The sequence below is a fragment of the Vigna umbellata genome, chromosome 7 (genome assembly GCF_029865625.1).
Source record: "Vigna umbellata cultivar VRB3 chromosome 7, Vumbellata_1.0, whole genome shotgun sequence".
Classification (NCBI taxonomy): domain Eukaryota; kingdom Viridiplantae; phylum Streptophyta; class Magnoliopsida; order Fabales; family Fabaceae; genus Vigna; species Vigna umbellata.
This window is the reverse complement of record NC_142171.1, coordinates 36,705,163-36,777,251: the sequence shown is the minus strand read 5'-3', so window position 1 is coordinate 36,777,251 and position 72,089 is coordinate 36,705,163. Positions and strand designations below refer to the sequence as shown.

The 72,089-nt window shown below is 34.2% G+C and overlaps 3 protein-coding genes, 1 long non-coding RNA gene, 1 other non-coding gene and 1 pseudogene across 5 annotated transcripts; 2 read left to right on the top strand and 4 right to left on the bottom strand.

Moving 5' to 3' along the window:
• Nucleotides 1-10,242: 10,242 nt before the first annotated feature.
• Nucleotides 10,243-13,654, top strand: LOC124840762 (ras-related protein RABA1b). Its single transcript, XM_047316879.2, has 2 exons — nt 10,243-10,582; nt 12,925-13,654. The coding sequence occupies exons 1-2, from the start codon at nt 10,362-10,364 to the stop codon at nt 13,355-13,357; spliced, it is 654 nt and encodes a 217-aa protein (XP_047172835.2). The 5' UTR covers nt 10,243-10,361; the 3' UTR covers nt 13,358-13,654.
• Nucleotides 13,655-24,256: 10,602 nt separating this feature from the next.
• Nucleotides 24,257-24,329, bottom strand: TRNAE-CUC (transfer RNA glutamic acid (anticodon CUC)). The gene has a single exon. It is a non-coding gene; the product is annotated as a tRNA-Glu (tRNA).
• Nucleotides 24,330-25,438: 1,109 nt separating this feature from the next.
• LOC124840761 (pathogen-related protein) lies at nt 25,439-27,442 on the bottom strand. Its single transcript, XM_047316877.2, has 4 exons — nt 27,283-27,442; nt 27,066-27,198; nt 26,424-26,722; nt 25,439-25,855 (listed from the first exon to the last, which is right to left on the bottom strand). Exons 1-4 carry the CDS (start codon nt 27,400-27,402, stop codon nt 25,700-25,702), a joined length of 708 nt encoding a protein of 235 aa, XP_047172833.1. The 5' UTR covers nt 27,403-27,442; the 3' UTR covers nt 25,439-25,699.
• Nucleotides 27,443-31,474: 4,032 nt separating this feature from the next.
• LOC148195872 (uncharacterized) lies at nt 31,475-33,940 on the top strand. The gene is made up of 2 exons (XR_015780570.1): nt 31,475-31,911; nt 33,672-33,940. It is a non-coding gene; the product is annotated as an uncharacterized LOC148195872 (long non-coding RNA).
• A 1,602-nt stretch (nt 33,941-35,542) lies between these two features.
• LOC148195871 (beta-glucosidase 12-like) lies at nt 35,543-38,511 on the bottom strand. Its single transcript, XM_088093845.1, has 11 exons — nt 38,453-38,511; nt 38,280-38,355; nt 38,104-38,181; nt 37,908-37,995; nt 37,476-37,731; nt 37,260-37,375; nt 36,454-36,662; nt 36,335-36,366; nt 36,148-36,250; nt 35,879-35,987; nt 35,543-35,801 (listed from the first exon to the last, which is right to left on the bottom strand). The coding sequence occupies exons 2-11, from the start codon at nt 38,338-38,340 to the stop codon at nt 35,630-35,632; spliced, it is 1,224 nt and encodes a 407-aa protein (XP_087949971.1). The 5' UTR covers nt 38,341-38,355; nt 38,453-38,511; the 3' UTR covers nt 35,543-35,629.
• A 3,120-nt stretch (nt 38,512-41,631) lies between these two features.
• On the bottom strand, nt 41,632-46,188 carry LOC148195870 (uncharacterized; annotated as a pseudogene).
• Nucleotides 46,189-72,089: the final 25,901 nt, after the last annotated feature.

Sequence of the window (72,089 nt, the reverse complement as noted above, 5' to 3'; positions counted from 1 at the left end):
AAACTCCAAATCTGATTTGGAATTAAAATTAAGGTTGGACGCTAGCCCCTGGACAGTAAAACTGTCACGTTTTCCCCAACTCAGTTAGACTCCTTCCCGAAGTCCAAAATATGCGTATGAGTAGTCAAATTGAAGCTCTTTGAGTCTAGTTTCCAATAAAACAAGAATCAACTCAATTGATATTTTACTAAGAATAATAATTTCACTCCCCAGAGTCCCAAAATATTTTCGAAAACCATTGCTCTGATACCATCTGTAACGTCCCGGCAACTCACAGGGACCGTTGACTGCCCCCACAGACCACCACCAGGCTTTCCAGTGTGCTTTGTCCTCACTCGCACACTTTCCGGGAAAACTTCCCAGAAGGTCACCCATCCCAGAATTGCTCCAGGCTAAGCACGCTTAACCATGGAGTTCTTATGGGTCAGGCTACCGAAAAGTAAATGCATTTTGGTGATATGAGTAGTCAAATCAATTCCTTTAAGCTATCCTTCAACTGTATAGTCCCATACCTATACAGTCTCCAAATCCCTCTCATTCCGGTGTATGTTCGATTCATCCATGTACCCCTTCCACCCGAAGCTGCCAGGAGCCGCTCCTTGTCTGTGCCCCCTGCACCATGCTTCTTGCACCGGCGTCACTCCCCGCCCTCGTCTCCGTGCCCGGGTGTCACATGCCCACCAGCTTCCGCTTGGTTCGTCCTCGAACCACACCGTACTGGGAGAGGCTAGGCTCTGATACCAAAATGTAACACCCTAATATTTTAAAGGGTATTACTAATAGTAGAGACTAAATTAATTTGATATCTCATATAAACAATCAAACTTTATTTCAATTACTCCAAAGTACAGTACCAAACTTACAAACTTTAAACAATATAGTCTTCACCATTGAAATTTCAACTTATAAGTTTTACACAACATAATCTTCCCAATACAAATTTATTCTTTTTACAAAAATCCCTGAAAGTTTTTCCCCGCATCTCTCTCATCTCTAAGCTTTTTCAACCGCATCTGCAACATTATCTAATCACATATAACATGAGTTATATGATCATAGTACAAACAAATAAGGGTAAGCCAACCATATCATAAAATCATTAAACTTGTAATAAAAATATTATAATCATGTATTTCTGCAATTGATAAAATATCATTATTCCGATGTCATTAATTCATCATTATCAAAATCATCTTTTCCATTTCCATAAATCTTACAAGTGTACCATGCTTACTCATGAAGCCTTATGGTCAGACCGCTCTCTGCCTGCTTCCTTAAGCCTCACTTATATACTATGTCTTACTTTCTGAAGCCTTATGGTCAGACCCCTCTCTGCCTGCTTCTATATAACTTACGAATCATATGTTTATGTCAAAGCCTTATGGTCAGACCACTTTCTGCCTGCTTTCATAAACCTCAGGTGTTACATTGCTCATACCAAACTCTCATGGTATAACTCGAACATACTACTCCCGGTAGTAAACATCATTTCATAAGTAATGATTTCTCATATCCACTCCAACATTTCATAAAACCAACAATTCATACCCTCTTATCCACCTAACTCAATCATGTTCATTCTTTAATCATGAATTCATAATAACCCGTTTTGGTATCAATAAATTAAACATATTGCCATATATCATGCTTCATATTATAAACTCATTTTGCCCATAACGAGTATAACTCAACATATTTTCACCAAACAAAGATCATGGATCAACCAAAATATATCAACATATCGTAGGAACTACATATTAAAGTCTGGGCTCAATGTAATGATAAATAAAATATATATGAAATTTTTACCATGATAATATTATGCATCTACAATCAACTTGTTTTATTTTATTTTCATCCTAGTAGAGATTTTTCTTTACCCCAATTGGTCACCGGAGAGGACCCAGATGTCTGAACGCATCAAACTCACCTTCGACGCCAGCACATATGACTAGTCACAACTGACTGGACCAGGCCAGGGCTGCTCTATGATCAGGGATGTGCCAACTCAGGTTTTTAAGGTTCCTCTATCCTACCAACAAAGGGAGGCCTTCAATAATTAACAATTTATTTATTTAATTTATCTACCTTGTTTTCTTATGCTCTAAATCTTAAAATGCCTAATTTTACTTCCTCTCACAACAACCTCAAACACTGTATATATATTTAATACCCATATACAAGCTATTACAGAACCCTTATTCCAAACCTTCCAACAAGATTAATTTCAGCCAACAAACTCATTCAATAAAATCATCACAATAAACATCCATAATAGAATTCATACAAGATAATTATAAACAATTAACAATAATAAAACATTACTATAAATGGTCATAGAAGAATACAATATTTGACAATCATAAAAATAATCTTAATATAAAAATTCATGGGGAAACAAGAAGTTGAATCTGGCAGAGCCGGTTAGACAACTTCTAATCCATCCATCAATACAATATAATTAAATAACAAGAACAATACATGTCTGGGGAAATAAGAAGTTGAATCTGGCAGAGCCGGTTAGACAACTTCTAATCCTTCCAAAAATGCAATAAAATAAATAAGTAAAGAAATAAATAGTTTGGGGAAACAAGAAGTTGAATCTGGCAGAGCCGGTTAGACAACTTCTAATCCTTCCAAAAATGTAATAAAATAAATACGGAAGGAAATAAAAAGTTTGGGGAATCAAGAAATTGAATCTGGCAGAGCCGGTTAGACAATTTCTAATCCTTCCAAAATACAATAAAAATAAATAAGGAAAACAATAAAATGTTTGGGGAAACAAGAAATTGAATCTGGCAGAGCCGGTTAGACAATTTCTAATCCTTCCAAAATACAAAAATAAACCACTAACAACATACAATTGACATAACATAATCAATATCACATTTTACAATTATCACACTTGGATATTAACACAAAAAAAAAACATATTCTCATTTAAAATTCAAAATCATACAGAAACAAAATACTCCATATTTAAGATTTAAAATCAGACAAAAGAAAAATATAGCATATTCAAGACTCAAGATAATACAAAAAGAAATACTCAAAGTTAGCTTCCCTTACCTCTATTACAGACTTAATCTCCTCGCTCTCTGAAAACTTCCAGAATATCCCCTTTGCAGTTAGAAATTCTTCCAACTCTCTTCTCTCAACATTTTTCTAAGTTCTTTGGTGTAAATTTTCAGCCTCCCCCCTTGGCTATTTATAGTAAAAAAATTTACTATTCATTTGTACTATTCATTTTTACTATTCATTTGTACTATTCATTTTTTTATTCATTTTACTATTACAAAAATAATTTTTTATTTGCAAATTGGTGAATTCTGATCTCAAAGCTACGTGTAACACTTATCCTTTCAAAAAATAATTTTATTTATTTTTTTTTTTTTTTTTACTATTCACTTTTTACTATTTACTATTCACAATTTACTATTCACTATTATTTTTTTATTATTTTTTTTTTTTTTTTTTTTTTAAAAACAAAATTTTTTTTTTTATCTAGTATCTAACTTACAAATATTTTCAAGGATCTTACAGTGAAGATTGAGCAACAGTGCGAATTGTTGTAACTGTTGTGTTTGCTTCTAATGCCTGCAAGTGTGTGCTCTAAGTACGCAAAACTTCAACTATGAACCTTTCAACCTCTAACCTCCCCTTGATTTGCTTCCAATCAACGTACACATAATGTTATATATTGTAAATGGTTGATACTATAGCAGTAGGTAGCGGTCCAAACTAGAACTCCTAGCAACAAGTCAACTCATGCACCATCCAATAGTTTTTTGTGCCTTTGCCTGCACTGCCACGATAATAGACTAATTTTTTTTGAGTCGAATGCAGTCATTGCCTTCTCCACCTTGTGAGTACAGTGGTTTGTCTATGTCGGTTGCTTTCCAGAACCCAGACCCAATCACTCTATTAGGCCTTATGCTATTCCTATACTTCCTCCCTCTTCTGTAGAAAAAGTACCCCTCCTTCTGTCCTGCACTCCCATTGCTCTCTGCTTACACACAAAAGCTTGTTCTTATTTGTTGAAGATATAATTTAGATTTAAATTATTGTTGCACTTAATTAGGAATAAGTTTTAAATATTTTAAGTTGTTTTCTGTTTTTATATTATTTCCTATTTTAAATATAAGCATTTAATATTGCTTATAAAATATGTACATCTGAGAAGAAAAAAGATGAATGAAAGGATTGTATTTTATTCCCAGTGAATTGTTTAACATGGTATCAGATGTTTTCTAATTCCGGGAATATTTATCTTCATCTCCGCACTGTTTCCAATTCCTAAATTTCTCATTTCACCATGGCCAACCCATCTTCCAATATTATCATTCAGCAAGATAATTCTTCTTTTCCCATCACTGTTATTCTTGATGACTCAAACTACCCCCTTTGGTCCCAGTTAATGGACATGCGTATTGGTGCTCGAAACAAATCGGGGTATCTCACTGGGGCAACTGCGAAACCCTCCATTGATGACCCAACCTATGATAACTGGATTACTGAGAATAAACGGGTGAAAAGTTGGCTTATTGATTCCATGAGTCCCCCGTTGATGCAGCGGTTTATCCGCCTTGAATCTGCCCATCAAATTTGGGATGCAGCTCTCCGCACATTCTACGATGGATCCGATGAAACTTGCCTCTTCGAACTGAACCAACGATCTTTCTCCACCAAACAACATGGTCGTCCCCTCTCTACTTATTATAACGAACTACTCTCCATATTTCAAGAAATTGATCATCGTATGTCTTCTTCTGAAACCACCGTGAATGGCGTAGTCCAGATGCATTCTTCCATGGCTCGTCTACGTGTCCACATCTTTCTTAGCGGCTTGGATTCTGATTTTGACCAAGTTCGTGGAGAGATTCTTCGTAAAGACCCAAAATTGGATCTTGAGAGCACATATGCCTATGTCCGTCGTGAACATCAACAACGTATCACTATGGGTCGTCCTGCTCCTACCTCGGATTCCTCAGCTCTACTATCTCAAGTTCCTCATTCTTCTGCGGCCAATTATCCTCCTAAACACCGCAAGGATAGTTCCTCTGCGAAACCCTTGTTATGTTCTCATTGTGGTGATTCTGGTCACTCCAAGAATCGTTGCTACGAAATCATCGGCTATCCAACGTGGTGGGACTTCACCAAACGTCCTCGCAGAAAAATCTCCTCCAAAGCCCTCAATTCTTCTTCTGATGGTGACTCATCTCCCTCTCCTCAAGCTAATGTTGTGTATGAAGGTATTCTAGGTAAAACTCTTGCTTTCTCTACTCACTCTAGGAATTCTACTTGGATAATTGATACTGGCGCATCAGATCATATGATTCATGATGCTTCTATGTTACAACATTGTTTCCCATGCAGTAAGTCCACCATAACCACTGCTAATGGTGGTTCTGCCTCCATTACTGGTCAGGGTACCATTACTCTATCAAAAACTCTCACTCTTCATTCAGTTCTTGTCGTTCCTTCTCTTGATTTCAATCTTTTATCTGTTAGTCAACTTACATCACAACTTAACTGCAGTGTGATTTTTTGGCCCACATTTTGTGTTTTTCAGGACGTCCAGACCAAGGTGATTCTTGGCTATGGTGTTAGACGTGGTAATCTTTACTTCTTAGATGTCTCTGAGGGTGGTACTGACTTGCATTGCAGAGCATCTGCTACTAACACTCCAGATTCTTCTCATTCTGCTACTTGGCTTTGGCATAAAAGACTCGGACACCTTTCCTTTGGTTATCTTCAAAAATTATTTCCCCATTTATTTTCAAATTGTCATTCCTCTAAATTTCAATGTTCTACTTGTGAAATGGCTAAAAGCCATCGCATTCCCTTTTACCCCAGTATGAATAAAAGTTGTATTCCCTTTCAAGTCATTCATTCTGACATTTGGGGCCCTGCTAAAGTCCCTTCGTTTTCTCATTCTTATTATTATGTCTCCTTTATTGATGAGTGTACTAGAATGATGTGGGTTTTTTTGCTTAAACATAAAAATGACGTCTTCCATGTTTTTCAAAAATTTCACCGTATGGTTCAAACACAATTTAATACTTCCATACAAATTTTTCAATCTGATAATGGCCTCGAATATAAGAATGGATCCTTTTCTGAATTCTTCACCTCTAATGGAATCAAACATCAAACTTCTTGTACATATACACCTCAACAAAATGGACTTGCTGAGAGAAAAAACAGACAATTGTTGGAGGTTGTACGGGCTTCATTATTTGGCATGAATGTCCCTTCCCATTATTGGGGTGAGGCTGTCCTCTCTGCGGCCTATCTTATAAATCGAACTCCTTCTAGTGTTTTAGGTTTTCTCACCCCTCAAAAGAAGCTTGAAACTTTCTTTTCTATTCCACATGTCATGAATCTTGAACCTCGAGTTTTTGGTTGCACTGCCTATGTTCATGTTCCAAAAAAATTACGTGGTAAACTTGATCCTTGTGCTAAAAAATGTATCTTTGTCGGCTATTCTGACGTCCAAAAAGGATATCGTTGCTTTGACCCTCAAACTCACAAAATGCATGTAACACTTGAAGTATCCTTTAGGGAGTCTGAACCTTTCTATTCAGGGGGAGTCACCTCTTCTTCTTCTCAGGGGGAGATTCGTCATATTGGAGAAGAAGAATTATGCTTACCTTTACCTGTGACTCCTACTCCAACATCTTCTCTTATTATGGAGAGTCCACCAAATCAAAATCCTTCTCCTGAAGTCTCCACCGGTCTTCCAGGTACAGATCTTCTTAATGCAAGTCATTCTTCACAAAATGAGGCACCAAGTCTACCTTACATACCAGAATCACCTGATGTGGACAGTTCTGAAACACATCCCGAACCTACTATTGAGGTAACTTCTGTCCCTATTGAAAACTCTTTCATCCCAACTTCTTCTAACACTCACAATACACAAACCAGAAGATCAGAACGACAAAATAAAGGTATACCAAAATCAGTTTATGAACCAGATCCGAGAGTGAAAGTAAAATACCCTATTAGCAATTATGTATCATCTCATAGATTATCTGAATCATATGCTCTAACGGTTGATCAATTATCCACTGTATCTATTCCTAACAGTGTGCAGGAAGCATTAGAAGATCCTAGATGGAAGCAAGCAATGAACATCGAGATGGAAGCACTTCAGAAAAATGAAACCTGGAAACTAACTTCTTTACCAAGTGGAAAAAAGACAATTGGGTGCAAATGGGTATACACTGTGAAGTTAAAAGCAGATGGAAGTATTGATAAATACAAGGCAAGACTCGTGGCAAAGGGATACACACAAAAATATGGGGTAGACTATCAAGATACGTTTGCTCTAGTGGCTAAACTCAACACAATCCGAATTCTAATTTCCATAGCAGCTAATAGAGATTGGCCCCTGAAACAATTTGATGTAAAGAATGCCTTCTTGAATGGTGATTTAGAAGAGGAGGTCTACATGGAGGTTCCACCGGGAGTACAACTACCCCCTTCAAAAGAAAGTGTAGTTTGCAAATTAAAAAAGGCTTTATATGGCCTTAAACAATCACCCAGGGCATGGTTTGGAAGACTCACATTAGCAATGAAGAAGTTTGGGTATAAACAAAGTAATTCAGACCATACCTTGTTTATAAAGCATAACAAAGGAAAAGTGGCCATACTTATTGTCTATGTAGATGATATGGTGTTAACAGGAGATGATGTGGAAGAAATGAAATTACTTGAGAAGAAATTGGCTGCTGAATTTGAAATGAAGGATCTTGGACAACTAAAATACTTTCTTGGCATAGAAATTGCAAGATCCGAAAAAGGTATTTTTCTATCTCAAAGAAAATATATTCTAGACCTTCTATCTGAGACTGGAATGTTGGCTTGCAAGCCAGCCGATACTCCAATTGAAGTGAATCATTCTCTTGCTGTATATTCAGACCAGATTGAGACGGATAAGCATAGATACCAGAGGTTAGTAGGAAAGTTAATTTATTTGTCTCACACTAGACCTGACATTGCGTATTCTGTGAGCATTGTAAGTAGGTTCATGCATTCTCCTAGTGAAGAACATATGACAGCAGTATATCGTATCCTTAGATACCTCAAAGGTTCACCAGGGAAAGGTTTATTATTTTCAAAAAATGATAGAGCCTGCATAGAAGGATACACAGATTCAGATTGGGCTGGAGATAAAACTACAAGGCAATCAACTTCAGGGTATTTTACCTTTGTAGAAGGCAACTTAGTCACATGGAGAAGCAAGAAGCAAAAGGTAGTTGCAAGGTCTAGTGCTGAAGCTGAATTTAGAGGTATGGCATATGGCATTTGTGAATTACTATGGATTAGAAGCGTACTAGCTGATTTGGGAATCAAGTATGAAACACCGATGAATCTTTTCTGTGATAACAAGGCTGCGGTAGAGATTGCACATAACCCGGTTCAACATGATAGAACCAAACATGTTGAAGTGGATAGACATTTTATTAAGGAAAAGCTAGATAATCAAGTAATTCAAACTCCACATGTTCGGTCTGAAGATCAACTTGCTGATATATTAACAAAGGCTGTTTCAGGAAAGGTGTTTGAAGAAGTCATTAACAAGTTAGGCATGATTGATATTCATGCACCAACTTGAGGGGGAGTGTTGAAGATATAATTTAGATTTAAATTATTGTTGCACTTAATTAGGAATAAGTTTTAAATATTTTAAGTTGTTTTCTGTTTTTATATTATTTCCTATTTTAAATATAAGCATTTAATATTGCTTATAAAATATGTACATCTGAGAAGAAAAAAGATGAATGAAAGGATTGTATTTTATTCCCAGTGAATTGTTTAACATTATTAGTATTAGTCCAATTCATTCTATCATGGTGTATGTTGTTGGTTCTGAAATTCAAGGGTATTATTCACTTTATATTATTCTTACAAAACTATGTTAAATATTAAATTTGGTTCAAGTTTATAATATAAGAATCTACTAGGAAATTACCGAAGGTTTCTGGCCCTCGGTAATTACCGAAGGGCAGAAGCCCTTGGTAAATGTTAGCGACAGGGGATTTACCGAGGGTTCATTGGCCATCGATAAGCCGTATGTAAATACCCTTTTCCGACGACTTCTGGCATTTTGCGAGGGCTTATGGCCTTCCGTAATGCCCTTCTTTTTTATAATGTAAAAAACAGTTTTGGAATTATTTATTTTAAAATTTATTCCACCTAATAACATCTATGGACTTTTTATCCTTAATTAGAGTGCTGTAAGTAAATGTTATAAAAATATGATAAACTTTAATTAAAATATGATAAGCTTTAAAAAAACCTCCAACAATCTTAATTAAAAATGAAAATAATGACCAAACCTCTTAATTGGAGTGTTGTGATGTTATAAAAATATGATAAACGTTGTATTTTTTTAATTGTTTTTCACTTAATACAATAAAATAATTTCGAAAGACATAATAAATAAGTTAGATGTTATAAAAATTACTCAAAAACACCTAAAGAAATAACATTTTTATAAATTAAACTAGTTTATTTTTTTATTATTGAATCACTTCTTTACCAATCAGAATATTATAAACATTTTGTATTAATTAACATAATGCTAAGCAACAGGATAAATAACTTTTATTTAATTGTCCAAAAGTATGACACCAATAAACTTGCACATCTTCCTTGAATACCAACATCACATTTACAACACACACATAATTCAGTTAACTTTCAATTAAGTGAGTTAAACCTCCTTATTATACGTTAAATAATCTCACATCAACTTTAATTTAATCATTTTAAAAGAAAACTTAATTTTAAACCTTTTGCATATTTTTCTATGCATGTAATTTTTTTTCTATTAATAAAAGTTATAAAACGTTCTATTATGTTGCTTAACTAAACCTTCAATGTTTAAAAGACAATTGCTAACACATTTTTTTGTTTAATTTGTACTAAAAATCTTACTTAAGAAATAAGTTTAATTATAGGTTTGTATTTATTTTAATTTGATAATTTAACTTTACATACTATTAATATTGATACATCAAGTATGCAAGAGAAATCAACATGATTTTATCTCAATTATTTAATGTGTTAACTAATGATTTTAACAAAAAAAAAAAGTGAAAATGAAATTCGAAAAACCAAACTAGTCTCACCTGTTCGTGGGAATCAAAACAAAGACAAAAAAAAAAAAGAAAAAAAGAAAATGATTTGATGAGTGGTGAGTGAGTGAGTGAGTGGCGCTTTTTTAAGCGTTTTCTTTTCACATACTCTGCTTTTTCTTCTTCTCTTCTTTTCACTTCTCTCTTCTTTCTTTCGCTTCGCTTTTTATTTTCCATTCACAGCACACAAGAGAACACGCAGCAGCAGCACCAATGGCGGGTTACAGAGCCGACGACGACTACGACTACCTCTTCAAGGTTGTCCTCATCGGCGACTCCGGCGTCGGCAAGTCCAACCTCCTTTCTCGTTTCACCAAGAACGAGTTCAACTTGGAGTCCAAGTCCACCATTGGGGTGGAGTTCGCCACTCGCACCTTGAACGTCGATTCCAAAGTCATCAAGGCCCAGATCTGGGACACCGCAGGCCAAGAAAGGTTTTGCCCCTTCTATATCTCCTTCCCCTTCTCACAATGCAAGATCATGCTTAACACACTAATGGGTACACTGGGTTCAATTCAAAAACCCTACTTTTTAATGGTCAACAATTATGGGGAAAAAAATGATTTTTCAAGGGTTGGTTTACTTGGCTGGATCTAGTTTTGCGCATGCACAACTGGGTTTTTGTTGTGAAGTGAAGTGTAATTGGGTGGATCGTGATCTAGTAAGGAAGCTCGCTTTAACTTTTATAATGTGAATGAGTTGTTAATTGGTGTTAAAAAAGGGTAAGTGAAGTGTGTGTTAGAGGAATCAGCCAATTTGGTTTGTGACTTTTGTTGCTTGTCTTGTGCTAGATTTGGTTTGTGGAGTTGGTAAGACTTTTGTTTATGAGATCGGCGTGGCGATGCGGTGTTTAAAAAATGGAATGAACCGGATGTTGTTGATGTCATTCTTTGATGCGCTGTTGGTGTGAAATTGGAATAGATTATTTCCTGATGATTTGTTCCGTGTTATTTGATGAGTTTGGCATCTTGTGTGCGAGTGTTGACATGGTCAAATTTGTTAAATGGGGTTTCAACATTGAATTGGATGATGGTGTGCGATTGAAACTAGTGATTTGTAAAGTCTCTAAATAGAAATTTGTGTAGCACTTGAATTTGAAATGCATTGAATTGGAAGGGACACTGAATTCAGTTGAACATGACTAATAACTAATTGATATCTGACTAGATTGTAGGTTGTAGTTTGCACTACATTTGGATCTTGTAATGGCTCATGCACAATTAATGCTTCATTGCATGGTTTTCTCCTTCTTGAGAAAAGGCTATCTACTGTTGTGTATCAGTGATTTCTCTTTTCACTATTTGGTTCAGTGTCGTATTGTCTTTGTCTGGTAGGTGTTGCTATTGAAAATACAATACTGATAACTTAAACTATTTATACTCTATTTGTCTGTAAGTGGATATTCCCAATGTGAAAAACTTAAAAATTTTCTATGATTTGATTTTTAGAATTATTCTCTTCATGATCTGACCTTGGAATTATTGTGCAAATTTCTTCATTTTAGATCTTACTTCTATGGGTAAATATGCTGAACTTTAGCTTTTTCATTTCTACCTTATAGCTTGGGAAGGGTTTGAAAGATGCATACATGTGTGGATTTTTTTATCATATGTGATCTCAGATGAACTTTGGCCTGGTTTTGCACATAAAACAAGCATGCCTTGATCAAGCATATGCCAATAGAAATTGAGTATTTCATTTGATACATGTTGTATGAACTGAAAGATCCCTTGAAAAGTTAATTTCTGACCTTTTTCTTGGGCTACGTACTTGAGTGATTAATCATACTCCTTGGTTGCATCATTCCTTTTTTGTGGAAACTCTAGTGAGGTTATTGAGCCTTATAGAATAATAAACAAGTTCTGTTTTATACTAAAGGAAAATTGCATCTGTAAGTTTTTAGGCTGACACACCAATGATATTTTAATCACTCATCGTCATCCTTGCTGTACTCATTACAAACTATTCCAATTTGAACAACCAACATGATGGTGAAAATTTGGTTGAATTATTAAGTAAGCCCCTTAACTCTGGAAATTTTCAAGCAGTCCAAAAACTAATTTTTTTTATTAGGTTCCTTGACGATGCCATTTTTTAATCGAGTCCCCAGGGTTTTTAAAACTGCCATAAATTGTGATTTTCTAGCAGTTTCAAGCTGCAAAAGAACTAACCTAGGGACTTGCTTTTTTTGGTTTAGGGATCCAATTAAAACAAAAGTTTAGGGACCTATTTGAAATTTTAAAATTAGTTCAAGGATCTACTTAGTAGTTTAACCTAAAAGTTTATTTTACACTTTCAATATTTTGGCCCATAGTTCTATTTACTGTCAATTATTCCCTTCAAAAGTTCAACAAACTGTGGCTCTTTCTTCATCAAGATTTCCTTGAAAAAAACTCTACATAACTCCCCTTTCTCCCAACCAAAACCCTTATAAGCACCACCTATTCTGGTAAGAATAAAGTGTTGTTGAACTTTTACTGTATGCATCACTGACTTTGTATTGACCCTCTTTGTGGAAAAGAATGATCTAATATGGATTATCCTACTTTCAAGTGCTGGATATGGTCTTGCGGTCTTATTCAAGTTCGAAACAAATGTCACAAATGTCACAAATGTGTCCTCTTGGTTTCTGTTCTCTTGCCTCATGATCACCTTAATTAATGCGATTCTACGTGGATGCTTAACAAGCCATTTTTTTTTGTTAATCACATGTATCATGTTAACCAGACTTCCCACAAACTTGCATCTTGTTGATTCACAGTGTTTCTCTTTGCAGGTATCGTGCGATCACCAGTGCATACTACCGCGGCGCAGTGGGTGCACTTCTGGTGTACGATGTGACTCGGCATGCAACATTCGAGAATGTTGACAGATGGCTGAAAGAGCTGCGAAACCACACAGATGCTAACATTGTGGTGATGCTTGTTGGAAACAAATCAGACCTTCGGCACCTGGTAGCAGTTACAACACAAGATGGGAAGTCGTATGCTGAGAAAGAATCACTTTACTTCATGGAAACCTCAGCTCTGGAGGCCACCAATGTAGAGAATGCATTTGCTGAAGTTCTGACTCAAATCTACCGCATTGTTAGCAAGAAAGCAGTAGAGGGTGCTGAGAATGGAACTGCATCTGTGCCTGCAAAAGGGGAGAAAATTGACCTCAAAAATGATGTCTCTGCTTTGAAGAGAGTTGGATGCTGCTCAAGCTGAGGGAGGTTCTGAAGTTGGAAAACATAGCTGTTCAATTGGTTGGTATCGGCTCTGTTGTACGTGTAATATTCTGAGAAATACGAACTAGAAGAAAAGTCAAATTTAATGTCATAGCTTGTTAGACTATTTGTGTAACCTTAAAAAAACTAAGTTTGGTGTTTCAATAGGAGCTGCTGGAGAAGAAAGTTGATTGCTAGTCTTGTTGTAGTAGTGCTGTTATTATTATTGTTTTTGAAATGTTTTCACATCCAAAGAGGTTCAAGCTTGGAATTAATTGAAGCTATTGTTTCATTTAAAGTTTTGTGTAGCATTCATTATATTATGTGGTTATGCTTCAACACACACATGTTATCATGGAAACAAGTTTCAAACATTTGTTTGACTACAAATACAGGGGACACAAACAGGAAAAAAAAGTATATATAACTTTTTCAAGTTATAAATAATTTTATGTAAAGTTATAAACTTTTTAAAGTTTGTACTGTGTTAAAATTATGTAAAATATTATGTATAGTTGACTTAATATAAATGTTATATACTATTTGTTGAAAATGATGATTTACATAATTTTCATAAAATACAAGATTGAAATGTTTTATAATTTAATTTATTGATAAAATACAATTATAATGAAAAACATATATAATCAAAGTATTTTATATATAATGCACTTATATTTACTCTTTTTTTCTACTCATTTAAAAGAGTGAAGACAAGTTCTTTCACTCAATTGTTTTATTATTTCTATGTATCTAAAATATATATTTTTTATTTTTATCATTGTTATATATGTTCCTTTCTATTTTTTCTTTTTCTGTCATCGAAAAAAGAAATCATTATAAATGAGAAACGCGATTATATAGTTAAGCGCCACTTTGGCATTAAGAGATTTGGGTATCTCAAGAATCTTAGAAACATTATTCTAAGAAATATTTAAAAGAAGCACGAAGGGTAAGAGCCCCTTGGGGAAATATTGGAGGATATCTCTTTCTGTACCCTCATATTTTTCTCATACAACTCCAATTTTAAAAGTGCTTACCTCCCTTCTATCATAGACTTTTATATTGGACATTAAATTGACAAAGTGCTTTGTTTGAGGTGAAGAATTTGTAGATATTGAAGTTGAGGCTTTTCCTGGACCTCCAAGCCCTTCTCCCAGCACCTCCAAATTTTAAATTAATGTCAAAAAGTATATTTTTTAACAAGTAAAAAACCTTTTTCACCTTTTTCTCTTATAATTAATCACACCCATCCACATTTACTCATCTTTGATTTCTAGAAACCGCACCTCCCATTTCCTCCCCACCTCTTTGCTCTTCACCCCTACACCTCCCGAATTTCGTGATTTTTTTTTTGTCACTACAGCAACCAACCTTCGTTATTCATTCCTAATGTTCATGAGGGGAAGGAAGGAGAGTGAATTAGTTTACTTAATAAAAACTATGTCTTTTAGCAATTTCCCCTTTTTAAAGCTGACTTTACAAAATAATTTAATTCCTTTTAAAAAAAGTATAGGGAAAAAGAGAATTGTATAAGTAATTTTATATTAATTCGAATAAAAAAATCTTACATCCAGTTGTTAATATCTTTAAAGAGAGATTAATCAATCACTAGCAAACAACCATAACTTATAATCATAAAGAATAAAGTTAAGGTTAGAAAGCAACTCTTTTGAAGACAAAGAGATGAACCACACCTCCTTTGAACACAAAAATGATGAACAACTTTTCTTAGCCACACCAGATGCACTCAATCACTTAAGACACACTTAGTGAAAATTTTCACTCTACCAATACTAGGTTTACAAGCCTCTTTTCAAACACTGAAAATTTCTTTTGAAAGCATAACACTAAACCTCTGAAAAGAAAAGTTGTTTTTGAAACTAGGTTTATGTAAAATATATAAACTCTTATTTTAAAAAAATTAGGTTAAGAAACAAAAGAGTTTGGTCACAATTGTCATTGATAATTGATTATCTAAAGTGATAATCGATTATCACATAAATATTTCAAAATCTTTTTTCTCGATGTGATAATCAATTACCAAAAGGATCCCATCATTGACATTTCAAATTCTCCCTACATAATACTTGCAAATCTTTTACAAAGGGAATGAGTTGATCCAAAAAGAATATCATCAACATAAAGTTGAATAACCAAAGTATGTTTTCCTACTCTCTTACTAAACAATGTTGAATCAATTTTTCCTCCAGTAAAATCATTTTTAAATAGAAAATTGCTAAGCATGTTGTACCAAGATCTAGGTAAAATATATAGACTCTTATTTTTGAAAATTAGTTTGAGAAACTAAAAAGTTTGGTCACAACTGCTGTTGATAATCGATTATCTAAAGTGATAATTAATTATTGCAGAAACATTTTGAAAACCTTTTTCTCAATTATGAGAAGGTGATAATTGATTATCATAGAGACATTTCATACAATTATTTCTCTATATCACAATTGATTACCATAAGTGATAATTGATTATTACATAGGCTTTTCTAAAAATCTGAATTCAAATTGGATAATCGATTACCACTTAAGTTAATTGATTATCATAGATCATTTTATTTTGAAAACCTTTTTGAGTGATAAGCTACTGCGTAACTTTCTAAACTAAGTCCTATACACAAATCTAAAAGACTTATTACAAAACCTTAAAAATAAACTACAAATCTTCCAATATCATTTGCATGTGCTCAAAATATGAGGGTTCATGCTTTGTAAACCTTTGAGATCTATAAACTTTACTCTTTTTTGCACCCTTCGTTTTCACTTTATGCATTTGAATATCTGCTTCCTTTAAAAGCGTCACTCATAAGATTTATACTTTTTTCAAAGGACGCCTTTATCTCATTATGTTGTAGGATGATGACGCTAGGAATTACATCCCAACATGAACAAAGATCTCCCGCACTATGATAACAGTTGAAAAACTGTTATTTTCATGCTTAAAATTGACACAAAAAGCAACCTTTACACTTAGAAACTAGCTTGAAATCATGCTTTTCTTCATATTTTCATAAATAAGAGTGTTGGACAGGTTTATGCTTGATTTCAGTGTTTTTGTGCAGGTTTTAAGGTGAATTTAGTGAAAGAAGTGAAGAAGGAGAGAGATGAAATCAGAAAAGACATCAAAAAGTGCAAAAGGAGAAGCCGAAGTCACCGCTCAGCGGCAGTTTACCGCTGAGCGGCACTCAGGAAGTCACGGGAGGTCCGCTGAGGGGCAAAATGGCCGCTGAGGGGAAGAAACGACTCACGCACTTACCGCTGAGCGGCACTTTACCGCTGAGCGGCACTTTACCGCTGAGCGGCACTTTTATGGGCTTGGACCTAATTTTCTGTAACTTACGAATAATATATAAGCTTTAGGGTTTCCTAGGGTTAGGTATCTTTGGCAGAGACGAAGCAAACACTCTCTTTTTCACCCCTTGGGGGTAGATTGGGAGATGGTGACAGCTCTCCTCTTCTCTTTCTCGGGTTTTTCTATCTCCTTCATTCTTTCATTATTGTTCATCTAGGTTCACCATGAATATGGTGAACTAAACCTTGTATGTTTGTTGGGGAATCAATGTAATCTTTTGAAGCTCTCATATATGGAATTTGTGCTTGCATCTTAATCTAAGATTTATGCTTTCTTTCATCATTAGTTAGGGTTTTTCCTCTTTGCTTAATGCTTGCTTTGTTTAACTCATTCAATGCATGATTATTGATTTTGTCGATACGGGAACGTACGGGGAAGTCTAGATCCGGGGAATCTCTCCCAATATTATATTGGTTGTCGTTAAGCTCCTGCACTTGATGAACTAATTATTAGGAATGATAGGAATTGTATGAACTCGTAATTAGGGAGAAGCCTTCTTGAAAGGTACTTTAGAGAGTGACATTAACAATGATGATTTGAATGTTGAATTCCTAAAATATATGAGAGTGGATAAGATGAAATTGACCTCCAACAACATATTCATATATATATTTCATTGAAAGTGCTTGTCTTTTGCTTTTGCCATTGATCGAAACTCATGCATACATGTTTATTTTCGTTTTGCATATTAAAACTCCAAATATTTCGTTTTTAAGTCTTAACTAATCAATAAATCACATAACTAAACTAGGCCGTGAGTCCTTTGGGAGAACGATACTTGGTCTTACCGAGTTTATTACTTGAAACGATTCGGTCATACTTGCCGATTGTTAAACAAGTTTTTGACATCATATTTTGGTGTTCATAAATTTGTCCATCACACTACTTTCTAATGCTTTCTTTAGGCTTTAGTGAGAAAACTCAACCCTAATATAAATGGCATGAACAATATAATAAAACATATAACAAAGATAACTAAATAAAATAAGATTAAACATACATGTTTGATGTTGTGTTTCCTAAATGCATAACTTGGTTTGTCCACGCCTTTACAAAATATGTCTTATACGGAATGATTCAAGACTCATTGACATATTTAGAGAATAAAGGCCATGAAATACAAGCATAATGAAGGCTATCAACATAATTAGGAAACATTGATTCTTGTTCACAATCCATGATATTTTTCCATGCTTCCATCATGACATCTCATGCCTTAACAAATTGACTACATTTTGCATTTGGCTTTAACATATTTCTAAATGTGGAAGGAACATAGGAAATGATAACATTTATAGAATACAATGTAATAACATTCATAAAAGTCAAGTCTTTGTCACTGACAATGACTTCTGGATGGCCCTCATATGTAAAAAATAATCATCTAAGCCTTTCCAAAGCCCAAAGTTAAATTATTTTCACATTCACTTATAAGAATGCAAAGACCACTAAGAAAGTCAACCTTGTAGATGTGACCCCAACTATCTCAAGTAATGACAATCAATATATGTTGGTTTTGTATGTGATATCCATCAATAAAACAACATTAAATGCATTCAACAATTTAACTCCATTAGGATGTATCCAAAAGAGGTCACTTACAACCTTATATTCATCGACACATATGCTTCAATGGATGTAATTCATTACGATCCATTATATGTTGGTTTTGTAATGTATTTATTACGATCCATTATCATCACCAATTATTGTAATTCAGTTCTCGATCCTCTCAATGATTGTTTATAAGTATACCTTGCATTATATTTTTATTTGATTGTTGTCACATTACAATCATTATTTTCTTTTAGAGTGAGTAGAACATTTGTAGGTTTCACCTGACTCTTAGTCATATCAATAAGTAATGATTATTCAGTGGAATTTAACTTTCTAGCAAAAGGGTGACCAACTAAACTTTGTGTCAAATCATGGTTATGATATCCATATATAACCTTCAATACCCACACCTCTCCATTAAAATTTGGTTTGTCCCTCAATTTAAAAGGACACTCGCATTTTGTTATGTTGTATACTCGCTTAAACATAATATTTGTATTTCTTATACTTTCTACTCCTTTCACATCTTAACAACACAAGCATATTTCTCCTAGGTTGACCAATAGATTTATCATATCTTATACTTATGACAACAAACCCAAGATAAAAAACAATTCATCGAATCCACTTAATTAATTCATCAGTGTGGGGAAAATATGATCAGTTGCAATATTATTTGTATAATCTCATTTGCATATTTCATTGATGAAAGAAGATAAATCTGACATGAAGCTCGAATTTACTTGTGAATCCATCAAACTGAAAGGATAATCTTCCATCGTACAATATAACCACTTATAACATGACATCACCATGATTGAATGCCTCACTTCTTCAATAAAAAATACTAATAATAATATTAGGGGTGGGCATAATTCACCAAACTGTACTGGAACTACAATTAACTGAATTATATTATACTTAAAAAAACTAAACTTATTTTAACTAAAACTAATTAAACTATTCTACGGTTCAGTTAAAACAAACTGAACTTTACACAATTTAAGTGTAGTTAACTGTGAACCACAGTTTCTCCCTAACTGAGAATTTCACCCCAAATTGAAAACCCTTGAAGCTAGGGTTCGAGAGGATTGAGAGAAATTGGAAGAGAGTTCCATGGTTCCTTCGCGACGATGGACTAGGAGGCTCGATTCAATGGACCAGAGGCTGCCTACAAAGATTGAAGCTACAAAAGGGGATGATTGAGAGGCGCGAACAAAACCCTTTATTAAAGCTGGTGCGTAGTCACTTGAAGAGGAGCGCGAAGCATGGTTTGGGTTTTTCTTTCCCTTCCCTTTTTCCTTCCTTTAGTTTTTCTATAAAAAAAGTTGTATAATAGTTTTTCTGTGAGGTTAGTTTTGGTTACTCTAGGTTCTTTTTCAGTTTGATGGTGATTAGAAGATAATAGTTTTCAGTTTTTGAGCAGTCGAAGGCTCACCGCCGTCGAAGGTTCACCGTCGAAGGCTTTGCCACACTTTGCCGTAACACTTCTCCTTTAGCTGGAACTGTGCTACCCAAAGGTAATAATGTTTTTCCCTTTCAAAAGGGATATATGTTATGACTTTCTTGCATTATAAAGGAACTTATATTGGAACATTTAGATGTTTGGACTCTGTAACCTAAAGGGTGGCCACCATTTTATGTGGTGTCTGATTTGCAAATCAAATATCATGTCTGTTTGAGTTCAGATGAATAAAAATTGTGACTTTTCTGTAAACTGTAATACATTTTGTGTTATTATGATATTACCTATTAAATGTGCAGGGAAAAGGTATTGAAATTGCAAAACCTATTATTGAAGCCTTGAAAAGGAAAGGTGCTTCTGCTATGGGATTTGTTGGTTTCTGTTGGGGTGGTAAGTGGCTTCCACTAAATTGGTGTTGTATTTTGCAATTTCAGGTCACCTTAAGTATAAACTACAGAATGTAATGTGTTTTTCTCTTTCTCTCAGCTAGGACTGTGACTAACCTTGGAAAAACCAAACTTGTTCAAGCTTTTATGCTGTTACATCCATCATTTATCACTGTGGATGACATCCGTGGTATAAATTCTCAATCAAATGACAAAAACTTCAACCTTTTGTGAATTTGACAGTATAGTGCTTGTGTTTTTTTGTAAACCTCTTTTTCATGCTCTCTTTCATTTACCATTTGTTTATAGTTAAATAAAGATACAAATCTCATAAGCAGTGATTAGATGTTAGTTGTGAAAGAGTTTCTTTGATCTTTTTCAGGTGTTGAAGTTCCAATTGCTATACTTGAAGCTGAGCATGACTCAATCGCTCCTCCAAAGCTCTTAAATCAATTTAAACAAGTCTTAGATGCTAAACCTGAGGTATGATGAAACTTATTTTCCTTTTGTAGTAGTTATGTTCTGTAATTTTAGGTTTTTTATTTTTAAAAAAAATAAATTTTTAACTTAATTTAATCTTATCAAACTTATTTGTGATAAAATTTTTGTATTTATTACATATTTTTAATTTGTTTTATGTATGATTAATGTGAAATCTTTAATATAAATATCTTGTGACGAGGCATATTTATTTGAAGTGTGAGACCTGTTATATTTATTTGAAGATGGTAATTAAATTGTAGAAGCAGTTGGGAATTTCAATTGCATCCTGTGATATTTCGGATGGGAAACTACTTGTCACTGAAGAAGAGAAAACAATAAGCACTTCTATAAGTTGAGGTGTTATATTTTACAACTTATTTAGTCAACAATAATTCTTCATATTGCTTCTTGCCTATTTTACTTATTGAGAACTTATACATGAGTGAACACCAAAAGCTTCCTGCTATTTTACATTTGAAGTTGAATATACTGAGAAGTGATAAGGGTAGCTAATATTTGTTTCACATAACCACTTCTTGATTCAGTTAGTTATCTCTCTATTGGACATAGATTTTTTGCTTTTATGTTTATGAACAACTTAGTCACATTACTTTTTGAAAACATGATCTCTATAAAATAAATAGTATAACATTCAAATAACATAACCTTTTTGCAGAAAAAGAAATATAGTCAGATTGAACAAGATGGGGGACTTCAGGAAGGGTTTAATCAGCAATGCCCTCGTGATGGACTTGCAATTGAGGATCCAAAGTCAGGGGAATTCATGAGTTTGATCCATCCAGACCATTGGACGTGCCTTCTGTTTTTGATGCAAACTCCATCCTGTTGTAGCTGGCTGAAACTATGAGGGGGCTTAATGAAGAAGAGTGTGAGTTTCTGATTGAGGCAAGAGGAGTGAAATCTGATTTGGAATTGCAAAATCAATTTAATGCTGCCATGGCTGAGGTGGAAGCTCTTTTTAGCCAGAGTGGTTGAGTTGCAGAATAATTTTAACATGTCTCAAAAAGATTCACTACAATTATCCAAAGAGTTGGTTGACTGTAGAGGCTTATTTCATTAAGATACTACTCCACTTTTGTTGTGGTAAACTCAAAGTGTACTATGTGATTCTGTGTTATGGATAACTAAATTGTATTATAGTGAATTTAAAACAGTTAACTGAATTGTACTGCACTATAAATGAACTAAAAAATAGTTAAGTTCAGTTACTTTGAACTGTTTTTAAGTACGTTGCAGTTTTCCTAAACTGGTTTATAGTTAACTATAAAATTTTACAATACAGTGCAGTACAATGTGTTTTGCCCACCCCTAAATAATATCTCAACTAATTACCAAAAAAAATTAAACAAATTAAAATAAAAAAGTTAAAAAATATACAAAAAATAATTAAAGAATTCATTGGATTTTGAAATCTCATTAAGGGCGTCACTGGATCTAGTTAAGGGCTTAACAAATTTTCGAAATTCGGTGACTGATAACAGTTGAAAAACTGTTATTTTTATACTTAATTTTGACCTTAAAGACAACCTTTATGACTTAGAAACTAGCTTGGAATCATGCTTTTGCTCAAGTTTTGGAAATAAGAGAGTTGGATGGGTTTTACGCTTGGTTTCCCTTGTTTTGGTAGGAATTAAGATGAATTAGATGAAAGAAGTTGAAGTAGTAAGGAGCTGGAGGAAAGGAAGTGAAAGTGCACAAAAGAAGAGCCGCAGTCACCGCTCAGCGCAACTTTTACCGCTGAGCGACACTCTGAACTATCACAGTCACCGTTGAGGGGCAAAACTATAGCTGAGCGTCAAAACTGAAGAGCCGCACTTACCACTGAGCGCCAAAATACCGCTGAGCGCCATTTATTTGGGCTTGGGCTTATTTTCTGTAATTTGTAATAAACTATATAAGGTTTTAGTCGACTTAGGGTTTAGATCTTTGGACAGAAAGAGGCAAAATCACACTTTCTTCACCCCTTGAAGGAGGGTTTTGGATGCTCAAGCTCTATTCTTCAACTTCTAGGGTTTTATCTTTCATTCTTTCATTGTTTTTCATCTAGTTTCACCATGTCTATGGTGAACTAAACTTCCATTGTTGTTGGGGAACCGATGTAATCCTTTGAAACCTCATGTATTGAATTGATTCTCTAATTTATGTTTTCTTTCATTAATTGTTAATGTTTTTCTTCTATACTCTACGCATGCTTTTAACTCATTCAATTGCATTATCATTGATGTTATTTGTATGGACACATATAAGTACATCTAGAACTGAGGAAATTCTCCCAAGAGCAATATTACCTAGACATATGGATAGGAGGATTGGTTGCCTTTAAGCTTTTGTGCGAATGTAATACATGAATAATTGTTAGGGAGACAAAATATTGTAAACTAGTGATTAGGAGTACGCTTTCTTCACCGAGACATCGGGTTTAAGGTAAATTAGAAAGTGGCATTAACATTAATGAAGAAAGATGAATTCTTGAATATATGAGAGTGGATAGGATGAATCGGAAAACCCAACAACATAATCATTCATATTCTACATCAACCGTTTTTGCATCTTTCAATTCCATTGATCAAAACCTTGCATTCATGTTTATTTTTCGTAATTCAACAACAATGTTTTCATTTACAAATCTAATTTAATTAACAAATCACATAATTGTCTAGGCCAGTGAGTCATTTGGGAAACGATACTTGGATTTACCACTTTATTATTACTTGATACGATTCGGTACACTTGTCGGGTGTTAACAGTGACTACCTTGACAGGATTTCGAAATTCGATAACTTTCTTAACGGAATTTTGAAATCTAGGGCTACCATAACAGAATTAGAAATCAAGTGATATCTTAAACCAAATTTCAAAATCCAGTGAGTACCTTAATCATTTTTGAAATCTAGTCACTTCCTAAATCAAATTTCGAAATTCGATGACTTCCTAAACGAAATTTTGAAATTCAATTATTTTTTAAACAAAATTTCAAAATTTTGTAACTTCCTTAACTGGATTTCAAAATTCGATTACTTCCTTAATTGGATTTCAAAATCTAGTTAATTTTTTGAAATCTTATGAATTTTTAATTTGGATTTCAAAATTTAGTGATTTCTTAAACTAGATTTTGAAATTCAATAACTTTCTAAATTGAATTTCAAAATTCAGTTTGTTTCCTATATGATTTGAAATTCAATACATGGCAGGAATAACTATATGAAACAAAAGAAATATAAAATTTTAAGAAAAACACTTATACATTAATGAGATGAAATGAAGAAGATGAAAGTGAACGAAGTAAGACTGATGAAAAAGAAAAACAACGAAAATTCATCACCAGACCAACGAAAACCACCACCATACAAAAAAGAGAACGAGAGAAGAAAAATGACCGAAACATTACACAAATACAATAACTAACAGAAGAATAATAATAAAGTGGTGAATGTGGGTGTAAGTAAGTAAATATACAAGTCTTGTTTACCTAATTATTATATTTAACATTTTTAATGATGAACACAAAATGTTAACTTAAAGTAACTTAAAAAGCACCCGTTAAAGTTAATTAACTATTTTTTGGGTAAAAAAATTTCATGTCGAAAATATATCATTAAGAAAAAGATAAATGAAAAATAACTTCCGTTGCCGGGACTTGAACCCGGGTCTTTCGGGTGAGAGCCGAATATCCTGACCAACTAGACTACAACGGAATGATTGATATCAAAGCAGCACAAAGATATATAAACCTTTATCTTTAAATCAGATTTTCAAAAAAGAGAACCAGGGAGGGCAAGACAGGGACCCTTGGGGGAGTTATGACCTTGCATGATCCACACGTTTGTCCTCCAAAATGCCTTTCCTTTTCTTTCTCATTTTATGTATTTCAATCTTCAATTCATTTTAAGAGGATTGGGTAATAAGGACTGCACTTGATAATTTATGTTTGCATGAAGAGTTCAATTGAATGCAGTTTGAGGTAGAATCCTTCCCTTCTGGAACCACTATCACTGCATAAACTGAACATTACCTTTAGATTTTTTTAATTTATCTGAATTACTAAATAGATTTCATAGAGTTTTAGATCACTCCAGTTCGTACACATTTCCATGCAATAAAATATGGAGCAATTGAAATAGTGTTCTTGGCTAAGCCTCCTTTCTGCATATTGGTAGTTTGGTGGTTGCAGAATACTAATTTTCCGGATTCTGATTGTAACATTTCCGCTGTTTGTAACAGTTTTCATTTTATGAGAAAAATGCCTACCACAAAGTGGAAGAACTTTTCGGGCTTTTTATGTTTCTCTGTAGAACATAATTTATGTAATCTTTGAAGTCAAAATCATCCACCAGTACCAAACTTTATTGCTGTTCTTTTACCCATTTATGAGATAATTTTGTTACGGCACATGGTCAGAATTAATAAGCACGTCTTTTTTATAATACGAAGAAAAATTATGTTTTACTTTTTTAACATTTTTACATTATCAACTAGTGTCATCAAGAGAGTTAAAATAATCATAACAGCAATAAAGAAATAAATCTATGCTCTGAATTTGTCTAAGCAACTGCTAAATAACTACTGTACTGCACAACAACTTCAAATGCTTTCATTCAACAATAATGCTGACACAGAAGGTTGTCTGGTTTCCGATTGAATCAAACGCATGAGCTCTCCCTTTGTTCTTTTTTTAAATATCGTATATTTTTAAAATTCATTAGACAATTTTAATCACTCTTTTCTCATTTGAGTTTTTCTTCTTTTTTTTACCTAATTTTTAGTTATTTACACATGTATATTTATTGTAACGTGAACATAAAAATAATAAACTGGAAAACATTATAAATTTCTTCAAAAGTGCAACAGTAATGTCAAACAGACACATTACTTCCCAACATAGCACATGTATTTGCCATAACTATCCATAAAAGATGGAAAACTTAGTTTATTTTTTTCAATTTTATTCGTTGGACCACTATCACAGCAAGTAGTTCTAGGTTTCTTCAAATCTCAGCTGCCACATTAATTGATCCAAGAAACATAGGTGGATCAGAACATTATTCACTTAGAGCAATATTGCAAACTATGTGGAGAAAGGACATTGTTTTGAAGTTGGTGAAGCTTTGTTGCCATCATCCTCTATGGGGTGACTTGGGTGCTTCCCTGATAGAAGGCCTCCGAACATCTCAGCTGGGTCATAGTAAAGTTCCACCTCTTCAACTTTCAAAGAGTCATCCACCTGTATAGATTCATGACTCATGATTGTGATAGAACCTTAAGTAAAACGTTTCTTACGACCACTAGTGGAAAAATCACATCACTAACTGTCAATGCTAGGTGGGATATTTTGTTTGTCTCAAAAAATTTCGTCTTCATCACAGATGATTTAACATTTTGAAACTTGTTTTAACATCAAGTTTTGCTCACAGATATTTACATCTGTATTCGGTAGTTGAATCAGAATTCTGTGTGTTTTAATATTCATTAGTTTCATTACAAAGTTTTGTCCTGAAAACTAATCTAACTCTAGAAGAATAGTTTAAGCCTTTATGAAATGTCAAAAAGTCTTGCATGATGAAAGCTAGCTCATAAACACTTATTTTTCTCTAAACCGACCAAGGAATTCTGTCAGAACAAGACCTTAACCGAATCATTGAACACAAAAAACATTCTGGTTTTTGTTTTGCTTCGAAACATTTGATTTCTGATGTTAAAATAGAGACATATTATATTGAGATAGCACACAGTGGTATAAAGTGTCATCAAGAATCCATTTTGTGAATGTAAAGACATAGTGTATGTAATACCTTGACAGTTCCGACACCATAGAATTGGACCATCTTCCCAGTAGGGGCATGTTCCTTATAAGGGCCTTCAAAGAACCCCCAGTGCCTAAACTTGAAAGCAATTTCAGGAGGTCCACTGTAAACTTTTATCACCTCCCAAGCAAACCCTCTAGGAAAAGCTGATCTGAACAATTCATGAGATGATTCAAAAGTCTCTTTATCAGCTTTGTAAGGTTGCAGATCTTCTGGCAGAGAACTTTGCAACAAAGCATTGTAACTTCCCAGCTTCAGAGTTTCCTCTCCAGATAATCCCTCCCTGCCTGCAAATCAAACATTATACTGATTCTCACAACAGAAAAACCAGAACATGGTTGATGTAATTATGTGGTACAACTATCATTTATTACCATAATCCCTTCAAAAACTGGTCTCCTGCAAGAAAATACTTACACAAGGAATGAAAAGGCCACAAGATCTGTGGATTCTTACTGGAACTATGAAAGGGGTGTCTATACAAGATCAAAAAATACATAGCAAATCTTGATCTATTCGTTCACCCCATTTAATCATGTGATGAATAGCAGTTAATCAAATAGTAGAATACTAAAAATAAGAGTGGAAATGTTGGAGAGGAAATAAATATGACAAATATGAAGTGCATACCATTGACAAATAGCTTGAACTTCTCAGGGTTTATTGTCCTGAAATCCTGCAAACGGGTCTTGTGAGAGAGCTCCATCTCATATGACTTGATAGCATTTTGCACTGTCTCTTCCAATGATCCTTCTGGCCATTCCTGCAAAACATGAAAACACAAATTGAAAAGATAATCTTTAGCGAGAGATGAAAAAAGGGTAAGAGGGTATGGTGGTTGTTGCACCTTAGTTCTTCCTTCTTCAAAAAGCTTGTTAACAACATCATAAGTGGGAGGACCACCATGTCTCCACTGTATGCTATCAGGTTCATCATGCAAGAAAGATCTGTACCTGTCTTTGGCCATGACAAATTAATATGATAGCACATACACCACCTTAGTTATTATATATTAGAGGGCTTGGTCCCCATTTTGTTTTCACATATATAAATTAGTTTAAAAATAAAAATATTTTCTTTAATTTCAGTATATATTTTATATATTTAACCCTTTCACCAATAGGAAAATTTTAGCATCCCAAAATATTTTCAGAGCACGCTCTGCACCTACAGCTGTAGCAGCTATGCTTGTATCACAGGTTGACGGTGATCATGGTGAACATCAATAGTTATTACATAGGCTTTCATTGGCCTCTTTTCTATCATCAAGATAAGGTTTTTGTTTCCTTGTTATTTTCCCAGGCAACTTAAGATGTAACTGAACAATTACAATTTTGAAAGAAAAGATATATTTGACTTTTAGATGTTCGATCATTAATTGCTTTCACATTTCCCGTGACTCCGTTCATGTATTTGATAACATCATTAAGTAAATTAATTTAATGATTAATGTAGGATAACCATATATGATAATATAATAAATTAAAAATTTATTTTTAATAAAATATCAATATAACATTTATATAAATAATAAATTTTGTTGAAAAGAAATAATATTGTTTTATTTTGAGAAAATTTTGAAGTAAATTAATACAAAGACATATACAAATACTAAATTGAAATCAAGACAATTTGACTCCAACACACGAGTGGTACTTATAAACCATAGTAAAGCTGTCAATTTGACTCATGATTCCAGGGCTAGCCCTAATCCACTCTTGAAAAAGCCCCCTCTTAAGAAGTCCCTCAAATGAGGGCCAAAAAAAAGCTCCAATCCCCAAAGGGTGTTACTCCCTCCACCACCACCACTCTCTCCCCACCTCCCCAATCTTTTCTAAAATAAATTTAATTACAAAAATAACCTTTTTTAATTACAAAAATAACCTTTATTTTATTTTTAATCATATTTATTTACTTTGAATTTAAACCCTATTTTTCTACCCACTCACTTTTCACTCAACCCCACCACCAACTCTCCTTCTCTTTCTTTTAGATTCCCACCCCAAACTCCACCACATCCGTCTTCTAAAAAATAATGAGTGTTGCTCCCTCTACCACTCTTACTCCCTCCACCTCCCCAACCTTCTGCATAATATTTTTAACTACAAATATAATCTTTTTTACTTTTATCCCTTTTTATTTACTTTATCTTAAACACTAAATTTTTATCCATTTTCACTCCCGCACCTCCCAACTCTCCTTCTCTCTCCAGATTCGCACACCCCCAACTCCAGATCCTTTCTCATCTCGCAACTCTTGCTTCCTTTTTTTCCATATCCGTTTGTTCTTCATCATATTCACGCAGCCCTACCCTCTCTTTCCAGATTATCACCCCCCACTCTCATCAGATCCGTTCTCCATATCCGTTTGGTTTCAGAAAAAACTGAACCGATACATTCCCACTACTGCAGCATTTGGAGGCATATGTATTGTTGCCCTGACTGTGTTGGCTGATTTCATGGGGGCAATTGGTTCAGGGACTGGAATATTGCTTGCAGTGATAATCATATATCAGTACTTCGCGACATTTGAGAAGGAGAAAGCTAGTGAGCTTGGCTTCTTTGGTTTCTAATTTCTGCTTAGCATTTACGGTTGGTGATGCAATTCTCCTTCCCCACCTGCAGTTTTGCTGTGTATTGAGTATTGCTTGTAGGTTGTTTAACACAGTAAGGAAGAACTTTAGATTAGCTTTTATCTTTTCTCTACCGAGGAAGCCCGTGGTATATTACTGTAACCGAGGACAATTGGTTCAGGCATCTTTTCTCAACATTGTTTTTATTAAGTAAAATAAAATTCTGCATCAAAATGGTTGTTGTTTTACTTTGTTGGGGTATTCTCAATGGTCCTGCCACTGGAGCTCACTTGCTGAGCTTATTCTTCATGGTCATTCCATCATCTTGTACATTTTTTTTTCTTTTGTTTAATATAAGTTTTTTACTTTAATTTTTAATGTGATTCTTAATGCCTAACTTTAACTAAAATAGGTTACAGCATTATATCTTATTGGAATTTTTTATTTTTACCGATACACCTTCTTATTATAGTATAAATTATTTTTTTTTCTTAATGAGAAGATTAAATAAAGATGTTTTGAGTCGACTGAAGCAGTTCTCACACAGTCAATGGAGCATGAGTTTGGTCTCATTAATTTCTTTTTGACTTGATTATAAAAAGAATACTATAGAATTAAAAAATTGTTTAGTGTAGATCTTTCCTTGTATTTTAAATTCCCAAGAATTGATATAACCAGAAGAACCCTAATGGAGTAACTTGTTTGACCTTTGCCTAGAAAGAAGATAAAGGAGAAGAGTGAGTAGTAAAAGTGACATCCGTTTTAGCTTAAACGGATGTTGAGATCCGCTCACGGATGCTCACATCCGTTTAAGGGTTTACACGTTATTTTAGAATTTAATTTAAGGTTGATTACGTAACTCGAAGATGAATGCAGTGTGCCTTCACCTCTTTCACCACTGCACCTTCAAGCACCACCGAAATCGACCACTAGCACTTTGCTGGAACAATTTCTTCCACCATCACTTGCAACCTCTCACTCATCACACTCTCACACGACAATGGAAAAAGAGAAGAGGAAGAATTCCAACTTTAAAAAGGAAGAAGAGCACAATGAAACAATACAAAGTGAAACGTTATAGAGGAAGAAGAGCTTTTGTGTCATTGTCATACATTCATGTAAAAGATTGCAGTGGGTAAAAGTTTAAATTTTTAATCTTAAAAGTAAAATTTTACTGAAGGATAAATCAGGAATAGAAAAATAGAGGAAGGGTAAAAGAGGAACAAGGAGGTGGAGGGAGCAAAGGGTGGTGGTGGAGGGAGCAACACCCATCCCCAAAAACCACTTCTTAAGGGGGTTAGGGTCAGGGTTAAGGTGGGTTTAGCCCACTAAAAAATTTTTGGAAACTAAACTTCAACATTCTCATAATAAAAGTATTAAATTTTATATTCATGAAATTGATTTCTTATTTCAAATTATTAAATAAAACTAATTAATTATAGTATAATAGAATATTTAATATTCAAAATAACTACTTTTGTAAATAATTAAAAACAATTGCAAACCACACACTTAATTTTATACAACTAAATAGTATTACAATTTTTTTTTTGCTAAAATATTATAAAGATGTTTTATTTTGTTGTCAATTTTAATACAATTATGTCTTATATTGCAAACACCAATTATTAGAAAATTATATATAATTAGTAATATCAAAATAACCACAAAGAGAGATAATAACATATTAAATTAATTTAATATTTGCACTGCTTTTACAGTTCTTAAAAAGAATCAGTCTTTTGTTTCCTCGACTTCAAAATATCACTCACTCTGTTTTTAATTATTTAAAATTAAAAATAATTCAAAAATTTATTATCTAAAATTTTTGGATCAAAAATAATATTAATATTTTATGTGTAAATTAAACTTATGTTTTATTTTGCTTTTTTCTCTTTGATAATCTTTTCTCAAAATCACCATAAGATATATTATAAAAAGAAAATTAATTTTTGAAAAATTTATAAAACAAAGAAAATTTTAAATAGACGTAAAGTACTAAAGAATGACAATGTTATAGTGTTTCAATTCTTTAACTAACACATTAAATAATTTACTTTTAACTTTCAATTAGAACACATAACATAAATGTATGTTTATATTTATGACATTTAAAATGTAAACATTTTGAGTGAGTAGTACGACCAGATTGAATCCTATGCGCAAATACAACTGTAACTTGCACAATGTTTATGAGTTTTTTCTTTTTACTTATTATTTATGTTATGAGCATGATTTGTCGAGTATAAAATGAAAAATAAAATCATTTATATTTAATTTCTTTTTCAATAGCTTTTTAAGAAAATAAAGAAGCCTTATTGTCACGCCCCATTTAATGCCTCTGTGTCTCATTAATACACCCACGCCCCTCCACGTGCTGTGCCATTAATGTGCACTTTCATTCTCTGAATCTCTCTGACATGTGTCACATCGGAAGGTTCTGCACTCAATTCTGGAAGCCAGGTGTCAGCACAGGAAGGAACGTCCGTATGATTTGGTAAGAGAATTAAATTTCTCTGAAAAACTCTTCCCCTCCTCTGCGTACACCTTCCTCTTCCCCAGAAATTCAAAATCTCCATTTTTCTCCTCCTTCTCTCTAGAACCTCCACCTTCTCTCTACCATAACTCACTTTCTTCTCCTCCGATTACGTTTCAGAGACCACAGAAACGTTCCCTGCACCAAGAGCTTCAGACTGAACCGAACAACTTACAGTTCTGGTAAGTTTATTTGGACGTTCGTTTCTAGAAGTTCCTGCAAACCCTATTCCGTTGCATGCAAAGGCGTGGACTAAGTCCTTTCTTTTTCTTTGGTTAGTTTAGTTGGAAAGCGTAAGTGAAACGCTGAGGGAGTCTCGGTTAGACGAATCAAGATCCACTCAGTTTAGGACGTTCACTACAATCCGGGTAAGGGAAGCTTTAGTAATTTAATTTAATACTTGTTTGATGTGTATGAAAGCAATGAAGTGTACTGGATGTCTGAAATGCATGAAATATTTGATGTTTAAGTATGCATGAACGAGCATGGTTGCACTGGATGTATATGATGAATATTGTTTGAACTGTATGCTGAGAATGAAACGTATGATTCGGAGTATGATTAAATTTCTGTATGGTTTGGGATGATAATATGAATTTTGTAATGTATGAGATTTATGGTGGAGAGAAATTATAAGTTATGAATCATATGAAAACTGTAAAGTTATTGTAAAATGATAAATCTGGAAATTTTCATATTCTCTGCTTGATAATGTACGCTTGTCATCGAACGGTCTTATACCGTTCGGTTTCCCTTGAAATAACTTAGAATAAGAATTCTTTCATTTGGAAAGGATTCTGATTAAGAACGAGCGTCCTTTGAGTGAAGGGTTAGGTTCGAGCGTTCGGCTCAGCCTAGCGTGTCCAACGATTGAAATAAATTGAAGTATTTTAGTAACGCTCGGTTTTATATTCCAGCGTTCGTCATAGGTAGCGCTTAGTCTTATACTGAGCGTTCGTCCAAATGAGCTCTCGGTCTTAGATTGAGCGTTCGTCCTAGTTAGCGTTCGGTCTAATACCGAACGTTCGTTCTAAATGAGTGTTCGTTCTATTTAGTGCTCGGTCATTTACCTAGCGTTCGTCCAAAGCAGAGTTCGGTTTTATAACTGAACGCTCGTCCAAATGAGTATGTGGTAAAAGAACGCTCTGTACTATACCGAATGTTCGTTCCTTCATAAATTATCAACGAGCGGTAATAGCGTTCGTCCCAAATTTGAAATAGCGTTCGTCCTTAAAATCGAAATAGCGTTCGTCCAATAATTCTAGTAACGTTCGTCCAAGACTTCAGTGACGTTGTCCAAAAGTTTCATTTTATCGCTCGGTCATTGACTGACGGTTGTTTCTTGAATTAAATCGTGTTCGGATTCTTTATCTAAACAATTTGTGATATATCTATCCATTTGATTCGTTCCAGAGTTATTGAATTTAAATTATTCTAAGTAAATTCCAGATCATTCTAGATTCAGTTCATCTAACTGATTCAAGTTCGTGAATAAGCCTTCTTGGTATGGCATTACGTTCGTCCTCTATTACAAAGAGGGCTGGACGTTCGTCCTCTTATGGAAGTGAAACTAAGAATGAGAGTGTGAATGAGATGAAAGATTAAGAGGTGTGAACACTATGAGAACTGAAATTGTGATTTGTGTACTTGAACGAGCGTTCCAGGGTGGAACGACTCTTGAATGGAAATTGAGATTTGTAAGTATGAACGTGGTAAGCTTAGATGGTGGTTCATCCTGATATTCCGTGAGTGCTCGTTCTCAAGTAGAGATGAGTACGTCATGCGTGGGAATGGCAGGAGGTCTAGTCCATAACTGTAACTTGGACAGAAAAGACTAACCTCAGGTGGCTACTGATGAGTATTCCAGTCACTCACCTGGGTGCACGGACGCCTTAGCTACACAGGATTCATACAGTCCGGACGGTCGGTCTAGCATCAGGATTTGGATGGAATTATTATATGAATTGAATGTATATGTTTGTGAATTTACTTGCTGTATTTAATAAGTATGAAATATATATTTGACTTGAATTAAATTCAATAAGCTTACCCTTGCACTTTCCTTGCGTTGTCTGTATATGTGTATCCGTCTTGTCCTTGCTATGATCATTCGTGTGGGTGTGAGCAGAAGGTGATACTTCCCTGGAGCAAACACTTGAAGAAGAAATCCTAGCTGAGGAGAATCTCGTTGAAGTGGAAGTGAAGGCCGAGCAGTAAAGACGTTCGGTTTTTGGTTAGAGAAATTAGAATAGCGGGTCACTTAAGCGAGCGCCCTTTTGTTGGTTGTTTATAGTTGGACGTTCGGTCATTATTTTGTAAACCGTTCGTCCTAATTCTTTTTGTGAACGCTCGTTATTTTTGTGTGTATATGTAAGGCCGTTCGGCCATTTTTGCACACTGCTCTCTTTAATTGTAAAACTGCTATATAATATTAATACATGTTAATATTCTATTATATAGTTGCTGACTGTATAATTTTGGGATGTTACATTATTTTTTTTAAAATTAAGAGCTTCAATTATAGAAAATCTTCTCTTAAATTTCAATTAGGATAATTTTAGATAGAAAGTTAATTTCTGACTTATAACCTAAAAAAAAAGCGAAATTAAATATTTAAATTTCAAATTTATAAAATGATCAATTATATACTTAGAGAATCTAACTCAATAAATATTTTCAATTTGCTTTTGTTTCTTGATTCTAGAACCCTCCTCCTATAAAAATTTCAATTTATTTTCTATAGTAACTATTTTTGTAACAAAGTAGAAGTTAATTATATTTTTTCTTGTATTCAAAATGAATATTTTTTCTAAAAAAAGGCCCATGAGTTGGCCCTTGCCCACAGGGCTTTTGAAGAAATTTTGGCCCTGTGGGCTTTTTCTACAAGGGGCTTTTTGCCCTTATGGATTTTTCTGGCCCCAACCCACGTGGGTTAGGGCCAAACCATGTAAGGGGGGCCAAATTGACGGGTCTATGAATAAGAGTAGCTAGATTTCTCATTCCTTGAAATTGGATGTAATGACTTCACTATGATGTAAAATTCTTGTGCAATATATCGTTGTTCGTTCATATGCTCTTTCTTTAATTTATTTTCATTATATGGAAATATAATGTTATTTGAATGTCTCTCCTTACTAGAAAGTAACTTTGAACATGGACATAGATAGAGCACCTAAGTGATTTGGGATCTAGGGATAAACTCAATAACTTAGTCATTCTTAGCATCTGATTTAATGCAAATTGTATATTAAATTGACTAAGAGATTAACACTTTGATATATGAATTTAGAACTAGTTGCTAAGGAATTAGGACTCGTATGCCTTGATGTGAATGTTTGAATGAAATAATGATATGTTATCCAAGGTTTTATTTTCATGTGATTCATGAAACCAGTAAATGAGTCCAATTAGATAACGTAGTTCAATTCCCTTGGGAGAACAATACTTTGTATTTACTTTAACCACTTGAAACGATTTGGTATACTTGACAAAAATGTTATCAAGTTTTTGGCGTCGTTGTCGCGGATCAAACCCGGGTCGTCCGCGTGCATGCGGAAATACTTAGCACTATACTATTGCATAGCATTTATATAAAAATTAAATTTCGTTACTATTTGAAGAGTGACAATATTGTTTAATTTTAAAAATATTATGACTGAATTGATTTATAAAATAAAAATATAAAGACCAAATTAAAACTAAACAATGACACCAGGAATGAGAGTAATATGTGACACTGACATAGTGACATCACATTATCTGTGTCATATGACATGATGTTACTTTAACATGTGACAAATTTTTATTTTTAAAAAAATTGAAAAAAAAAATAAGTAACATGTGACACCTCTTTAATAATGTTAGTACATTATTAACGAAAAAACTAATTGTATCAATTTTTTCATATTAAGGACCAAATCGGAACCAATAAAAATACAGGACCGATTACAATTTTTTCTACAAAAATGAAAACCAATGGAATCATTTAACCCTATATCTATTACATGAGCTTTGCAAGAATCCTTACTCTATCAATATTTATTCTAATAGTAGAGTGCCTTAAATATTAAGAACTAACTATATAATCTAAGACCTTTTAAGAAAGTTCTTAAACCATTTTGCAGAGAGTTTTTCATATCGTTTTAAGCCATCCTTATAATCCACAAAGTGAATTCCAAAGCGTACTGCATAACCATCATTCCATTCAAAGTTGTCCAATAATGACCATGCAAAATATCCTTTTATGTTTACGCCATCCCTAGTAAAGTCAATAAAATAAATAAATAAAATTTGCAAATAAAATAATTTTTGAGCAATAAAGAAATCATTAATTACCTAATTGCCGAATTTATATAATAGAGATGGTGATAATAGTAGTGAACTCTATGTTTATCGTAAAGGGATTTCCTTAATGATACTGTCGGTTCGTCCAATTCACTTACACCTTCAAATTAAAAGCAATATATGTTAAAAATGATAGAAGAAAGATTACTTATAAACATGCAAAAAGTTATATTAAGGCTACATATTTTAAATAATTTTGTCTAAATAATTACTTAATGAGATATTTAAAAGATAATAAAATGATTATTTGATTTAATTACCATTTTCAGTTATGTAAATCAAAGGAATGTTGTACTTTTCTTTTGTATAGAGCAACAATTCTCTAATTCCTTTAGGATAAATGTATAACCAACTAGAACCGCTCTACAAATATAAATATGAAGTTATACAAAACCAAATAAACCAATAATAATATGAACATAAAATTTCAAATGATTGCATACATACCGATGGACCTATTGGAACGCCATTACGAATAGCTAGCCCACAAAACAAAAAACAAAATGTGATATTATGAAATTATAAGATATGTTATTTAAATAAGTGATAGTTAAAGTTCTACTTACATGAAAGATTGGCCTTGCAATCTGTTTCATAATTAGGTTTGGTTTTGGGTGCATCGGCAGCATAGTAAGTGGTGTAATAGTTTAATCCAAGAAAATCAAATGAACCAACAGGAAGTTTTGCTTCTTCTTTAGTGAATTCTGGTAATCTTTTACCAACTAAGGAACGCATGCTCTCTAGATACTTTCCTGATGTCAATGGTTCCATGTACCTATAATTATTAGTACAAAATATCAAAATTTCAGACTTTTCTTTGTTGAATAACTCCAAATTATTCATATACCTACTACCAAAATAATATAATATAGTACAAATCCAAAACTTACAATATTTTACTCTTGAAAATAGAAGAACAATATAACACTTTATAACAACTTTAATTAGTGTGACTCTACATAACTCAAGATATTCCACATCAATTATAGTTATAAGATAAATTTATAATATATAAATGAGTACAATCTTATATGATTGTATAAGTTTAAAATTCACTTCTTAATATAATATCATAACTATAATTTAAAGTCTATCATAACGAGATTTTTTGTTTGTCCAGCCTATTGTACAACATTATCATACCAATAATTTATGTTTTGTTCCTAAACTCAATATATATATTTCTAAGTATGAAGGACATGTGTTGAAAGTTTCGAATAGAGGGACAGTAAGACCGTTCACAGTATATAAATAAGTATAAACTTCATGTAATAAGTCGATTTTACAAGGTTGAGTTAATCTTAAATTTTATATTCTAACATAATTTTATTTTTAAGAGTGGTAATATTTAAATGGAGAGTGAAGTACTTACCATCCATACATAAAGTCAAGAGCTCGTTGAGCAGCTTCTTTATCTGATGTGGCATTTGAAAATGGCTCAAACCAATGAGACACATGTGTTATGCCTATCACTCCCCTTTGAGATTCCTAAGCAAAGTGTTCCAAATGTTAAGTACAAGAGTTGTACAAAAATAGTTTAACCCTTATAGCAATGCTGAAGTGTAGCTTTTGGTGAAGACTGAAAAACCTGATACTTTTTCTTGTACACTTGAACAGCTGCTGCATGAGAAAGTAGTTGATAATGTGAAATTACATAAGGTTCTGTTCCTGAATCACCACCAGTGCATTCTGGATTTAACCATTGGGAACATCGACCTGGTGCAAAGCTCCCAAGTGCATAACCACCCCTACTAAAAGACCATGGCTCGTTTAAAGTAATCCAATGTTTCACCTTATCTCCAAATTCTTCGAAACAAAGTTCCGCATAGTCTTGAAAATCATTTCTGAAAATCAGTGATGGATGAATTATATTCATGGTAGTTATAATGATAATAAATTAGTGTAAAGTTAACATCAAGGACGTAAATATTTATGGAAATTAGATTACTAAGTTATCTTACATATCATTCGTATTTTTAATTTTAGTTATGACATAAAAGATAAATTTTGTAAAACTTACACAATGAGAGGACTTAAGAAACCACTGTAGTCTTCTTGTAAAGCTTGAGGAATATCCCAGTGAAAAAGTGTCACATATGGTTGTATACCTGAAATATTAATATTTCGCATATAACTATTGTCACTTACTTAAAAATCAATTATAAAATGTAAACTTTTTAATTAAGAAAAAAAAAGAGTAAAAAATTAATGTTGACCGTTGAGTAGCAAATGATCAATGAGGTTGTAGTAATAATCGATTCCTTCGTGATTTATACCTCCATTCAACTTTCCTTCTATTTATGATTTACAAAGATTGAAATCATTAACATGAAAGGTACAAATACAATAATTACGAAAATAATTAATAATTGTTGATGAACTTTGATCTCACTTGGTAGGATTCTCGACCAAGAGATGGAGAATCTGTAAGCATCCAGATTCATATTCTTCATTATATGAATATCTCCCTGTTATATAAACAGAAAACAACACTAGAAAAATGATTAATTACTTTGAGGGAGAGTGATACTTGGTTTCATCATTGACTGAGAATTTGGACTTTACCTTATAGCGATGATACTGATCAACTGCTACGTCTCCATTACTTTTATCCTTTATTTTCTCTGAAAGTATTAGACATGTATAATCAGGCTATTTTAAAACATTACGCTTAGACCCGTCAATTTGGCCCCCCTTACATGGTTTGGCCCTAACCCACGTGGGTTGGGGCCAGAAAAATCCACAAGGGCAAAAAGCCCCTTGTAGAAAAAGCCCACAGGGCCAAAATTTCTTCAGAAGCCCTGTGGGCCATGGCCAACCCATGGGCCTGTTTTTTAGAAAAAATATTCATTTTGAATACAAGAAAAAATATAATTAACTCCTAATTTGTTACAAAAATAGTTACTATAGAAAATAAATTGAAATTTTTATAGGAGGAGGGTTCTAGAATCAAGAAACAAAAGCAAATTGACAGTATTTATTGAGTTAGATTCTCTAAGTATATAATTAAAGGATCATTTTATAAATTTGAAATTTAAATATTTAATTTTGCTGTTTTTTAGGTTATAAGTCAGAAATTAACTTTCTATCTAAAATTATCCTAATTGAAATTTAAGAAAAGATTTTCTATAATTGAAGCTCTTAATTTAAAAAAAAAAATAAGGCTTCTTTATTTTCTTAGAAAGCTATTGAAAAAGAAATTAAATATAAATGATTTTATTTTTCATTTATACTCGACAAATCATGCTCATAACATAAATAAGAAGTAAAAAGAAAAATGTAACATCCCAAAATACAGTAATCACCATATAATAGAATTAATTACATTAAACAGTTAAACAATGCAGTCTTACACTAGAATCAAGGTTCAAAAGCCAAAAGACTTAATTACAGAATTCCATACAGTAAATCAGTACTACTAGAAATTCAAAACGAACAGTTTTACAAAATTAACTAACCGAACGTTCAAAAACTAAGACAACTAAACTCTAAACTGAACGAACGCTCTATGGTTCAGCTTTAACCTCCACGTCTACTAGGTTCTCTTCTTCAATAATGTCCTCCAAAGTAGCCTCGCCTTCTGCTCACATCCACACGGATGATCATTGCAACGACAGGACGAACGTACAAAGACAACAGACAACACAAGGAAAAACGAAAGGGTAAGCTTATGTAATTTAATCCATACATCAACATATAAAATAAACATTTCAATCCACACAAGCATATAGTTCAACATATAACATCGTACAAAATATATTACTAGACAAACCGTCCGGACAGTATGAATCTGTGTAGCTACAGGCGTCCTTGCACCCGAGTGATGTAGTAACTGGGATACACTCAACAGCTGCCACTCGAGGTTAGCCCTATCCAAAGTACCCCTAAGGACTAGGACCTCCTGCCGTTCCCACACATGACCTTCCCCCTCTACGTGAGGATGAGTACTCACGGAACATCAGGATGGACCAGCCAGCATTAGCATGCCCACAGTCATATTTTACCAAATTCCATATTCATCCATACATGAGTCGTTCCTCCCAGGAACGCTCGTTCAAAATCCACAATCGTTAAATATTTCCATATCATGTTCTCTCTTTAAAATTTTATACTTTATTCTCATTTTCATCTTTAGTTTCGAATACCTAAAATAACGAACGTTCAGTCTTCTGAAGTACGAGGACGAACGTTAAGTACAAGACCTAGAAAGACTTGTTGCCAATCAGAATAAGTCGACACATGATTATTTGACGAACGTCATTGCTACTCGAATCAGTTGAATGAACTGACTCCAGAACGATACAATCAATATTCAAAATAATTTAAGTATAAAGGTTCTAGACCGAATTCAAATGGATAAAGATACAACAAGACGAGTAAATAACTATACTGAATACAATTCATTTAAAAAGATCGACTGTCAGTCAATGACCGAACGCGATAATACACATTTACTAAAATTTTTGGACGAACGCTATTTACGCCCATTTGGTAATCAAAGGTAAGGACGAGCGTTCGGTATAAGACTGAGAGCTCATTAGGACGAACGCTAGGTATATGACCGAGCGCTACTTACAACGAACGCTAGGTATAAGACCGAGCGTTACTCATTTTTAAAGTACAAGGGTATAAATATTATTATTTTTATTTCAGAGACTCGGATACCGCTAGTCTGAGCCGAACGTTCAAACCTAGCATTTCACAAGAGGACGCTCGTTCTCGATCAGAGTTCTTTCCGAATGAAAGAATTCCATTTTAAATCATTTACTAGTAAACCGAACGGTATAAGACCGTTCAATGACGAGCGTGCATTTATCAAGGTAAGAAATACCATATTCAGATTTTTCATCTATTCTAACTCAACATTTCTTATACAGTTCATATCTTATAATTTCATATCAATTATCAATTCACATTCTTCATAGAATTCATGTTAACAATTCATACTCTACAATAATCATCCATTTTTCCAATTCATACATATCAACCATCGTCATACATAATCAATCAGCATATATCTCATACATCCAGTCCATATAGGACGTTCATACAACATACAAGTATCAATTAAATTAAATAAGCTTCCCTTACCTGGATTTGAGACTGAATCGTTCTATACGTAAGAAGTGTGGCTCGACCAGCTAACGTTTTCCCCCTTAACAGTCACTTAACTCTTCCAATCAAATCTATCCACAAGAAAGTTGAGGTACTTAGACTACACACTAGCATGCAGCCAAAACTTAGTTTTTCAGGAAACCTAAGAACGAACTACTAAGGGAGAAACTTACCAGTTTCAGCTTGTGAAACTGTTCGGTCCAACTTGTAGCTCACAGCTCAGAGAACGCTACTACGGTTTCTGAAAGTTGATCGGAGAAGAGGGTGGTGAGTTACAGTAGAGAGAAGATGGAAATGTTCTAGAGAGAGGAAGGAGAAAATGGATATTCAGAATTTGGGGAGGAAGACGGTGCGTGCAGAAGAGTGTGGCAGGTTTTTCAGAAATCATTTTTGTTTGCCCCACGTCCAAACGGTCGTGCGCTCTGCTGCTGACACCTTCCCCCCACTTACTGACTTCAGAATGTTCCATTTTGACACTTGGCAATTGTGCGTCAAAGTTTGTGAGTGCGTTTTTAAGGCACCTGAGCAGGGTTTTGGGAGTAATTAATGAGATTTGACAGGTGGGGTCTTGGATTAAATTTCTCAGGTCTTACATTCCCCCTAACTACAAAAATTTTCGTCCTTGGAAATTAAGACTTACCCGAAAATAAGTGGGGATACAAGTCCTTCATAGCATTCTCCACTTCCCACGTTGAGTCGCCAGTCTTTGCGTCCCACACTATCTTTACTAGACGAACGTCTTTTCCTTTGTAGTACTTGGTGCGGCTGTCTTCCACACGAACTGGTTGCAACTCCAGCGTTCGGTCTGGGTGAAGTTGAACGTCTTCCAACTCCAATATATGAGAAGGGTTGGCTATGTACTTCCGGAGTTGGGAAACGTGGAAGACTGGGTGAAGGTTCGACAGTTGAGGTGGTAAAGCCAGCTCATACGCCACTGGTCCGATCTTTCTCATAATTTGGTAAGGTCCGACGAACTTGGGGGATAGCTTCTTTGGACGAACGGCTCTGCCTACCCCAGTGATCGGATTTAGTCGAAGGAACACATGATCACCTGAGGCGAACTCCAAGGGTCTTCTTCGTCTATCCGCATAGGACAATGCCTGCTAAGTGACGTCTTCAATCTTTCTTGTATTAGCTTCACCTTCTCAGTCGTTTGCTGGATAAGTTCGGGTCCAGTTAGCACGTTCTCTCCTTCTTGGAACCAACAAAGTGGCGTTCGGCACTTCCTACCATAGAGAGCTTCAAACGGTGCCATTCCGATGCTAGACTGAAAACTGTTGTTGTACGTGAATTCCACTAGTGGCAAGACTTCATCCCAAGCGCCTAAGTGATCTAGGACGCACGTCCTCAGTAAGTCTTCAAGCGTTTGGATGGTCCTCTCAGATTTGGCCGTCCGTTTGAGGGTGATAAGCTGAACTCATTTGCAGTCTGCTTCCCAATTCACCTTGCAAAGATTGCCAAAACCGATATGTGAATCTCGTATCTCGGTCAGAAATGATGCTCGAAGGGACTCCATGCAAACGAACGATCTCCTTGATATACAACTTAGCTAAGTTGGTCATCGACATCTTCAAATTGACTGCCAGGAAGTGGGCGCTCTTCGTTAGCCGATCCACGATCACCCATATTGAATCATGATTTCTGACCGTGCGTGGTAGGTGGGTCACGAAATCCATGGAAACGCTGTCCCACTTCCATTCAGGAATCTCCAACTGCTGAAGCAAACCGCCAGGTCTCTGGTGTTCAGCCTTCGCTCGTTGACAAGTCAGACATGATGCCACAAAACGAGCGACATCATTCTTCATTCTAGGCCACTAGAACGATTGTCGGAGGTCTTGATACATCTTAGTCATACCAGGGTGTATGCTAAGACGACTGTGATGCCCTTCCTCCAAAACAATCCACTTCAGATCTTCATCGTTTGGAACGCACGTCCTACCCATGTAACGTAATAGACCGTCCGTTCCAGTATTGAATCCTTTAGCTTGATCCGAACCGAGCGTACTCAAAATCTTCACCAGTTCTTCGTCTTCTCGCTGCTTCATTTTGATCCGGTCAAATACATTGCTAGATATTCTAAGGTTACAACATTTGATGTTGTTCGGTTCCAATTCGAACTGCAACCTTAGATCTCTAAAGCTCTCAACCAAACTGAGTTCCTTCACCATCATAACCGAGACATGAACTGCCTTCTTGCTTAGGGCGTCCGCTACTACATTAGCCTTCCCAGGATGATACAGCAGTTCAAACTCATAATCTTTTAAGAACTCTAACCAACACCGCTGCCTCATGTTCAACTCCTTCTGATCAAATAAGTACTTGAGGCTCTTGTGGTCATTGAAGACTTGGAATGTGGATCCGTACAAGTAATGCCTCCAAATCTTCAGTGCGAAAACGACCGCTGCCAATTCCAGGTCGTGCGTTGGATAATTTCTCTCGTGAATCTTCAATTGACGAGACGCGTACGCTACCGCTCGCTTCTCTTGCATCAGCACACAACCCAAACCTTGGTGAGAAGCATCGCAGTATACCTCGAACGGTTTGGCTATGTCTGGAATAATCAATACTGGAGCGCTCGTCAATTTCACTTTCAACTCCTGGAAGCTCGCTTCACACCGATCGGTCCATACAAACGGCTGATCTTTCCGGGTCAACTGAGTTAGCGGAGCCACTATCTTAGCAAATCCTTCAATAAAACGTCTGTAGTAGCCCGCAAGCCCCACAAAGCTACGAACCTCAGTGACCCAGCGGGGACTCTCCCATTCCAAAATCGCTCGTACCTTAGCTGGGTCTACCGAGATACCTCCAGCCGATACCACGTGCCCCAAAAGCTGAACTTCCTTCATCCAGAACTCACATTTTGATAACTTGGTGTACAACTCCTTCTCCCTCAGTACGCCAAGTACAATTCTCAAGTGTTCCTCATGTTCGTCCTGGGTCTTGGAGTAGATGAGAATATCATCTATGAAGACGACCACAAACTTGTCCAAGTACGGCCTGAAGATGCGATTCATATATTCCATGAACACTGCTGGGGCGTTCGTTACTCTGAATGGCATCACCACGTACTCATAATGTCCATAACGAGATCTGAACGCTGTCTTCTGGATGTCTTCCTCCTTAACTCTGATTTGATGATATCTAGATCTCAAATCAATTTTCGAGAACACTGTGGCCCCATGTAGTTGATCCAACAAATCATCTATCCTTGGCAATGGGTACTTGTTCTTGATGGTCAGCTTGTTTAATTGCCTGTAATCTATACACAGCCGAGAGCTGCCATCTTTCTTCTTCACCAAAAGAACCGGCGCTCCCCAGGGTGATACGCTCGGCCTGATGAACTGCTTTTCCATCAACTCTTCAATCTGCTCCTTGAGTTCAGCTAACTCCGCAGGCGACATCCGATAAGGCTGAACGGAGATAGGAGCTGCCGTCGTCACCAAATCAATGGTGAATTCAACTTCGCGAGGAGGGGGAAGTCCAGGTATTTCTTCCGGGAAAACGTCCGGGAATTCATCCACAACCGATCGTCCCTTATTGTCACTACTGAATGATTGTTCTTGCTCCAACCTTCCGAATTCCTGATCTTCGTGCGTCATAATCAGGAAACAGCTGGCGCCCTCCATAATGTCTTCTTTCAGTTGGCCGAGCGTCACTGATAATTCTTCTTCTTCTTCATCCGGAAAAATTAACTCCTTCTTACCACAGTCTATGAGAATGCGATTGGTAGCCAACCAATCCATTCCTAAAATCACTTCTAACTCTTTTAAATGTAAACAGATCAAGTTCACCTTATAACTACGCCCCTCAACCACAATAGGACATCTAATGCATACGGTAGACGTCCTAATCTCTCCAGCCGCTGGGGTTGACACCACCAAGTCGAACTGCATCTCCCTCTCAATTATTCCCAATTTTTCAACACACGCCTTCGAGATGAAGGAGTGAGTCGCCCCAGAATCAAACAACACACGACATGATATTCCATACAGCAAGCATTCACCAGTGATAAGATTACCTGAGCTTGCTGCTTCCGCTCCAGTTATAGCATACACTCGTCCCACTGCTTGAGCTCTGCCACCTCTCGGTTGATTCCTTCCAGCATTTGGTGGCCTCATCACTGCACGTCCACCCATGTTGCACTCGTTCTCCAAGTGCCCATTCCGTCCACAACGGGTGCAGTGTTTTCCTCCCACCAGCTGAGGACATGAAGAACGATAGTGTGGTCCTCCACACTGGAAACAAGTAACGTTTCCGTGCTGCCCAGACTGTCCAGCAGGAACCAATGCTTGAGACCCACTTGCATTAGATGGTTGATTGGGACGAACGTAAGGGGTTCTCCTCTGATTAACATTGCCCCTGGACACGATCGGTCCCCTAATCACCTGTTGTTGCTTCTTCTGTCGTTCCGCTTCTACCATATTCTTCTCTAATACCTTGGCCCTCTCAACCATAGCAGGAAACAACCGGATGCATAAGCTGGAAATCAAAACCTTCAGATCACTCCGCATACCGTTCTCAAACTTCCTACACTGCCACTCTTCACTGGTGGCCATCGTATTAAAACGGACGAGATGCTTGAATTTGTTGGTATACTCCGATACAGACATCCCACCTTGTACCAACTGAAGAAATTCTACCTCTTTTGCAAAACGGACGCTATCAGGGAAGTATTCTTCATAAAACTTGCTCCGGAATACTTCCCATGTGATGGGATTTTGGGCGTCCGTCAGGATAGCTCTCATGCTCGCCCACCAGTGGCTTGCTTCTCCAGTTAGTAGGTATTCTGTGAACGCCAACCTGTTCTCATCCGGGCATCTCTTGGCGTTGAAAATCCTCTCCATGTCTCTTAGCCACTGATCTGCCTCATCAGGGAGACACTTCCCACTGAATTTGGCGAGATGGTGTTGTAGAAAACTCTTCAAGCTCCACTCGGTTGGATGGTTAGCGTTGGAAGAGGACACTCCTGGTGTGCCTCTGGTGGCAGCGATAATTTCCATCAACTGCCTCTGGGTCGCCACAGAGTTGGCGCGAGCGGCCTCCAAACTCTGTAGAGCAGCTGCGTTCTACTCCATTAATGTAGTGTTTTGTTGTTGTAGTCTATCAATTACTGATTCCAACAACCTAGTGTTGTTGGGCGCATTAGGTTCATTGGGCTGTGGTGGAGGAGGGAGTCTAGGTGCCATTTGTTCTCTGGAAACAGAGAAAAACGAGCGTTAGTCATGTTCAAAGAGTTAAAAAAAATAACTCATTAAACACACATTAAGCACACAGCAAAAACATGGTGTACTCATAACCTAAAGTGTCCTTAAGAGAACAAAACTGCTTTGATACCACTAATGTAACATCCCAAAATACAGTAATCACCATATAATAGAATTAATTACATTAAACAGTTAAACAATGCAGTCTTACACTAGAATCAAGGTTCAAAAGCCAAAAGACTTAATTACAGAATTCCATACAGTAAATCAGTACTACTAGAAATTCAGAACGAACAATTTTAAAAAATTAACTAACCGAACGTTCAAAAACTAAGACAACTAAACTCTAACATGAACGAACGCTCTATGGTTCAGCTTTAACCTCCACGTCTACTAGGTTCTCTTCTTCAATAACGTCCTCCAAAGTAGCCTCGCCTTCTGCTCACATCCACACGGATGATCATTGCAACGATAGGACGAACGTACAAAGACAACAGACAACACAAGGAAAAACGAAAGGGTAAGCTTATGTAATTTAATCCATACATCAACATATAAAATAAACATTTCAATCCACACAAGCATATAGTTCAACATATAACATCGTACAAAATATATTACTAGACAGACCGTCCGGACTGTATGAATCTGTGTAGCTACAAGCGTCCTTGCACCCGAGTGATGTAGTAACTGGGATACACTCAACAGCTGCCACTCGAGGTTAGCCCTATCCAAAGTACCCCTAAGGACTAGGACCTCCTGCCGTTCCCACACATGACCTTCCCCCTCTACGTGAGGATGAGTACTCACGGAACATCAGGATGGACCAGCCAGCATTAGCATGCCCACAGTCATATTTTACCAAATTCCATATTCATCCATACATGAGTCGTTCCTCCCAGGAACGCTCGTTCAAAATCCACAATCGTTAAATATTTCCATATCATGTTCTCTCTTTAAAATTTTATACTTTATTCTCATTTTCATCTTTAGTTTCGAATACCTAAAATAACGAACGTTCAGTCTTCTGAAGTACGAGGACGAACGTTAAGTACAAGACCTAGAAAGACTTGTTGCCAATCAGAATAAGTCGACACATGATTATTTGACGAACGTCATTGCTACTCGAATCAGTTGAATGAACTGACTCCAGAACGATACAATCAATATTCAAAATAATTTAAGTATAAAGGTTCTAGACCGAATTCAAATGGATAAAGATACAACAAGACGAGTAAATAACTATACTTAATACAATTCATTTAAAAAGATCGACTGTCAGTCAATGACCGAACGCGATAATACACATTTACTAAAATTTTTGGACGAACGCTATTTACGCCCATTTGGTAATCAAAGGTAAGGACGAGCGTTCGGTATAAGACTGAGAGCTCATTAGGACGAACGCTAGGTATACGACCGAGCGCTACTTACAACGAACGCTAGGTATAAGACCGAGCGTTACTCATTTTTAAAGTACAAGGGTATAAATATTATTATTTTTATTTCAGAGACTCGAATACCGCTAGTCTGAGCTGAACGTTCAAACCTAGCATTTCACAAGAGGACGCTCGTTCTCGATCAGAGTTCTTTCCGAATGAAAGAATTCCATTTTAAATCATTTACTAGTAAACCGAACGGTATAAGACCGTCCGATGACGAGCGTACATTTATCAAGGTAAGAAATACCATATTCAGATTTTTCATCTATTCTAACTCAACATTTCTTATACAGTTCATATCTTATAATTTCATATCAATTATCAATTCACATTCTTCATAGAATTCATGTTAACAATTCATACTCTACAATAATCATCCATTTTTCCAATTCATACATATCAACCATCGTCATACATAATCAATCAACATATATCTCATACATCCAGTCCATATAGGACGTTCATACAACATACAAGTATCAATTAAATTAAATAAGCTTCCCTTACCTGGATTTGAGACTGAATCGTTCTATACGTAAGAAGTGTGGCTCGACCAGCTAACGTTTTCCCCCTTAACAGTCACTTAACTCTTCCAATCAAATCTATCCACAAGAAAGTTGAGGTACTTAGACTACACACTAGCATGCAGCCAAAACTTAGTTTTTCAGGAAACCTAAGAACGAACTACTAAGGGAGAAACTTACCAGTTTCAGCTTCTGAAACTGTTCGGTCCAACTTGTAGCTCACAGCTCAGAGAACGCTCCTACGGTTTCTGAAAGTTGATCGGAGAAGAGGGTGGTGAGTTACAGTAGAGAGAAGATGGAAATGTTCTAGAGAGAAGAAGGTGAAAATGGATATTCAGAATTTGGGGAGGAAGACGGTGCGTGCAGAAGAGTGTGGCAGGTTTTTCAGAAATCATTTTTGTTTGCCCCACGTCCAAACGGTCGTGCGCTCTTCTGCTGACACCTGCCCCCCACTTACTGACTTCAGAATGTTCCATTTTGACACTTGGCAATTGTGTGTCAGAGTTTGTGAGTGCGTTTTTAAGGCACCTGAGCAGGATTTTGGGAGTAATTAATGAGATTTGACAGGTGGGGTCTTGGATTAAATTTCTCAGGTCTTACAAAAAAACTCATAAACATTGTGCAAGCTACAGTTGTATTTGCCCATAGGATTCAATCTCGTCGTACTACTCACTCAAAATGTTTACATTTTAAATGTCATAAACATAAACATACATTTATGTTATGTGTTCTAATTGAAAGTTAAAAGTAAATTATTTAATGTGTTAGTTAAAGAATTGAAACACTATAACATTGTCATTCTTTAGTACTTTATGTCTATTTAAAATTTTCTTTGTTTTATAAATTTTTCAGAAATTAATTTTCTTTTTATAATATATCTTTTGGTGATTTTGAGAAAAGATTATCAAAGAGAAAAAAAAACAAAATAAAACATAAGTTTAATTTACACATAAAATATTAATATTATTTTTGATCCAAAAATTTTAGATAATAAATTTTTGAATTATTTTTAATTTTAAATAATGAAAAATAGATTGAGTGGTATTTTAGAAGTCTAGGAAACAAAAAAGTGATTATTTTTAAGAACTATAAAGCAGTGCAAATATTAAATTAATTTAATATGTTATTATCTCTCTTTCGGGTTATTTTGATATTACTAATTATATATAATTTTCTAATAATTGGTATTTGCAATATAAGACATAATTGTATTAAAATTGACAACAAAATAAAACATCTTTATAATATTTTAGCAAAAAAATTTGTAATACTATTTAGTTGTATAAAATTAAGTGTGTGGTTTGCAATTGTTTTTAATTATTTAAAAAAGTAGTTATTTTGAATATTAAATATTCTATTATACTATAATTAATTAGTTTTAATTAATAATTTGAAATAAGAAATCAATTCCATGAATATAAAATTTAGTACTTTTATTATAAGAATGTTGAAGTTTAGTTTCCAAAAAAGTTTTAGTGGGCTAAACCCACCTTAACCCTGACCCTAACCCCCTTAAGAGGTGGCTTTTGGGGGTTGGGGCGTTTTTTTGGCTCCCATTTAAGGGGCTTCTTAAGAGGGAGTTTTTCCAAGAGTGGGTTAGGGATAGCCCTGGGGTCATGGGTCAAATTGACAGCTCTACACTAAGCTCATAAAATTACTTTATAGATTGTTAGATTGTTAGAGATGAAAACATAAAAAATATTAAAATGTAAATTTTAAATTTAACTGAATCTTATAATTAACTTTTTAATATAAAATTTCAACTTACTTATATATTACGAAATCTTCTTATGTTTAATGAATATGAAACTCCAACAAAATATACCTGGATATTTGTGGGTGAATACATCCCACATACTTAGTCCTCTTCCATATTCTTTTGCAGCACCTTCTTACTGTGCATGAACATAAAATTATGTGAGTTTAGGTTCAAATTTTAAAGGTTAACTTCTTGTTATGAATGAATTATGAGCATTACTAACAAGTAAATTTTAACCCTAATTCAACTTTTTGCATTAACATTGAGAGATATAAAGTTGGTTTGAAGAGTTTGAAAAAAGAGAGTAAAAAAAGTTACAAGTTTAACTCTTTTTATGAACAACATACTAACAACTTATATTTATTTATAAAAAAAATAACCTAATATTCAACTTATAAAATTACTTTAAATTTAATTCAATTTTATAAAATCAATTTAGTTTTTTATCAGCAGAATATTTATATGTGTACATATACATAAGACACTTGTGTCAACTCAAGTACAATAATTCATGATTTTACATATGTAATGTTTTTGTATCAAAAGTCCATTAAAGATAATGAGATTTGCATATACTTTTTATATGGTAAGGTGATATTTGTAAATATTGTAAATTTACTTTATTTATAGTTGATATAAGATTTGTCACAAGGTTTCTGCCAATAGGATAAATAATGTCATCTTTATTTACTTTGTACAATGAATAGAATGATAAATACATCTATAACTATATGCTCTCTTTCTTCATTCAAATTTGAATAGTTATTTTTTAAAATAAGTGATAACAACACTGTGTATATATGAACTACAAAATCTTTGATCAAATGGTATTATAACATTACACGTTGGTTGCTAATTAAACTGTAAGAGATGTAGTTCCAAATCTGACTAGTTAATATTAGAAAAAAATTTCAATGTAATACAAAAATGAAACCGAAATATGTATACCTGGTATGCTGCTGATGCTGTTCCAAAAACGAAGTCTGTTGGAAAACTACTTCGATTGAGTGAAAAAACATCGACAATAGATGCAGGACCAGCGAAAGTAATTGATTGTGATGTGAGAGGAAGAGCGAAGAAGAGAAGGATAATAAAGTGGTTGCATGCCATGTTCATTGCTAAATCTTAGATTCTGCTTACTGAAGCTATGATGTGTAATATTCCATTTTATAGAGAGAAGAAGAACATAAAGTTATAGCTAAATATAGCTTTATAAGTAATTTAGAATGAAGCTCAGCCATATCCTCAAACTATACTAGTCAATACTACAAATTTAATCTACAAGATTCAGTGCAGTTTGGAATTATTCTGGATGAAAAATAAATCTATAAATCAAATCTAAAAAAAATTGAAACTCACCACTCAGTCAAAGTTAGGATTTTATTACTTTTTTTTATGTAATAAAATCTAAGAAGCTCATATACAACATCTATATTAGGAAAAGATCAAGAGAAAGAGATGAAACTAACCTTATACAATAAATAAATAAATTAATTCATCCAAATTGAATAACTATCACAAGGATTAACTCTACTGTCTTGGATTTTCAATTACACCAATAGAAAAAAAAGTTAGAAAACTTAAAACATGATTTAAAGAGAAATTATGTATTTTAAAATAATGAAACACTTTTGTTATAAAATTATTTATATTAAAATCTTTTATTCAAATAATTGTGTCTCAGTATTTTTAAATCATTATCTGATACAATTGACAAGGCTAATTCTTACTATTATCTAAGCATCAATTTAGTAGCAAAATCAACTATTTTTTAGCTTCTAACTTGCTTAATCCTCTCTTTTATCTTAGTTTTATAAATAATTGTGTTTTGGACTACTTTGATGTAATTTCATCTAAAATACCTTTATTTTGTAGCTAATAATGTGCTTGGAAGAATCTCCAACAATGTAAACAACTGAACCAGCCATAGAAGCAAGCAAATCTGCAGAAAAAGAGAAAAAGATGTAGTGCAGCAGAGTCAGGCTGAGGGCCCTTGGGTCAAGGGCGTTGAGCGCCACCTTCACAAATTGAACAAAAGCTGATTTCTGGTGTGCTCGCGCTGAGCGCCCCTTAGCAGAGGGCGCTGAGCGCCATTTTGCTGTCAGAATTTCTCGCCTGGGCACCCCCTCTAGGGGCGTAGAGCGCCACCTTCGCTGATGTGGCAGTTTGAGCTTATTTAAATCTAAAACGCGAAGGGGTTTGGTTCTTTGGTTTTTTGGAGGCGCGATTTCACTCAGAGGAGAGCTTGAAGTGCGGCTAGGGTTTGTGGGAACATTCTCTTCTTTCTCTTTGGGTTCTTCTTCTTCTTCCATGGCCATTTTGTAAGCTTAAAATTGAAATCTAAAAAAAACTGTAAACTTATAGTAAGAAAGTTTGATATTGGAATTTAAAATAAATAAAAAATGTAAAAAAAGCCTTTTTTCAATAGACCCCTTTTAATGTCTAAATAAATTTTCACATATTTGTAATCTATTTCATATTATAGGAACAAAATTTGAAGAATGAAGAATTCAACAAATTTAATAGTTTTTAAAAATTAGTAATTTATCATAACATGTAATAATATTAAATAATAATATAATGACATAATAATACTAATAAAAATTAAATAATGATATAAAACAATAAATAAATAATTGATGTAATTAAGTCTTTCTATTAATATTGCACTAACCTGTTAAAGATATGTCACATGTTAGTTAATGTTTTTTTTTGTTTTTTAAATAATTTTTAATTATTTTTATTTTAATTTTTTTAAATAAAATTTTGTCATGTGTGAAACTAATGTCAATATCATACGGTAGTGATAATGTGACGTGGCAGTGACAATGCCATGTGTCACTTTCATATTAAGTGTTATTGTTTTAGTTTCAATTTATTCTTTCTATTGTTGTTTTATCTCAATCTAATCTCAATTTTTTTTAAAGTAAAAATTTTATCCCTCTCTAAATTGAAATGAAATTTAATTTTTCTATATATGTTATAGAAATAGTTTTATTAAATATTTTTGACAAAATTATTTAAGTTTGTTCATATTTATATTTTACATTGAACTTTATTTAAAATTATTTTTAAATTTTAAGTTATTTCTTTTAAATGTTATAAACTTATTTAAAATTATTTTAACAATTTGCATTTAAATTTATAAAAAAATTTATTTTTAAATCAATTAAAACATTTGTATAGGAATGATTGAATTTTATACATTTTAAAAATATACAATGATTTAAAAGAATTGAATTTATTTTATTTTATGAAATGCAATTGATAAATAAGTTTAACATATTTTTTTAGTTAAAATAAATTTTGATAACATTACTTTCTATTAACAACTTTAAAATAATTTTAAATATAATTCAATGTAAAATATAAATATAAATGAATTTAATTTTGTTAAAAATATATAATAAAAATTGATAAGTGTGAAAAATACTTGTTTTCATATTTATTAATTATCTCATTAGCTCAAAGTTGTGATTATTCATGAATTATGTGTTTTCCTCATAGAAAAGATGTAATAGTTAGTAGGAAAGTGGTGTAGTTCTTTCTACAAGAATTGTATAAATCATTGGAGTGTTATCAAAAGTTCTCGCTAAGTCAATCATCATGTGCTCAACTACAAGGAAGATTATTCGCTTAACGCACCAGCAACATTCGCTCAACGAATGGGGTCAGTTAAGACATCAGAAGTTGACTTTTCGCTCAACGCATGATAGTTGTGCGCTGAATGAAAAAATTTAGAGGAACTCCAGAAGACTACTTAAAGATATTAAGACATCATTTCTGCAAAAGATTGCTTCAAATGTGTATGTTCTAGATGAATAAGTAGAGCTGTCAATTTGACCCATGACCCCGGGGCTAGCCCTAACCCACTCTTGAAAAAGCCCCCTCTTAAGAAGCCCCTCAAATGGGGCTAAAAAAAAGCCTCAACCCCCAAAAGCCACCTCTTAAGGAGGTTAGGGTCAGGGTTAAGGTGGGTTTAGCCCACTAAAAAATTTTTGGAAACTAAACTTCAACATTCTCATAATAAAAGTACTAAATTTTATATTCATGAAATTGATTTCTTATTTCAAATTATTAAATAAAACTAATTAATTATAGTATAATAGAATATTTAATATTCAAAATAACTACTCTTTTAAATAATTAAAAACAATTGCAAACCACACACTTAATTTTATACAACTAAATAGTATTACAAATTTTTTTTTGCTAAAATATTATAAAGATGTTTTATTTTGTTGTCAATTTTAATACAATTATGTCTTATATTGCAAACACCAATTATTAGAAAATTATATATAATTAGTAATATCAAAATAACTCGAAAGAGAGATAATAACATATTAAATTAATTTAATATTTGCACTGCTTTTACAGTTCTTAAAAAGAATCACTCTTTTGTTTCCTCGACTTCTAAAATATCACTCAATCGGTTTTTAATTATTTAAAATTAAAAATAACTCAAAAATGTATTATCTAAAATTTTTGGATCAAAAATAATATTAATATTTTATGTGTAAATTAAACTTTTGTTTTATTTTGTTTTTTTTCTCTCTGATAATCTTTTCTCAAAATCACCATAAGATATATTATAAAAAGAAAATTAATTTCTAAAAAATTTATAAAACAAAGAAAATTTTAAATAGACAGAAAGTACTAAAGAATGACAATGTTATAGTGTTTCAATTCTTTAACTAACACATTAAATAATTTATTTTTAACTTTCAATTAGAACACATAACATAAATGTATGTTTATGTTTATGACATTTAAAATGTAAACATTTTGAGTGAGTAGTACGACGAGACTGAATCATATGGGCAAATACAACTGTAGCTTGCACAATGTTTATGAGTTTTTTCTTTTTACTTATTATTTATGTTATGAGCATGATTTGTCGAGTATAAAATGAAAAATAAAATCATTTATATTTAATTTCTTTTTCGATAGCTTTCTAAGAAAACAAAGAAGTCTTATTTTTTTTTTAAATTAAGAGCTTCAATTATAGAAAATCTTCTCTTAAATTTCAATTAGGATAATTTTAGATAGAAAGTTAATTTCTGACTTATAACCTAAAAAAAGTGAAATTAAATATTTAAATTTCAAATTTATAAAATGATCCTTTAATTATATACTTAGAGAATCTAACTTGATAAATATTGTCATTTTGCGTTTGTTTCTTGATTCTAGAACTCTCATCCTATAAAAATTTCAATTTATTTTCAATAATAACTATTTTTGTAACAAATTAGGAGTTAATTATATTTTTTCTTATATTCAAAATGAATATTTTTTCTAAAAAAAAGGCCCATGGATTGACCCTGGCCCACAGGGCTTTTGAAGAAATTTTGGCCTTGTGAACTTTTTCTACAAGAGGCTATTTGGTCATGTGGATTTTTCTGGCCCCAACTCACGTGGGTTAGGGACAAACCATGTAAGGGGGTTCAAATTGACGGGTCTAATAGTAATAAAAATGTTTACCAAAAAAATTCAAAAAGATATGATACATGACATGTCATTAATGTCAATAGTAATTTTTTTTTTCAAAAAAGACCTAGGACACCCTTTTAAAAATTAAAACACAATTAATTTTTTTTAAAATTAGGACCAACTTAACGTAACTCACCAAAATAAAAACCGCCCAACTAATTAAGACTTAAAAAAATTAAGAATTCATTGAATCTTTCTTCATATGTTTCTATTAATAAAAAGAAAATTCATTTTGAACAGTTTTATAATTATTTTTTTTATAACTTTTCTATATATACATTTTATATAAATTATTGCATCGTTTAAAATTTATATTTTTTAATTTAATTAAATATATGTAATAAAGATATAAAATTATTTATTTTATATCCCACTTTTTAAATAATTATAATAAACATTATTTCCTTTGAATACAATAAAATAAAGAATGGATACATGTGCTAAACACACGTGGTTTTACTAATAGATTATAGGCTTAATAGTACTGATGGTCCTTATTTTCGTCAGGTTTGTTCAAATAGTCCTAGTTTTTTTTTTTCTGTTCAATGTTGTCCTAAAGAATGTAATTTATGTTCAATTTAGTCCTTTTTGTAGACGGCGTTTGAATCGTTAACGACCCACTGTCCAGCTGTGCAAAACCCAAATGAGATGACATTTAACTGTCCACATGGATTCCCTTCAAGCACAATGAGGTGGATTCTGAAAGAAATGTCATTTATTTAATGAAACCCAAATTTTGATGAGGGTGGATTATAAAATTATGATTTTTTACTTTTCTTCTGTGAAAGCCATAGTGAGGTTCGAGGTTAAGCAATCTTCTTCCCAATCTTGGTGGTTGATGAGCCATGTCTGTTTCCCAATTTTCTTCTTCTTCTTGTTGCAATAGCTTGGGCCACTGAAGTTGTCATTCCTCACATGGTGGTGGTTCAATGGGGGTAGGGATAATCTCCATTTGCAATAATCTGCAAGTTAAGCCTCAAAGCCACAATCTGCAACAAACTAGACCCCAACAAGCACCACTTCCTAAAGCTTCCAAAATCATAAGGCAAGAACCCCATTTTCCCTACCAATTTCTCCGCATTACCAAATCCACTCTTTGCCGCACCATCTCCACTATTCACAAAAATCTCAGCCAAGGGGGTTATCCACAACAAAGATACAAATATAACTAACACTTGATTTGCATAAAGGATCGCATGAGTAAAGCCCCAAAAACCCAAAAAAAAAATTCTCAATTGCTTGTCAGACCTTCTGGATGTTGATCTCTCAAACGTGACCTTAATGAGCAGCCTGCCCCACATGTAAAGACTCAAAATGGATAAAAGAATGAGAACGAAAACCCCGTTGGCGAAGAACCCATTATTCGGGGGTGATTGGATTTGTTCCTCTTCTTGAGTTCGGCAGTGATTTTGGAGGAGAGGGGCTGGTAGCCATCAATGTCAGGGCGACGGATGACGACTCTGAGGCCATTGGATTGGGGTTGGGAATCGAGGTGGATGTAGGTCTAGAGAGCGTGAAGGAAAAAGAGGGGAATTTTGAAGAAGGCGAAGGTGAAAGAGGTTGGATTCCCAAATTCTAAAACATGGAAGATGATGAAGTGGCCAAGATGAAGATGACGAGAGGCAGCCACGTCAGATAAAATAGATTACTATTAAGTCTAGATTATAATATTAATCTCTTACACAAATAATAAATTATTTGTATTTACTTTTATCTATAAATAAATTTATATTTGTCCATGTCGGATGGTTACATGAATATTCTAGATAAAGTTTATATATAAATTATAATGGTATATAATTCAAGTATATTTTAAAAGCACGGGTTCCTAATATGTCCTAAAAGATACACGAAACTGACATCAACTTTAAAGTGAAGTATTTATAATATTTTAAAGGCTTAATTATCTACTTAGTCCCATGTTAAGAGGTGAATTGCTGTTTAGTACCCGGTTTTAAAAGTGTAGACATTAGGTCCCAAAGTTGTGAAAATTGTATCAATTGAGTCCCTTCCATTAAGTGGATAATAACGGAGTTAACTTTCGTCTCACGTGGCAAAGGAATCTGCGTTTTTTATTCTCTCTCTTCTGCCTTTTCCTGACACAGCCGCATAGCTTTTGTAGGATTTGTCCGCTTACCAGAGACTTAAAATAAATTGCCTAATAATTATATTCTCATTATTAATGAATATCGTTTAATAGATTTAATAAACTTGTTATTCAATCCATAAAAGATTAAGTTGGAGTTTAGATAGATTTAACTTGACTGAAAAAAACTCAATTCAATATACTTAGATTAGATTAAATCGTGGAGTTTTTTTAATATTTACTATAAATACTTTACGTTTTCAAAAATAATAATAATAATAATTTAAACGTTTCCTTTTAACGACACGCTGTATTTTAATAATTAATGTGTCAATTTATTTAAATGATAAAAAAGTTAAAAAAATTATAAAATTATATTTATATAATTTTTTTATCTGTAGTTAATTATGTTTTTACAGTAAATTATTACTTTCATATTTATAATTAAAAATAATAAAATATTTTTTTGTAAGGAATATTATTTTATAGAAGATACAAATTCAATGGAAATTTTAATATCAAGTAGATTTCTTCTATTAAAGAAAATGACGATATACATCATAAAAATATAGTTACAATAAAAATGCACTCACGCATTTCGATTTCAGCAAATAGAAAAGCATATGATCCTTATGACACGGCTTTGCAATTTATTATAAACTGCCTATGGAAATAACAAAAATTTTAAATACAGACAGCTCAAAATATATTTTTATTAAAAATATCTCTTAAAAATAATTAAAAAAAAGTCCTTTTACAAAAGATAAAAATAAGCTTAGTAAAAAATAAGTATACTTTAGTTTGTTTTGGATGCTTTTTTATTATTGCTTTCTGTAACATCCCAAAATACAGTAATCACTATAATTCAGAATTAATTACAATTAACAGTAATCACAAACAGTCTTTGCATTAAAACAGGATTAAAAGCCTAACGGCATCAGTACAGAGGACGCGTATAAACGCATACAATGAAACCAAGAGTGAACGCTCTTAAATACATAAACTAACGAGCACCAAAATACATCAGAGATGAATAAGGCGAACGGCCTTACAAAATAGGTGGCCGAACGTTATAACTATGCTAACATATACAGCCTAACTACAACGAGCACTCTAAGGCTCGGCCTTTACTTCAACTTCAACCAGATTGGAGTCGTCCAAATTTTCTTCTTCCAGCATTGCTTCAAGGGATGCACCACCATCTGCTCACATCCACAACGGATGATCATTGCATTTGACAAGACGGAGTATACATGTACAGTGGACAACACAATGGAAATGCAAGGGTAAGCTTATAATATTTAATTTTTATACAATTAACACATACAGTCACACTTCAATTCAAGCATACAACATGAAACTTATCATAAAATTTGCATATCAATATACATATAAGACAGACCGTCCGGACCGTATGAACCATGTAGTTACAAGCGTCCTTGCACCCGAGTGATGTAGTAACTGGGTAACACCAAACAGCTGCCACTCGAGGTTAACCCTATCTGCCCGAAGTACTCAATGGACTAGGGTCTCCTGCCATTCCCACGCATGAATACCCCCTTCTACTTGAAGAGGCGTATCACGGAATATCAGGATGGACTGCGAGGCTTAACTTATCCAGGTTCATACTTTACCATTCAATATTTCACACATCTGAGACGTCCCTCCTTGGAACGCTCGTTAAATCCACTTCCAATGATTCATTCAAAATATCATTCGCCCAAAATGACCCGTTCTCTTTATTCACATTTTCATTCTATGTTCCAATCTCTTAACATTAAGAATATGCATCCTTTAATCAAATAAAACGAAAGTATTTCAGTTCGGTTGACCATACGTTTCTGAACAAAAGGAACAAACTCTTTTCCATTTACGGACGTTAAGAAAAATTAACATATTTAAACGAGTTTGAACTTAGAAGATCAGAATAATACTCAGAAGACTTGGAGTAAAAGAACCTTAGGTTGAGTAAAGAGGATAAATACCTTACAAAATGGCTTGGATAAATAATCAGAGTAATTGTCAATCAGAAAACAACACTTACTGTCAATGACCGAACGTTCCATAAATAACTGTGGACGAACGCCAGATACGTTCGCTCAGAATTCAATAATAAGGACGAGCGTTCAGTTATAAAACCGAACCCTGCTTGGATGAACGCTGGGTCAATGACCGAGCACAAATCAGAACGACCACTTCGGTATAAGACCGAGCGCCAATTGGGACGAACGTTCAATATAAGGACGAACGCTCTGTGGAACGAACGTTCGACATAAGGTCGAACGACATTAAGGACGAACGTTCGACTTAAGGCCGAACGTCACGTATTTGCAAAGTTTCAAATATTTATCTAAGCTGAGCTGAAACGAACGCTCATTCACTAAATTGGGGACGCTCGTTCTCGAGCAGAATTCATTCCAAATGAACGAATTCCAACTAAGTTATTTTAATGAAAAACCGAACGGTCTATGACCGTACAGTGACGAGCGTCATTCATAAAAGGGAAGATTAAAAATTCCAGATTTCTCAAACTTAACAGAATTTTCCAGATTTCATTTTTCCAACTTTATAACATTCATTCCAGATTTAATTCACCTTCAACATCGTTATCATACAGTTTCAATATCCAAATCATTCCAAATATATCATAAACATACTCCATTCATACATAATCAATTCAACATGCATTTTAATCAAGATCAACAACATATATCATACATAAAAGTCAGTGTTCATTCATAACAGATCAATCAAAACCAGAACTCGTATCAGATCTCAGTAACCATTCATAACAGCTCAACTTCATGAAATTCATACATGCACAATAACAGTGATCATCCATACAACTCAAATCTTATATTCTTCATTCATGCAACTCAGATCATTCAACATACAGTATAAATTAAACACATAAGCTTCCCTTACCCGGATTGAAATTTAAGTTTGTCCTAGATACAAAAATGGCTTGTCCAACTAAGCTTTCCTCACGTTCTAGACTCTTCCAAACAAAATCTAACCATGGAACACAGAACACTTAGAATACATGCTTGCATGTATGAAAAACTCTATTTTTCCAGAAACCTAAGGACGAACTACAGTAAGGAGACTTACCAGGTTGGATTTAATTTCTGTTCGGTCCAAAATGAAGATCACAACTGGACGAACACTCCTACGGTGCTGAAATCGTGATTGGAGAAGAGATATAAGTTTTTACAGTAAAAAGGAAGTTCACTGGTTCAAGAGAGAAGTTGGAGAATATGAAAGGGTGAATTTCAGAGGTTGAAGATGAGTTCGTGTAAGTGAAAGTGTGTTTTCGAAAAGTCTGTTTTTGTTAAACTAATGTTAAATTGGGAGAACGTGTCACAGGTTGCCACATGCACACCAAACTCTGATTTGGAATTTTCTCCCGTGACACGTGGTGTGCTTGCATGCAAAGATTGGTGCGTTTTTAATGTAGCAGAGAAATGATGATGGCTTAAATTTTCGTGCACAGCAGAGGTGAAAATCAGAATTGGGAGTGGGTTTTAAATGGCTGGGAATGAGGTGGCAAGCATTAAGGGTAAGGTGCCAGGATTAACTTAAGCTAATTATTAAGGATCTCACACTTTCCATAAAAACTTTCTATCATAGGCAATATTAGTAATTTAAGACTTTGTATTTTCCTTTAATGCATTAATTATTTCATTTGTTTCTTGATGAACAATAATAAAAGGGTCCCCACCAAAAACCCTCTCCACTATAAATTTTATTACAATATGCCCTTCCTGTCAGAGAATTTCCGGTGGCAGCGCCGCCACCACCAACAGTGCCTCCTCTCCTACCACCACCACCTTGCTTGTGGGACCAAGAGCTTGCTGCTAGGCTGGGATTTCATCCAGTTCCACAACGAAGGCTGTGAAATATCAGAACGTTAGTTAAAAAGAGAGAGAATAAAAAACGCATTGGGGTCAAAGGTAAAGGAAAAGAGAGAAAAAGTTGGAGAGATTTCAGGAAAAGGCAGAAGAGAGAGAATAAAAAACGTAGATTCCTTTGCCACGTGAGACGAAAGTTAACTCCGTTATTATCCACTTAACGAAGGGACTCAATTGATACAATTTTCACAACTTTGGGACCTAATGTCTACACTTTTAAAACCGGATACTAAACAGCAATTCACCTCTTAACATGGGGACTAAGTAGGTAATTAAGCCTATTTTAAAACATTAAAAAAATATCAATTATCATTTAATAATTATGATATTTTATATACTAAATCAAAATTCCTAACAATTTATGATACGGGTTTTATTGTTTTGTCGAGTGTTTCGATGTAAACTTCTCCGGATAATTTCTTCATCAATAAATCAAAGGATACTTCTAAAGGTGTTTCGATGCTAAAGTCAGTTCGAGTTTGATCGATAAAATAATTAGTATTATAATAAATACATCATAAAAGTCGAAAAAGCAATACATTGACTTATATTTATAGTTTTTCTCATGGACTTTATATTTATAGTTGTTCTCATGGACTTTTGATTAAAGTGACCCTAATTACGTCCAAGTTCCTTTTAAACCTAATTATTAACTTGTTTACACTAATTAGATGTTTAACTAATTCTAATTGTGATTGATCAATTTTCTCTCGATCGACATGCATCGATCGGTACATATAGTGTTAAGATAATATCGTCTAGATAATACACTATTTAAGCAACTTAGGTTTTGAAGTGTAGCAAAAAGCATTAAACGAAATATTGTTGTGTATGAAAAACTGGTTAAAAGAAATATTGTCTAAAAAAGAATTACTTTTGCATAGAAGAGTTATGCTTTTATCTAATACATATATTGTGCACAAATGATTTATGACTTAAGGAAGTCATATTTTGTTTTAATCTTGAATAAAATTATAATTGTCTGATGCTACAAATCACATCTACTCTGATAATATTTTGCTCTGATAATGCTAAATTATATACTCTGATACCTAAAAAAGACAATATGATGATATATTTATTTTCTAAGGTTTTAAAGTTTAACAAAAAGCATTAAACGAAATATTGTTTGTGTATTAAAAACTGTTTAAAAGAAATAACATCTAAGAAAGAACTATTTAGTAATGTCTGAACAATGTCTTCTAGACTAAACTGTCTAATGAGAAAAAGGTATGAATAACGTCTAAGAAAACAAATAGCCTCTCTTTTGAAATCATCTAATAGACTAAATGAGTAACAAGCTAGCTTCTTATGAAAAAGAAAGTTTATCTCTTGTATAACACTTTGGCTAAAAAGAAATTTTTATTCAATACAAGTGTTATCTGAAGCAAAACGTCTTAAAGAATACATCGTCTAATGAATGACCACCAAATGCTATAGCTTTGAAAAAACATATAATGTTTATACCATCTGATGATTATATATGTTGTATGTTTTACCAAACGATGCATTTCTAAATGACATGACAAATGATAAAATATCTTGAACACGCAATACAGTCTAATGCTTATTAATGTTTATAACATTTAATGCATGTACTATAAAGTGTTTTGATGCTTGTATGCTTTGTTCTTGATATTTATGCATATCACTAAAGCAGAAATGTATGATCATAACCACTACATCCAAGAAAAAGACATTGTGAGAGATGAAGAACATTCTAGGAATGTTTTCCTTAAAGTCTTCTGCTTTGTCACATCGTATAAGCTCTATTTACTTAAGGCTATGATAAAACTCTAACCCTAACAAAGAAGACTAAATTCTAACTTCCCACCTAAAGGCTACCTACTCTCCTGAAGTCAACTTACTTGTCTAACGATCATCTTTCAAGAAAAACTATATATAGATAAAAGCTTGAAAAAAAGACAAGAATGATAACACAGGAAGGATAATATAAGAAGAATAGAATAGTGAAATCAAGTTTACTACGCTCATATATCATCTAAAGATATATTTCATTTGATAGGAAAATCTTAGCAAATCACAAAACTCTTTGTGTTGCTTTTATCCTCTCTTTGAAAGTTATCATCTGTACCTTTACTCTTAATATTATTTATGTTGTGAATTCTGAAGAGAATTAAAGCACTTGTCTAGATGTGTTGTCCAGGGTTAAAACCAGAAGTGTGAAGTACATAGGAAAACACTAAAGGAGGGGTGAATAGTGTTTTCAAAACATTTTTGCAAAGTAGCATTTACTGACTTGTAATAAGAGCATATAAAGGTGTATTATGTTTAGACGGTAGTTTTATAGGATAGGTAAATGAGACTATGTTTAGACGATGATATTTCAAAGCACTATGTAAAAACTTTAAAGGGAAAAACAATAAAGTGCATTTTTTATACTTATTCACTTAATCTGAGCTATGCTCAGTTCTCCCTTAAGAACTCTTTAAGGGATTTCACTAAAATTTTCAAGATTACAATGAGTTTAACCCAGGTAAAAGTATTATTACATCACTCTTGGTCCCCTAATCAACATGATTAATCCGAGTTTAGCCTCTCCAGTATCTAACCCTAGACAATTGTCTAGTCTGAGTTCACCCACTCCTAGTTGCAAGTATTCTTACACCACTCAGGGTCCCTAAGTCAACACGACTAGTTCGAGTTTAACCTTTCCAGGATCTAACCTTAGATAATTGTCTAGTCTGAATTTACCAACTCTTGGTTACAAGTATTCTTACACCACTCGTGGTATCCAAGTATTCTAACCACTCCTGGTTTACAAGTGTTTGATTACAAGATTGAAAATAACTCTTTCAAGGAGGATATTTCATTAGTATAAAACATTCCAAAAATCTTGTAATTGCTCTATTTCTCTCTCTCTTTTTTTGTATTTGCATTAGACGTTACAAGCATAGAGATAAACTTCGAAGTATATTTTCAACAAGGCCTTCTTTTCTTCTCTTCTCTTTTGTTCTCTGAAAGCTTTTGTCATTGCAGGCCTTGAGATTAAGTAGCAAGATAGATATGTGATGATGGCTCTTTTCTCCACTATTGCTCATTACTCTTCTCATTCTCTTCTACTAGAGCATGCTTTCATTTACTCTCTTTCAAATCTTCATCATATTTCTTGAGTTGAAGAACATCAGATAATAAGTCCATTGAGGTAAAGTAGAGTGGGTGTTTTAATGATCATTAAGCTATAAAAATTATATTCCAGATATTTCCAAAGATGGGTTCTTGAGGTTTCCTCTTTATAAGGGTTTGCTTTTATGGCCTAAGCCTCGTGTCTCTAGTCCTTCAGGCCTTGAGATAACTTCTTTAAGAAGGATTCTTAGCCTTAAGTTTAATGCTTGAGGTTTCCCTTTGCAATGGATTTACTTATGTGGCTCAAGCCCCGACTTTGCTACACAGATGCATCAATGTCAATTTTATCCAGAATTGCTTGAATTCCATCCATTTTCTTTATTTTTCCACTTTAACTCTTTGTTGATAACAAGAGATGAAAAAAAAACTAAATAAGGATTAATGAAGCATAATCTAAACAAAATCAAAACCATATAAGTCCAAAATTATCTTAAAATTCAATTAAATTGGGCACTTATCACTACAAGTCACTTTAGATCTTTGTTTGTCCTCAAACAAAGCACAAAATCAGTTTGTATAGAATGATTCAAAACAATATTTGCATTAGTTGGCCTAAGAGCTCATATCAAATCTCAAGGGGTTGCTCACAGTATTAAATGGTGTCCATTCAAAATATCAAGATACAAATGCAAAATCATTACACTGTTTTGAAGTAATGCAATATCTCTCATCAAAATTATCATTTAAGCATAAGAGATTTTCCTCCCCAACTGAGTGTTTCACTCTAGGAAACCTTGCAAGCTTCCACTTAGTTATGTATTCTTGTTTCCAATCATTACTTATACATAATTAGCATGGATCACTAAGGTCTTAAGTTGTAATGTGGTTGGAATGTCAAGAAAATATGGTTTTTCATGATAAACAAAACTCAATGATAAAGGAACTTTAACAATATGCATTTGACATGAGTTTTTTTCTTTTTCTTTTCAACTTTGTTTGGAGTTTTTCTTTCCTCCCTTCTAGGTGTATCGATTTTTTCAATAAGCCTTTTGGACTGCATAAATTTATTTTCATTTTTTTTCTATAATTGGGTGATATCACCTTGACTTTTCCTTCTTCTTTTCTTTCATTCATAACAACCTCCCTTTTCTTTTTTGACAACAAACATATATTGTTCTATCTCCCCCATCAGTATAGAAGGTAGGATTTACACATTTTTAGGCTCATGGTGCGTGTGTTTAAAGTTGAGGTTCAAAATGAACAATTTAATTTATGTTTGACTATCTATTTGGTTGTAGGCTAAAAGTATTCAATAAAGAAGTTGTTTTGACCCTTTCCATGCTTCTCGTGCTTAATAGAAATCAAAACTAAACACAAAACCAATGAAATTACTCAACATGAATACCTCAATCATCTCACCTTTAGTGTTTGGCTCTCTCCTCTTACTAGGTGGATTCACTAATTATGTTAAACTGTGAAGTCTATTTGCAATGTCTTGAACCTTCAAGTACTATGACTCACCACTTTTCTTGATTTTGCAATTCCCTAATGAAATTGCGAGAAACACTAGAAGGGGGGTTAAATAGTGTTTCTAGAAGTCCTTTTCGTCTCTGATATTTAACACTTTCTAAAGATTAAATTATCCACATAGGTGATAACGGTTGAATTTACCTTTATTTGATACTTAATTTTGATACTAAAAACACTCTTTTTGACTTAGAAACTAGCTTGAAATCATAGTTTTGTGTGAATAAGAGAGTTGAAGGTGACTTTAATGATTATATGCTAGATTTCCTTGTTTTCAACAGGAATTGAGATGATTTGGAAGAAGAATTAAAGTAGTAAGGAGTTGGAACTCAGGAAGAGCTGGAAAAGCATCAGAAAGAAGGATCGCAGCAATGGTGAGCGCCATTTTAGGGACCCTTAACGCCGGAGTACACTGTCTCACGCTTGGCTGCGCTTTTTCTGAAGCCCTCAGCGCAGGAAGTCCCTGGCTCGCGCCTGGGCGCCCAGTTTGGGGCGCTGAGCGACACTTCCTCGAGTCGCACCATGCCTGCTTGCCTTCTGAGCTGACCCTGAGCGTCATATGATTCGGCATGCCGCCTAGGTGCCCTAAGTGGGGCGTTGAGCACCAGTTTTGTGGGTGTGGACCCATTTTCTGTTACTTTTATGTTCTATTTAAGGACTTGGACGTCCTATGGATTGTATCTTTTGACAGAAGAGGCACAGAAACACACCTTTGACTCCTCGGAGGCGAATTTGGATGCGGAAGCTCCTATCTTCAACTTCTAGGTTTTTATCTTTCATTCTTTTCCATTATTCATCTAGTTTCACCATGCCAATGCTGAACTAAATTCTATTTGTTGTTGGGGAATGATGTAAACCTTTGTAAACTCTCATGTATTGAATTGATTCTTAATTATATATGCTTCTTTCATTAATTGTTGGGGTAATTCTTCTTCACTCAATGCTTGCTTTGTTTAACTCATTCGTTAGCATGATGTATGATTTGCATGAGTACCGGAAGGTATCTTACAATTCAAGTTTTGGAGAATTATTCCCAGAAGCAGTATTGCTCATGAATGGGGGTGTGAGTTCTGGTTGTCTTAAGCTACTAATCGTAATGCATAATTAATTGTTAGGGATGCAAGGAATTGTGACCTAGTAATTAAGGATAGGATTTCTTCGCCGAGGAATCGGGTTTTAAGTACTTTAGATAGTGACATTAACATTAATGAAGAAGAAGAATTCGTATATACATGAGAGCAAACTAGGTGAAATCTAACCCCAACAACATATTCATCCCACAATATCAAATTCATCCGTTCATCTCTGCATTTTTGTCCAATTGATCAAGTTGCATGCATATTTACTCATACCCTCATCCTTGAGAAATATTACCCTTGGGAGAATTCAACAAGAACCTGAATTGTAAGGAACCTCCCGGCACTCATGCAATTCATAAATCATGCTTCTAAATGAGTTAAATAGAGAAGACATTGAAACATATGAATTCCCTAACAATTAATGAAAAAACATATAAATTAAGAATCAATTCAAATACATGAGAGTTCACAAGGTTACATCATTCCCCAACAACAAATACAGTTTAGTTCCGCATAGACATGGAGAAACTAGATGAATAATGGAAAAGCATGAGATAGTGAAACCTTAAAAGTAGAAGAGGAACCTCTCGCCTCTGATGACAAATTTATGAACACCGAAATACGACGCCACAAACTTGTTTAACAATCAGCAAGTGTGACCGAATCGTTTCAAGTAATAAACTCGGTAAGACCAAGTATCGTTCTCCCAAAGGACTCACGGCCTAGTTTAGTTATGTGATTCGTTGATTAGCTAAGATTTAAGAACGAAATAATTGGATTTGACTATGCAAAAGATGAAAATAAACATGTATGCATGAGTGTGATCAATGGCTAAAGCAAAATACAAACACTTTCAATGGAATATATGGGTGAGTATGTTGTTGGGGTTATCAATTTCATCTTATCCACTCTCATATACTTTAGGAATTCAACATTCAATTCATCATTGTTAATGCCACTCTCTAAATTACCTTTCAAGAAGGCTTCTCCCTAATTACGAGTTCATACGATTCTTAGAATTCCTAATAATTAGTTTTTTTTAGCACAGGAGCTTAAGGCAACCAATATACTATTGGGAGAAATTCCCCGGATCTAGACTTCCCCGTACGTTCCCGTATCGACAAAATCAATAATCATGCATTGAATGAGTTAAACAAAGCAAGCATTGAGCAAAGAGGAAAAACCCTAACTAATGATGAAAGAAAGCATAGGTCTTAAATATAAGATGTAAACACAAATTCCATATATGAGAGCTTCAAAATATTACATTGACTCCCCAACAAACATACAAGGTTTAGTTCACCATATTGATGGTGAACCTAGATGAATAATAATGAAAGAATGAAAGATAAAACCCTAGAAAGGTGAAGAGGTAGCCTGAGCATCCAAGATCCTCCTTCAAAAGGGTGGAAGAGAGAGTGTTTGCTTCGTTTCTGCCAAAGATACAAACCCTAGGACGTCCTAAAGCTTATATACTATTCTAAAATTACAGAAAATTTAGGCCCAAGCCCATAAGTGTGCCGCTCAGCGGTAAAGTGCCGCTCAGCGGTAAGTGCGTGAGTCGTTTTCTCCCCTCAGCGGCCATTTTGCCCCTCAGCGGTGTCAACGTGAACTCCTGAGTGCCGCTCAGCGGTAAACTGCCGCTGAGCGGCAGTTGCGGCTTCTCCTTTTGCACTTTTTGATGTCTTTTCTAATTCCATCTCTCTCCTGTTACCAATGAAGAGCATTGGTAAATTTGAAGATAAATAATTTTGATGATGCTGAAAGATGATACATTGTTATAGTTGTTTTAAAAGCAATTTGGAGATTATAAATGTATTAGGAAAAGCCTTAAACATGTAATACTTAGAAAAATTCGTATTTGTAGAACTGCTACGCATTTAATCGATTATTAGAAGCTATAATCGATTATCCTGAGCCCTTCTGAAAAACCTCGTTGCTCTGGAATAATCGATTATTACTCCAAATAATCGATTATCACAGTTCTGATGAGAACTGCCAAAAGTCTCTGGAATAATCGATTATTCCTCAGGATAATCGATTATCACTTTTTGAAAACCCTGTAACGGACTCGAATAATCGATTATCACTAACAATAATCGATTATCTGCGGCAGTTATAATTTATCTTTGCAAACTTTAGACCAGTGGGCTATATAGATGAGTTCCAGAACTCTTAGAAAAACTACTGAGCTTTTGAGAATACAGTGTGATCTGAGGAAGTTCCAAAAGCTAGTTCATTGCACTGCCGAGTCTCGTGAAAAGGAGAAGCTCTCGCTTTGTGGGTCAAAGGTCGGAGCGATTCTCTTCGAGTTGGCAACGCTATTGTTCTTCCGGTTCGTTGGTCGAAGGAAGAACTGTTCTGCACTGTTCCAGAGTTGAAGGAAAGTGTAGATTGTTGGCTTCCATTTTGTTGGTCGAAGGAAGGTTTTATATTTCGGTTTGTTTATTCACTCTTAATTGTATTTTGCTGAAACTGATTTTAGTGAAATCGTTAATCACTCTTTATAGTGATTAACAACTGAACGTAGATTCTTTTGAATCGAACCAGGATAAAAATCCAGTGTGTCAACTTTTCTATTCCTTACACTCGTTACTGTTTTATGCACATCAAGTGTTTGTTAAATTTTCTCTAAGAAAATTGATTTTCTAAAACGGACCATCATAACTTGATTTGTGACCGTAACACGCTTTCCGAGTATTTTATTCCGCTACGCAACTCTATAACGGTACCGATTGTTCCGACAATTGGTATCAGAGCTTGCTTTGATATTCTTTCAAACTTTTGCGAAAATGGCCGGTCATCAAAATCAAGTATATGCTGAGGGTGCATCCATCAACAGACCACCTCTTTTTACTGGTGATAACTATGCATTCTGGAAAGTCAGAATGGAAATTTTTATGGGGTCTGTTGACAGAGGCATCTGGGAAGCTGTACTAAATGGTCCCTATATTCCTAAAAGAACTGTTGATGGTGTAGAAGAAGAAAAACCATACTTTAACTGGACTCCTGAGGAAAATAGAAGAGCCCAATTTGACATTAAGGCTCGTAATATTATTTCATCTACTGTAGTACTTGATGAATTTTATAGAATTTTAGTGTGTAAGACAGCACAGGAAATGTGGGAGGTCCTCAGAGTCACACATGAGGGTACAGACGACGTGAAACGTGCAAGGAAGAATACACTCATTCAGGAATATGAGATGTTCAGAATGCAATCTAGAGAAACAATATCTGATGTTTAGAAGCGTTTCACTCACATTGTAAACCACTTGACAAGTTTGGGTAAGACTTTTGACACTGACGAGTTGAATGTGAAAATTTTGAAATCATTAGACAGGTCTTGGCAACCAAAGGTGACTGCCATTTCGGAGTCTCAAAACCTCACTCAAATGTCAACGGCGATTCTCTTTGGAAAGCTTCGTGAGCATGAGCTTGAGCTAAGAAGATTAACTACAGAAGAGGATCAAGGCAAAAGAAAGACGCTTGCCTTCAAGTCTGAAATCTCAAAAGGAAAAAGTTCTAAGAGAATTGAGGATGATGATTCCGATAACGATGAGGAAAACATGAGTCTTATGATTAAGAAGTTTGCTAAATTTATGAAAGCAAAGGGAAAAGACAAATACCATGGAGAAAGGAAAGAAAATCGAGGATCTCCATCAAGCATTAAATGTTATGGATGTGGAGAAAGGGGTCATGTGAAGACTGACTGTCCTAAGAATAGGAAAAGTGAAGAAAAGAAAGAAAGAAAATTTCCAAAGAAGAAGAAAGCTTACATAGCTTGGGAAGACAATGCTTCTAGTTCTTCAAGTTCAAGCGATTCAAATGAAGAAGCAAACTTGTGCTTAATGGCAGACTTAGAAGATGCAGGAAGCCAAGAACTTACTAAGTCAAAGAAGTCACTGTGGTATCTTGACAGTGGTTGTTCAAGACACATGACCGGTGACAAGAAAAGGTTTATTTCTTTTGAGAAGAAGAAGCAAGGATTTGTGACCTATGGAGATAATAACAAAGGTAGAATCATTGGCACTGGAGACATTGGAGGAGGAAACACATTGACTATAAAGGACGTATTATGCGTTGAAGGTCTCAAACACAATCTCCTAAGCATAAGTCAATTATGTGACAAGGGTCTCAAGGTAACCTTTGAAAGTGATAGATGTACCGTATATTTTAAAAATTCTACTGAAATTGCTTTGCAAGGTGTTAGGCATAATAACATTTACTTGATTGATATTGAAAATGCATCTAGTCATAGTATAACATGTTTAGTTGCCAAAGAGGAAAATCCTTGGTTATGGCATAAAAGAGCTGCGCATATGCATATGCAACATTTAAATAAATTGAGTTCAAAAGATCTTGTGATTGGTTTGCCTAAATTAAAATTTGAGAAAGACAAAATATGTTCTGCATGTCAAAAGGGAAAGCAAACCAAATCCTCTTTTTCGTCTAAAAACATGATTTCAACATCAAAACCTTTAGAACTTTTGCATATGGACTTGTTTGGTCCATCTAGAATTAAAAGTTTTGGTGGAAACTACTATGCTCTTGTGATTATTGATGACTACACTAGATTTACTTGGACATTTTTCTTAACCTTGAAAAGTGAAGCTTTTAAAGCATTCAAATCATTTGCAAAACGTGTTCAAAATGAAAAGGAATTGAAAATCAAAACCTTGAGAAGTGATCACGGTGGTGAGTTTGAAAACGAATCTTTTGAAAAGTTTTGTGAAAAACATGGAATTGCTCATAATTTTTCTGCTCCAAGAACTCCCCAACAAAATGGTGTTGTTGAAAGGAAAAATAGGTCATTAGAAGAACTAGCTAGGACTCTTTTAAATGAATCTAATGTGCCAAAATACTTTTGGGCTGATGCAGTTAGTACTGCTTGTTACGTGTTGAACAGAATGATAATTAGGCCTATTCTTAAGCTAACTCCCTATGAACTGTTTAACGGTAGAAAACCAAATGTATC

Coding starts and splice junctions, on each gene's coding strand:
- LOC124840762 (XM_047316879.2), top strand. CDS start 10,362: ATGGCGGGTTACAGAGCCGACGACGACTACGACTACCTCTTCAAGGTT. Junction 10,583..12,924: donor GACACCGCAGGCCAAGAAAG/GTTTTGCCCCTT, acceptor TTCTCTTTGCAG/GTATCGTGCGATCACCAGTG.
- LOC124840761 (XM_047316877.2), bottom strand. CDS start 27,402: ATGGCCAAAGACAGGTACAGATCTTTCTTGCATGATGAACCTGATAGC. Junction 27,199..27,282: donor TTGAAGAAGGAAGAACTAAG/GTGCAACAACCA, acceptor CATGTTTTGCAG/GAATGGCCAGAAGGATCATT. Junction 25,856..26,423: donor ATGGTGTCGGAACTGTCAAG/GTATTACATACA, acceptor GAATCTATACAG/GTGGATGACTCTTTGAAAGT.
- LOC148195871 (XM_088093845.1), bottom strand. CDS start 38,340: ATGAAGAATATGAATCTGGATGCTTACAGATTCTCCATCTCTTGGTCG. Junction 38,182..38,279: donor TTGGTCGAGAATCCTACCAA/GTGAGATCAAAG, acceptor AATCATAAATAG/AAGGAAAGTTGAATGGAGGT. Junction 36,367..36,453: donor TTGCAAGGCCAATCTTTCAT/GTAAGTAGAACT, acceptor TTTGTGGGCTAG/CTATTCGTAATGGCGTTCCA.